Source organism: Macaca fascicularis, chromosome 1 (assembly GCF_037993035.2).
Source record: "Macaca fascicularis isolate 582-1 chromosome 1, T2T-MFA8v1.1".
Lineage (NCBI taxonomy): Eukaryota > Metazoa > Chordata > Mammalia > Primates > Cercopithecidae > Macaca > Macaca fascicularis.
In genome coordinates this window covers 64,502,913-64,574,267 of record NC_088375.1, presented here as the reverse complement: position 1 = coordinate 64,574,267, position 71,355 = coordinate 64,502,913, and the positions used below count along the sequence as shown (strand labels likewise).

Here is a 71,355-nt window from a genome sequence, read left to right as displayed (position 1 = left end):
TCCTCCTTCTGAGCAGCTAAGTCATCTCCGACTCACCCAGTGAACCCCGAATATTTGAAGGAGTTCAGGATAGACAAGGAGTTCATTCCCTTTCACCACAGGACATGACTCCTGCATTTTAGCAAATTCTCAGGCCAGCCCCATCCCATCTTCCTCATTGGTTTCAGCTAAGGAAATCAGCAATGCAAAGCCCACTGCAGACTCCAAGGCTGTAAATGAAAGGTATGAGGCGCGCCGGCTGTGTACTGGCCACGTCTGCTTCTCTCTCAGGTTCCACCATCAGCTCCTTCCTCCTAAAGTGGACCCTCCCTCCACCTCTTCCCCATCCACTGTGACCGTTTTCAAGCCTCTCCCCTTCTGTGATGCCTTCCAGCATAACGCCAGCCCACACTCTGTATTGAACATTTAGACACTCGGTGATACTCTGCAAGGTTCTGCCTTCAGAGTGTGAACTTGACACTGTCCCTCCAACCTGGCTGTGCATCTTTGAGCGCAGGGATGAGTGCAGATCTCTGCATGTTTCCAGTGGTCCCCAGCACACATAAATGCTTGAGTTCAAGTAAAAAGTAAACTTTCCCCACAGCCATACAATCACAGATAAAATTTTGAGTTAGGGCCTCAAAAGTTCTCTTGTCCAGCTGCTGCCTTCAATGATCCTACAGATGGAGTTCGATCCTACAGACTTCAATCTTTGCAGTGGAGCAGAACTCATTACTTTGGGTGCCATCTGTTCCATTTCTGGACAACTCTCAGGATTGGAAGTTTATTTCAATTTTATTATCAGGCCTCAATTTGCTTCCCTATAACCTGTCTTCAGCTCTTTTATTTATGTTTCTGGGATAAAAAAAAATGTATTCTATTTTCACATACTAGCCCTACAAATATTGAAAGCAGCTATTATATCTGTTCTAAATCTTCATTTGTCCAAACTAAATATCTTCAATTACTTAAATTATTCTGTAAGAGGGGAGGGTTCCAGAAATTTGATTCATATTTCTTGTACACATTCCCATTAGCCATTTCTCTGTTAAGATCTCATTTATTAATTCAACAAATATTGATTGAGTTCTTACTTTATATAAAACTTACATCAGAGAATCTGACTTGGAGCTTGCAGTCCAGGAGGGAAGACAATTAAACAGTGACAGTGAGGAACAAAGTGTGCTGGCTCATGCATTGCCCCATTTCAGGGGCACCATTCACACATAATACAATGCAAATTTCACCCTTGGAGTTGTGCAACTTGGTGACAGGCACTGATGGGAGCAAGCAAATTGTGGGTCAGGAAAGGCCTCCCTAGAAGAAAGGACATTTAAGCTGAGACCTGAACTATGAGTGTCAGTTAATTATGTAAAGCAAGGGAGGAACAGTGTGCTGGGCTAAAAGAACAGCATGTGAAAAATGTGGGGGAGAAAGCAGGAGGCAGAGGAAGTGACAGAAAGAAGAGGGAATAAAGAGAAATGAGGCTCGAGAAGTAGGGGTCAGAGCTTGCAGTGTCTAGCAGGCCATGTTAGGGAGGTTGACTCATATCCTAAAGAGGGTGGGATTCCACTGGAGAGATTTAAGCAGGAAAATAATATGATCATATTTGCATTCAGCTTGCTGTATGGAAAGTGGATTTGAAGAGAATAAAACCAGAAGCTGGGAGACCGTTTCAAAACCTGTTACAGTAATCCAAGCCAAAAAAAAAAAAATTAGAGGGTGGCCAGAAACCAAGGTAGTGGTAGTTAAAATAACTAGGACATTATGTAGACACATTTGTGAGCTAGTTCAAATGTAAAGTCAATTAGACTTGGTGACTGACTGGATGTGAGGAGTGAAGGAAAGGAAGAAATCAAGGACTTCACAGGCAAATGGACAGATGGTGGTGCCACCTACTGAGGCTGGAAATCTTGAAGGAAGCCTAGGTTTAAAAAAATTAAAAAGTGTCGGGGCAGAGGGGGTGGGAATTGGCTGTCCCAAAGGTAGCGCCTTATCTCAATTGATTGTTCACAGTCAGGTACAGATCAAATTCCTTGTTATCCTCTCTCCCTGCTTCCCAGTACTGCATTTCACTAGTCTTTTAAAAACTTAAATTAAATTTAATTTAATTTAAAAGGACTACAATAAAGAGCCCAATTTAGGCCAGGCACAGTGGCTCACGCCTATAATCCCAGCACTTTGGGAGGCTGAGGCAGGTGAATCGCTTGAGGTCAGGAATTTGAGACCAGCCTGGCCAACATGATGAAACCCTGTCTCTACTAAAAATACAAAAATTAGCCAGGCATGATAGTGTGCGCCTGCAATCCCAGCTACTGAGAAGAGAAAGTTTAAGCCACTGAGGAACACGGTCATTTACTGGTTGAGTTGAGGAAGAGGTCTCAGCAATGGAGACCAAGGGGGAACAGCCAAAAAGATGAAAGGGAAGATGGGAGTGTGAGGTCATGGAGCCAAGGGAAGCCAGAGGAGCCAAGTCCTGCTGACAGCCCTGGAGCTGGCCTGGTCCAGGCAGCTTAGGAGGATCCTCCTCCTCCTCCAGGATCGTCTGTTGTGATGCAGCCTCACCACTATTGCTGATCCTTCAGTGGCAGCTGCACCATGTTGTTGACCACACTGGGTGTTGTGGGTCGAACTGTATCTCCCAAAATTATGTTCAGGTCCTAATCCCCGAGTACCTGTGAATGTGACCCTGTGAATGTGACTGTGTTTGTAAATAGGGTCTTTGCAGTTGTGATCAAGTTAAAATGAGGTCACACTAGATTAGAGTAAGCCCTAATCCGATGACCAGGCCTGATAAGACTAAAATTTGGACACAGAGACATACACACACAGAAAGACAACCACATGAAGACAGAGACAGAGATTGGAATTAAACTGCCATGAACAAAGGATTGCGAGCAACCACCAAAAACTAAAAGAGGTAAGGAGAATTTTCTCCAGAGCCTTCAGAAGAAACGTGCCTGCAGGTACCTTGATGTTGGACCACTAGCATCCAGAATTATGACAGAGCACACTTGTTTTTGTTTTTGTTTTTGCTTTTTTGGAGACAGAGTCTGACTCTGTTGCCCAGGCTGGAGTGCAGTGGCACAATCTTGGCTCACTGCAAACCTCTGTCTCCCAGGTTCAAGCCATTCTCCTGCCTCAGCCTCCCAAGTAGCTGGGATTACAGGCATGCACCACCACACCTGGCTAATTTTGGTATTTTCAGTAGAGACGGGTTTCACCATGTTGGCCAGGCTGGTCTCGAACTCCTGACCTCGGGTAATCAGCCCACCTCGGCCTCCCAAAGTATAGGGATTACAGGCATGAGTTACCATGCCTGGTCATTTCTATTGTTTTAAACCACCCAATTTGTGGTAGTTTATTACAGAAGCTCTAGGAAACTAATACCCTGGGGTCAGCTAAAATCTCAAGCCTTTTTTATCTCAACTATTTATTTGCCTCATTTTCATTCTGTGTTGCACACTGAAGCTTTTTAAATTAATGACACGCTCATCCATGTTTGCTTTGCTCTTAGGTATTTTGGGCAATTGATCTACCTTTTAAACTTGTTTTCTACACCTTTGCCCAAGTTGACAAAACGTTAAACATGGAAGGTCAAGGCCATAGTATATCAGATACCAAGGTCCTTCTCCTAGTTAGATGGCCAAGTGTGGTGGCTCACACCTGTAAGCCTAGCACTTTGGGAGGACGAGGTGGGTGGATAACTTGAGCTCAGGAGTTCCAGACCAGCCTAGCCAACATAGCGAAACCTGGTCTCTACTAAAAATACAAAAATTAGTTGGGTGTGGTGGCAGGCACCTGTAATCCCAGCTACTCAGGAGGCTGAGGCAGGAGAATCACTTGAACCAGGGAGGCAGAGGTTGCAGTGAGACAAGATCATGCCACTGCACTCCAGCCTGGGCAACAGAGTGAAATTCCATCTCAAAAAAAAGAAAAAAAAAAAAAAAAAAAAAAAAAAGGCCGCCTCCTAACTAGAAGTAATAGAAGACAGCTATATCTTGATGACTTCTTATGTGATCAAAAGTCTGCTGGAAATCCATATCTACCAGTCCAGTGACCATATGAAATGAGCCACTTGTCTGGACCAGAATGACCTCAAGTCTGCTGTCTCCACACAAGTCAGGTATCAGGCAAAAGTATCTGTTCATTTGGAGTGAACCTCAATTTCTCTACCCTCCATAATCTGACCCCCAACTATGTCACTTGTTCTGGTCTTGCCTCAGCCTTCACATTTGAGGTACTTTGTCTCACCAGGCATGACTTTGCAGCTCCTCTGAAATCTGACTCTGTGTCCACATCTACAGGCTCCTCCTGACACAGTAGCTCCTAAGCACAGTCCCAACAGGTACCATTCACAGCCTTAAGGTGGGACCTGAACAGTGAATGCTTACTGGATCCTAACAACTGTTGCCTTCTCTTCTGCTTGCCCACAGCCATTGGTTTAACAGTCTGCCAATCCACTCTACTCCATTCCTATGACAGAAAGAAGCAGGAGGGAGCCTTCCACAAAGAAAGTGGGAGTGAGTGGGAGACTGAGAAAGGAGAGGAGCATGCGCATTGGAACTATTCTGTTGATGTGAGAAACGTGTCACAGAAGCTGAGGCTTGTTAAGCCAAAGATGGTACAAATGTATCTCCATGTGTATTGCCAGGAACCAAAGCTTTGTGTAAATGTTGCATATAGAAGGAAGGAGGGTGGGAAAATGTGCACCTGTCTGGATTCATCCCTTCCCTTCATCCCTGACTTGCAGCTCCCTTGGGCCTGGGTGACTCCCTCACTGGGGTACATTTATCTGATGGTTGATTCTGCTGTAATGGGTTCTTCCTTTCCTTCCCCTATTGTTTCATGACATATGCTAACCCTCTCCTCCATCCCCTCTTTTTTCCATGGGAAAATACTATAAATGAATAAAGACATATTACTACTGTAAACCAAAGAAACGATCCATCATTCCAGAACTATGACACCTTTCTTCCTGTATCCTGAATCACAAGTCTTCACTATCCACAATCTTTTCGCAAGACAGAGTCAGCACCTTCTCTGTAGCCAGAAAGAAAAATACCCAGTGATTTCTTTTTTTCTGATTTCCCAAAAGCTACTGGGGATATTGGCATTAATTAGACAGAAAATGATTAGAACTAGAGACAGCTTTGTCATCAGGTATGCTAGTTAAGGTAACACTAGATGCTATAACATAAAAGCCCTGAAATCTCAGCAGTGTAAACACACAGGAGTTTATTTCTCATTCCCAGAAAGAATATATGTGGAGGGGGCAGCAGTGAGGGGAGGTGGGGAGAGGTACAAGCAAGAGCTCTGCTCCACACAGTCACTCATGCTGATGGAGGCTCTGGGTTACTCTTCAGAAACAGGATGGACCCACACACCCCAAATGTGTTTCAAACATCAAGACAGATGATGCCATGCATGCACCAAGAAGTTATAAAAGGGTTTTTTGCTCACATAATAGGGCTTTCTAGGGAGAGCTGGGCAGGTTCCCAGGTAGGTCCAAAAATGCCTTGAGAGAGAGATAAGACAGGCAACTGGCTTGGGTTTTATGATGGTTAGGGGAAGGGATAGGGTTAAGGATCTCTGGGTTCAGGCTTGGATTTGCACGGTTTGAACATCCTGCCAGTGCCAAAGAAGGAAGTGCTCAGACTTATTTTCAGCTTATGGGGCAGATGGGGTTAGAGGAGTGGTGGGCTTGAAAGCTGTCAACAAATACCAAAAATAGAGTCAGATTCCACTACACTTTGCTGCTGTCAATGCATGGCTTCCAAGGTTGCCCTAGATGTCAGCATGCATCCAGACAATAAGAAAAGAGGGATAATGGAGGATTGCACAGAAGGTCTCCGTAAGTCAGGCCTGGGGATGGTGGTCATGTCCCTTCTGCCCACATTCCACTGGCTAGAACCAAGTCCCCTAGATGCAAGAGGGGCTGGGAAATGTAACTGGCTGGGCAGTCACTTCCCAGCAACAACTACCAAAGGGGGAAGGAGTTGAGTGTATAGTCAGCCTCTTATTCCACAATGGAATACAAGCAGCAGTTCATCCAGGTTTCGTGGGGCCCAAAGCTTGAATAATTTGGAAGCTGTCTTCAAGAAGAAAATAAAAATTACAGATACCAAATAAGCAAAGGGTCCTTGCAAGTCAAGGCTCTGTTTTGTTGTTGTTGTTGTTGTTTTGGTTTGATTTTTGTTTTTTGTTTTTTGTTTTTTGACAGCATCTCACTCCATTGTCCAGGCTGGAATGCGGCAGCACGAGCTCAGCTCACTGCAACCTCCACTTCCCAGGTTCAAGCAATTCTCCTGCCTCAGCCACCCGAGTAGCTGGGATTACAGGCACATGCCAGTATGCCCAGCTACTTTTTGTATTTTTAGTAGAGACAGTGTTTCATCGTGTGAGCCAGGTCAGTCTCAAACTCCTGACTTCAAGTGATCCACCCGCCTTGTCCTCCCAAACTGCTGGGATTACAGGTGTGAGCCACTGCATCCGGCCACAAGTCAAGGCTCTGAAGTTCAGCATTCATTGGCTTCCCCATGAAAGCCTCGGGTTATAAGTTATCACAGAATGAAGCTAAAGAGGATCACCAACCACTCTTCATGTCCTATGAGGACAAATCAAGAAGAAAGGGGTGTGGTTTCCAATGTGGCTACAGAACTCCTTCTTGGGAGTAAGTACATTCTGGGATTGGTGACTTCAATTATAGAGTTCATGGAACTCTAGTCTAGATCCTATGAAAACAATTGCAGGTGTGCTATGAGAATTGGGAAAAATAATAGAGTTCTCTACGCTCTGTTAGTGAAGATTGATGAAATGTTCTCTCTTTGCAATCACAATACCTAAAACAATTCCATCCCCTCAGTTTGTGCTCTATATATGGCTATTCAGAGGTTTGGAGTCAGTACATCTTTTAAGTAAAAAGTTTGCAGGGGTGGAGCATGGCAAATATTATGATTTGGTGATCTATGATTTCAGAATGTTTGAGAAATAAACAAAAGTATCCTTTCGTGGGCCTCTAGCCCTGAGATTCTATGACTCAGAAATACCCTAGAATGCCCATGTCTCAACCTACTCCTCAATATGCCTGTTTAGGGACATGTGATATTAATATAAACACAGAGAGCAATTGGGACCCCATAAGAATTGTGACACTCCACTTCTCCTATAAGCATGAGGACCAAGTGACATAGTCCTACACCCACAATAGGGTTGTGGCCCAGGGTTGCCCTCAGAACGGCTCATTGGAGGAGCAGGGGGTCTAAACATCTAGACAACAGCAGGCTTTACTATCTGGGTTTCAGCTCCACCTGTTTCCAGTGAGTGAGAGCTTTTGGTATGTATCCTCCTCTCCCTACATTCTCGTTATTATTTTCCTATTTCCTTGATTTTGTGCCACACAGAATACGATCATGCAAGCTTCCATTTGGGAAAAGTGGCATAAGATAAAATGCTAAATACAAACACATAGTTAAGTAAAAAAAAAAACAAAAAAACAAAAAAAAAACACAGAAATTTGTTTAAATGATGCCACTGTTGTGTCTAGACAGAGGCTGAATCATTTAAATGCCTTCTCAGAGCATCTTTTTTTATTCTTTTCTTCTTTTTTTTAGGGCACTGCCACCCTGGCTGGAGTGCAGTGGTGCTATCATAGCTTACTTCAGCCTTGAACTCCTGGTCTCAAGCAATCCTCCTGCCTCAGCTTCCTAAAGCACTGGGATTACAGAAATGAGCCACTGCACCTGGCCTCCAGGCGTCTTTTAACTCTCAGCTTTGTCCATCCACTCATCCTATATTTACTGAGCATCATCTATGTGTTGGGCTTCATGACAAATGCCAGGATGTGCATCCATGGGTTCAACCCTACTCCGAGAGCAAGCTGTCTGCTGCTTGCCCCTTCCAGGCTGTACAAGCCTGTGGGCAATTTGTCTGCAGCAGCCCATACTTAGCCTGCTGGGACGGTGGGGTGAGGAATGAGATGGGCTGGAATGGTTAGTGTGGTTACCGCCACAGGACCCACTGAGGGTAGAACAAGAGGAAATGGGCAGAAAGAGCAGGAGCGATCTGGGTTTGAAAGAGTGAAGCTTTCCTTCTATCAGGGCAAGGGGAGCTGTCTCAGCTGCTGGGGGAGCTAAAGAAATGAGAGTGCCAACTAACCTCCTCCAGGAGAGCTTCCCTGGATCTCACAGACTTCTGGGGACCTGCTCCTTGCCCCAGCACGTGCTGCTGTCTCTACCACAGCCCTTGGCACTGACTCATACAGCGCCTTGTGTTTTCCTCCACGAAACTGTTAAGTCAGGGAGGTTCATCTTCTTTCTCTGCAAAGAGTACTGGATGCCAGCAGTTTCCCACCAACTTTCAACAAGTAGCTGAAAGCTGCTATGTGCCAGGCACTGGGATGTGTCCATGGATAAAAGAGACACAAATCCCTGCCCTTGTAGAGGTTACACGTCCGCCATTATAAACAAGTTATACAGATTTTTAGAAAGTGATCAGATCTATGGGAGAAAATTAAGTAGGATAACTATGTGTATGTACAGAGTAATTCAATAAAAATGATTTTTAAAAATAGAGCCATGAAGGGTTATAGAGAGTGCCCAGAGTGAGGAGTCAAAGGTGGGAGGGAAAATTGCAGTTCTAAATCAGACAATAAGGGTAGATGTCATTGAAAAAGTGACATGTGGCCGGGGGGCAGTGGCTCACGTCTGTAATTCCAGCACTTTGGGAGGCTGAGGCAGGTGGGTAACTTGAGGTCAGGAGTTCGAGACCAGCCTGGCCAACATGGTGAAACTCCGTCTCAACTAAAAAATACAAAAAGTAGCCGGGCGTGGTGGCGGGTGCCTGTAATCCCAGCTACATGGGAGGCTGAGGCACAAGTCACTTGAACCCAGGAGACGGAGGCTGCAGTGAGCCAAGGTCGTGCCACTGTACTCCAGCCTGGGAGACAGAGTGGGACTCCCTCGAAAGAAAGAAAGAAAGAAAGAGAGAAAAAGAAAGAGAGAGAGAGAGAGAAAGAAAGGAAGGAGGGAGGGAAGGAGGGAGGGAGGGAGGGAGGGAGGGAAGGAAGGAAGGAAGGAAGGAAGGAAGGAAGGAAGGAAGGAAGGAAGGAAGGAAGGAAGGAAGGAAGGAAGAAAAGAAAGAAAGAAGGAAGGAAAGAAGGAAAGAAAGAAAGAAAAGAGAGAGAAAGAAAGAAAGAAGGAGAAAGAAAGGAAGAAAGAAAAAGAAGAAGGAAAGAGAGAGAGAGAAAGAAAGAGAAAAGAAAAAGTCACATGTGAACAACACTCAAAATGAGTTTTGCTGATAACTGAGAAATGTTCCACTGCGAGGACCTGGAGGATGGAAAGTGGCTTCTACCGCACCTGTCCAGCTCTGCAGCTCCGTGAACTTTGCAGGTCCCTAAGCTGTGGCTTGGCCTTGAGCCTCTCTGAGCTTCAAATGCCTTCACTGCCTCCCGTTTGCCTTTGGGAGGTGTCCCAAGGAGGCGATAAACCTCCGTTGAACCCCAGGGTCCTGTACTACAAAGGATTGTTTCCTAGGTACTTAATCAAGCTGAGCCTCAGTTTACAAATCTATAAAATGGGGATAATTATTTCACTTCCTATGGAGTCACTGGAGATCAAAAATTCAAAAGAAAAGAAAGAGTCACAAGGCGGAACTGGCGGTCTGTGAACTGAAGCTGAGAGGCTCTTCCTAGGGCTTTAATTTAGGAACTGGGCTAAAGGTTAACACTGATTCGCTATCTCATTCTCACAACAGCACTATGACAAAGATGCTCTTAAATCACTGTTTTTACTAATGGGGGAATTGAGGCATAAAAACACTGAGGGCTCTGAGCTGCCTAGTGCTAGAGCAAGACCATGAATCCAGAACTGTAGGAGTCTGGGGTTCCAGCCTACACACCACACAACCTCTCTTGATTCTCTCAAGCCAAATTTTCTTTGGTGGTGTGAGCAGGAAGAGCCAGGTTCTAAAACCTAAACTAGACACCGCTGTTCTCACATTTCCTCCCAATCAGCCCTAATCTCTGTGGCCTCCTTTGCTGGGATACAACCCAGCGGTTTTCTCTGCCGCATTCTTATAAGAGCACGATTCCCCCCAAAGCTGAGGGCCTGATTAATCTGGGCGACTGTGGGAGGGAGAGAAGGGGAGGCATTCTTAGAACTGGGGCCTAGGCTGGGGCTGGCGGGCTCCACTTTCAGCACATTTTAGAGACCATGGGTATGGGGGTTTTAAGAGAAACCTGTGACTCACCTCGCCTCTCATGGTCTGTTTCACTCGGAGGCTCACTGTCTTCCCATCATCCTCCCTCAGCCCCCACCGCCAACTCTGCCCGGCTGCCAGCACCCCTCAGTGACCCACCCACCTACTCCTGCTACCTCCCAGCAAGCCTACAGCTCAGCAGGGCAGGGGTTCCTCTCTGCGGGGCTAGAGAGCCACAAATCCACTGGGTCTGAACGTCCCTGCAGCAGACCCTCGTAGCAGCCTCCCTTCTCAACGAAAGCCACACAGCGTTAATCACCTTTATCCCAAAAAGAGGAGTCCAGGGCCAGCCTAGGGAATTAACAGTAACAACTGCCACTCTTATAAAAAGGGCACGTGTGAGGGGATAGAGAACTCAGGAGATGATGGAGCAGGGAAGGGGCAGGAAAACAGGCTTCTTGACTCCTAAATGCAGTCTCCTAAGTTAAATCAACCTGCTCACACCAGTACGATGATGGCTACAGTACGCACTACATAATACTGATAATAATGAGTGCTAACTATGTGCCACACTAAGACTTTTCCATAATTGTTTAAATGATTTAACTATGCTAAGTCTTTCATATGATTTTTTTTACCTGATTTGTCATTTAGTCCTCACCACCTTCTAAGGTTGGTGATAATACCATAGTCTAGATTTTCCAAGCAGATGCCAAAACAGGGTTACACATACAAGGGTTCAGTTAGGGGAAATTTCTTTATGAGAGAAAATAGGGAGTGTGAAGCGAGGCTGGGGAACCACCAGACAGTATGTGACCCCACTAAGGAAAGAGAGAAAGGAGGATGCACACAAGGGCCCCAGGCACAAGTGTCTATGAAGTTGCCAGGGGCGAAGCTGACCATCCTTCGAGTCCTGGTTCTCCCAGGAATGGTTGTGCCTTTGCATCCCTGTTGTGCTGTCACTGGGAGCAGGAAGAAGGAAGTGTGGCCTCCACACAAATGAGACAATGAATTTCAGAGCGCAGTAGCTGGGGTCCTTGGACAATTAAGCTCCCCATAATAGGAGGCCTGTGGGGCATATGTTCATGGGTGCCTCAATAATAATTCTCATTTTACTGGGTTGACAAGCTGAGGCTCAGAGAGGACTAGTCGTCTGCTCATAGTTGGGACCCAGCTTAGAGTAACTCCAAAGATTTATCTTGTGCCATATGCAAATGAGCTACTGACCACCGTATCCCAAGCCATCCCCAAGACTGATGCCTCAGATTCGGTACCCAGCAGAGGGCTGGGCACACAATCAGTGTCACATTGGGAGGCAATGTGGCTGAGCTCCTGTCTAGTGAGCTCCTATATAGTGGGACCTGCATGTGTCCTGTGTGCTCCATAACACCTATGACCCCGAGTCGAAGCCGCCTCCTCCTCCCTGCTATTCCTAACCAGAGGAATGTGCTCTGTAACTTCCCACAGCACTCTGGGCCTGTCTTACAGTACCCACCAGAGTCAGCCTTATGTCACTTACGTTATGTGCACACCTGTCATCCCCCACAGGCATTTGCATGCCAGAGAAGTAGGTAGCCTGGTCAAGATCAAACACCAGGAGGCCGAACAAGGCTGAACCTCAGATTTTTGTCTTTGAGCCATTCTGCCTACACGCCCAAAATGTATGCAAATAATCATAATTGAGTGAGCAGTGCCACTGATGTGGGGAGATGTTGAAGGAATCCCCTAAACCCCTCTACATCTGACTTTTCCACTCACCCACAATGTGACCAAAGGTCTACATCTATCAGTTTTGGGAAGTGCTACAAATGCCCTTTTACTCTCGGCTGACTGACTCTACCCCCAGATTTGCTGCTGACAGCAAACCCTTTCATAAAGCTCTCACTTGGAAAGCAATATGCAAAGTGCATTCATTCATAAATCAATACTGTCTTTTTGACAGTCCCTATCAAAAACTAAAATGTGTATACCCTTAGATCTCGCCATTCCACTACTAGGGATCTCTACTACAGAAATCCTTACGCATGTGCTCAAAGATACTGTACAAGGTATTTGTGAGATCTATGTAAACAGTAGAAAAAGGGGGGCAGGTAGTCCTTCAGTGCAAATGAGGTTAAAAGACAAAGAAAAGAGGCGGGGAAATATCCATTCATAGCAGATAAATTGTGGCACATCATATTATAAAATACTCTGCAACTATTTAAAAAAAGAATGATAGTTCTATGAGTTTGGTCATGGAAATTCACAAGATATGCTAAGTGAAGAAAGCAAGTTGCATGTTGTTTAATGGGTATGAAAAAGTTCTGTCAGTTGCACAACAATGTGAACATACTAGTGAAGTGTACAGTTAAAATGTTTAAGATGGTAAATTTTCAGTTAAGTGTATTTTATCACACTTTTTTAAAAGCAGCTTGCAGAACAATATGCCTAATGATTCCATTTATACTTGTTATAACTGTCAAAGAAATTTCTCAGTTGTGCTTATAAGTATATTTATATCTAGATAAATTAACAAATTTTTGGATAAAAATTTCAAAAAAAATAAAGCCATTCAATGAAGTTATTTCTGGAGAGGGAATTGGCATCACAGAGGTGGAGATTATAAAGAGAAAGGTTCACACCTCACTCTGTATGTCTGTATATGTATATATAATGTCTTGTTTGAGTTACTAAAATTACCTGTGTTAATTTTCCTTTAGATGCATTCATCCATCCAACAGATACTAAGCACCTACCCTGAGTAAGCTGAAATAAGCCTGAAATAAGCCAATCAGACTGAATTTCTCATCTACCCTTTCTCTTCCTTGCACACGGCTCAAAGAATGCCTGGCTGTCATCCTTTCCCTCCTGCCCTCAACCCTCCTGTGGGTGGGTAGGGCTAGAGTCTCATTATGAGGACCATTTCCTTAGAATAGGTTTGTGACCAGAAAAGGAGACAGCTGAGTGCCAGAAAACCAAAGGCCCCTCTAGGTCTTACTACAAATACCAGGTCTCTCTGCACCACAGACTCCATCTAACCAAGGTCTCGGTCTTAAGACTTAGATGAGATCGTGGTTTCTTTAAAAAGTAAACCTTTGACTGGTGAATTCAGAACCACATGTCTCCAAATCAGAGGGTAAGGGCTGAGAGAACTCAGCTCATTCTGAAACTTGAGGCCTTATTACCCCAAGAGGCGGTAGCTGTTTGAGGAACAAGAGACCCACAGCTGCCTGGACAGAGGAAGGAGCAAGATCACGTTTCACACACTCAGACAGCAGTAGTCAGAGCTAGTAACTGCCCTGGGCTAGGACCAGAGCCACCCAGACAGGATGCTCATTTGCATAAACTTGTACAGATATCCGGGTCCTGGGAACACTACTATCCTAGGATCAGAGAGGTTGAGACTAGTATTTGGTCACACAGGACCTCAGAGACAACACCAAAACCAAGGGGTGGGGGAGGACTTAGGAAGGAAGGAGGACTCGTGAGCAGGGAAAGGGGAAAATCAGTCCTGGTATTTCACTTGCAAATCCTGGCAGGGGTGTGGGATGGTGGTAGGAAACTTTACTGTCCCTGAGAGCAAGAAAGTTATGCAAACAAATGTATTTGCATGGCAGCCGTGGTCCCTAAAAATGACTTATCATACACAGGTTCCACCACCTCGGCAGCCCCACCTGAAATCCTGCAGGCTTGACAGCCAAAAGACTTCCTGGCCAGAGGCTCTGGGCAGCAACTTACCTTCCAGGCAACTATGACTCCCTCTAGAGGAGACAAGTAAATTCCTAGGTAATCCTGGGTTCCAGATGGTGGTGTGTTAAAAATGGAAAGGGTGGATGCCAAGTATATTGACATTTTTGTGTGAAGTGCCAGGGAGGCTCCCAAGGGCTCCACTTTCAAAGTGAGTGGAGTCAGAACCATGAAGACAAACAGATGAGAAAGGCTTTTTAGAGGCAGAGGGAAGAGGGACAAGGAAGCCCCTAACAATCCTGCTCTTCCAGGAGGGCTCCCAATTTCATGTAATGTCATCATTTTCCATGATGATTCATAAAGTGCCCGACTACAAAAGATCTAAGTTTAAGGTGTACCACTGTAACACTTTTTAAAAAATTAATGAATTGGGTGAAATGTGGCAAAATCCCCATCAGACCACATCCCCAAATTTTGGTTTTCAGGGAGCAAACATCACTTATGAAGGGAATCCAAGTTGGAGGGGCTGGAAAGGGAAAATGGACAGAAAACACCCCAAGGGCACCCCACAGAGGGACATAAATCAGATTTCTGTGAGCAGAACCCATGAGGGGTCAAAGGTCAAGCTAACAAGATGAGCAGACAGCAGTTCAGACCAAAAGACAGGAGGGGCGAACCTGTTGGAGAAGGAAGGATCTAGCTCTTGCAGAGAGAAGCAAGAGTAGAAATGCAATGGGGAAATCTCCATCATGCTGTTCCATTTTCTACCATCAAAACTGTCAGTCAGGTGCCAGCTCCAAGGGCTGCTAGGAAGCTCTCCTGGGTCTCTAACAGAACAGCTCCATCTTATGCACCCCAACCACCTCTGCTCTTGTTTCGGAGAGCATCAGTTCTCCTTCTGTTACAACAACGCCCGCCACTCCTCTACACTGAGCTCCACAAAGGCTAGCCCCACTTCTGGAGTCATCTGTGTGTCTGCAAAGTCCTGAGCACTGGGCGTGACACAGAGGAGGTGCTCAACATGAGGTGAATGTTGAAAATGGCATTTTTACTCTTGGATAGTGGCTGAAGGTCTTCTTTTTAAAGAGCAGCCTAGGCTGAAAAGGCCAAGGCACTGACCTGTCTGAATGGTGGCCTGGAGCTCGGGGGCAGTCCTATCTTTCCACATATGAGTTGCGCTTCCCCCACCTTTCAAAGTCTTGGCAAAGCCTCATTTAATCCTCATGAAATCCTCCCCAACAAGGCATGGATGTGAGGTCTTCGTCCAGAGGACGAGGATCCAGGGTGTGGTTTGCTTTTTTGTTTTGGTTTTTTCACCTCACTCATGGTCATCTCAAAACCTCTGGGCAGCTGCCCTATGCCACCGGGGCTTGGATGACACATTGTTCACAGTCTGGAACAGCCCCTAATGTGTCCAGGCCTGTGGGTACAGGGAAAGGAAAGACAAAGTCACTTGCTTCTGCACACAGGCATTTTGTATCTCCCCAACTAGGTTCTCAAGGGCAGGGACTGGGCCCTACACTTCATTTGTTTCTCCCAAAGCACAGGGCATACACCAAGTGCCTGGATTATCTAGCGGTCGAGTATGCTGGGGAGCCACACTGTTCCGACTGCGTGCAGGGAGGCGACAGGGAGATGAAGTCAGCAAAAGGACCCAGGGGTGGCTGGAGCCCCTAAATGTAGGGATCCGGAGACAGAGGCCGAAAGGAGCTGCATTCTCAGGGCTGAGGATGCAGTGGCTGCCCCTCAAAGCCTCCCCTGTCCCCACTCTGCCCCACCTGGGCAGTGCCCAGAGGGTTTGTTTATATTCACCAGTAAGTGGGCCAGCCACTTTCCCCAGCCTCACCACCCTCACCCTCCTCCCTTGAATAACTGAATTTCCTTCACACCCTGAGCAGGCCCGACCTACCCGACCTACCTGCTACCCACTGTACCCACTCGTCACTCACAGCCTCCTGCATTTCCTGTCTCCAACCCAGTCAAAGGAAACTCCCAAATTTACTGTTACTGTTTACCAACCCAACTACCTGCTCACCCCAAGGCACAGAGACCCTCCCTGAAGCTCAGGGCAGGAACATGGACAAGGCCTAGGCCACTGACTTGACTCCAAGCCTGGGGCTCCCTGTGCCCCCACTGCTGAGCAGCTCACTGAGGGGTGGGACCCTCCTGGTGATAAATGCCACCTGGCAGCTGGCATTTTAGGAGGCATTTAAATCCACCATCTAGGCTGGGCACAGTGGCTCATGCCTGTAAGCCCAGCACTTTGGGAGGCCGAGGCAGGTAGATCAGCTGAGGTCAGGAGTTCGAGACCAGCCTGGCCAACATGGTGAAACCCCATCTCTACTAAAAATACAAAAATTAGCTGGGCATGGTGGCACGCACCTGTAATCCCAGCTACTCAGGAGGCTGAGGCAGGGGAATTGCTTGAACCTGGGAGGCGGAGGTTGCAGTGAGCCAAGATCACACAACTGCACTCCAGCATGGGTGATAGAGTAAGACTCTATCTCAAATAAATCAATCAGTCCACCATCTCACTGAATTCCTTAAAACAGCCATGGGCCTAGGACTATCACCCTCCTTCCATAGCAAAGAAAACTAGACCTTCCTCAGTGGAGCGGAATCCAGCCTCATATCTCCTCTCCTCCCGGCCCCCCCTGCACTTGCTTACCAAGACGACGTCCACGTGCTTTGTTAAAGAAGCTCTCAACTTGGAAACAGGAGATCCAGGTCAGAATCCCTGACTAGCTGTGTGATGCTGAGCGAGTCCCTTTACTCCTCTGAGCTAGAGTTTCTTATAGGTAAGCTGGAGACGAGACTGACTACCTCAGAGGGTTCTGATGATGAAGAGATGGAGGCGAAGAGCCCAGTATAGGTGCTTGGCAGGGGCCCAGGAGTGTCTGTAGGCTCCTCTTTACATCTCACACCACTTAAGGGTGTTCAAGAAGCACACCTGCTCCTGAACTCATGCAAGTCAGCATCTGCCCTTAGGGACAAAAGTTTCCATTGCCATCCCACCCAGGCATTTAGCAGAGGTGTTAAGTTCTCCCTAGAAACAGGGACTCGCAGGGCCACGCCAGCATGGAAGGTCAAGGGCATGGGCATGGGGGGTGGAAAGGTGTGGCAAGACCCCACTAACCACGCCAGACCCCTCCTGGCCCTTCGCCCCAGCCATTTTCCCTGAACGCCAACCCCAGGCTGAATCCTTGCTGACCACAGAAGCATCCTCCTGAACTGGGCTGAGTCAGGGAAGGAAGCAAAACACAAGGGCCAACATTGGGCACAAGCACAAGGCGGCTGTGAGATGGGCCTCTGTGGCAGAATCCTGGCCCCCAGTGATGCCCACGTCTTGGTCCCAGACTGTGACTATGTTCCCTTACATGGCAAAGGGGACTCTGCAAGTGGGATTACAGTTAAGAGCCCTGCAATGGGGAGATCATCCTGGATTATCTGGCTGGGCTCAATCTTATCACACCAGCTGGGTCAGAGATGTGACCAGAGAAGGATCAGAAAAACGCAAGGTTGTAGTTGAAGATTGAGAAAGGGGTCCATGACCCAAGGAATGCAGGAAGCCTCCAGAATTGGAAAAGGCAAGGAAACAGCCTCCAAAGAGGAATGCAGCCCTGCTGAGACCCGGACTCCAGCCAGCCTAGGAAGACCCTATCACACTCCTGACCTACAGATCAGGAACACCATACATTTGTGTTGTTCTAAGCCATAAAATTAATATGGTAGAAGTTTTGTTAACAGGAAACTAATACAACTTCTAAAGATAGCAGAACTCTGACAACTTCCTCTCCTTCTCTCCCTCACTCCCTCCTACCACCCCTCATTCCTCCTTCTCGGGTTATTGCTTCTAACACCTTCATATTTGCACACAAAATAAATGGATTTCTCTGAAAGCAAACCCCCATGCTGCTTTGTTTTGAGCTGTGATTTTAGAGTGATGAGTAGTGTCTCAAGGCAAGAACCAAGCTCAGCAACCATTGTCATGAAGGGGAGGTCCAGGGCCTGATGTTCCCGTGAGCTGACGGTGGAGACATGGTCCCTCTGGCAGCAGAGGGGACAAGCAGGTCTCTCCTCCAGCGGGAAGCGGGATCTGATTGCCAATCCCACCACGCAGCTGCAGCACATTATCCCGCCTTCTCAGTCACTTTCCTCACACTAAAACAGCCATCAGCAGCCACCCTATACTGTCTCTCGCTGGCAGCTCCGAGGGCCACATAAGAAAATGCGGGTGACACAGTGAAGGATATGCCGTTTTCCCGTCTGACCCGGAGGGACTGCAATGGGGCAGGTAGCCCAGTTTCCACTTTAGGCTCTGCTGCAGGTCAAGTCATCACGTGGCCCCAGCTCTGGGCTTCAGTCTTCTCATCTGTGCACTGAGAATGGGCCACAGGAATCCTGAGCTCTCTTCTAGCTCCCAGGTAGAGCATTTGGTTTCTGCCTGACCCCTATCACCGCCTCCTGGAGAGTGCCGGTACTACACTAACCTGCTCCCCTGGTATCTTTTCCAGGATTTCAACAAAATTCACCAGCACCCCGTCTTCCCTGGAGCCTATACCAGTCGGCTTTCACAGGCTAAAGGTGCCAGCACCTGGTGGTGGTTATGTAGGTCAAAGAATCATATGCCAAAAAGAGCTTGGCTCCTGATTCTGCATTTGGCAAAAGAACATGGGCTTGAGCCTTGCAGCCTCCCTGTCCTGCTTTGAGGATGCCCTACACACATCCTGCCCAGGTCCTCGCCAATGAGGTGCTGGCTCCTGCTCGCCCAGGAGGCCCTCTGCTCCTCTCCCAGGACCCCCAACCCACACCCCCACCACCCAACAAAACCCCTCTGCACACAGAGGCATTGGGGGCTAGCGCCTGAGCCCCAGGAAGAAAGAGAAAGAAAAACTCTCAACTATTAAATCTGTTTAGTAAAGACAATTTCGCTCATACAAAACAACAGTTTACAACAATCGAGTGCTGGACACACCGTCTGAGACAAGGGAGGCGCTGCAGGCACCCAGCACCTTCCCCGGTGCACAAAGACAACCCTGGGTGCCCCTCCACCACCTGCCCCTGAGGGAGAGGAAAGGTGAAGTATTCCTGCCACCTCTCCCTCCAAGGGAAGGGGGAGTGGGGGGCCATGGCACAGAGAGCCTACCCCAGCTGCTCCTCAACTGTGCTGGGGGAGGCCCCTCCCTTCACCGGCCCCGAAGCTGAGTTGTTTGGGGTGATGGCAAATGGCTGATGGGCAAGGGGGCAAAGTCGGGACATCTTTGGTGCAAAGACTCCCCCTGACCCACCAGGCCACACAATGGAAATCTGAGGGAAGACCTCAAAAATGGCCCTGCCTTTGCCCACAAGGGGTAGCTGGCTGACGCCCCAGAACCCAGGAGAAACACAGGAAATGCAAAAGCTTTGTCAACAGAAGCTGCCCAGGCTCACCCACATGAGCTGGGCGGCAGCCCATGGAGAAATGGCTAAAAATTTAAGGAAAATAAACAAAAATGGGTTAATAAATGGCAAGAAGGGGAAGTAGAGAGGTCATTCAGTAGATGAGTGCCTCAGAGGACCTAGGACCAGCACTAAGTGGGGGGAAGGGGGCCCTGGGGCTGGGGGTCCAGTCTTCCTGATCGCTGTGCCAGTGCCCGGTCACTCCTCTCTGCCTCCCGGAACCCAGCGAACAGAGACAGGCCACAGAGGGCCTGGTTCAGAATTTGGATGGGCTTCCCAGGCACTTTGGCAGGCTCAGTATGGGCAGGGCAGACCCAAGAAGGGAGAAGGTTCCTAAGCCCCAGCAGGGCCGTCTCCCTCTGCAGCCCTGCCTGCCCCTGGCCCCTCAAATGCACGATCCCAGGCACAGATCTGCGCACTCGTACACACGTGTGCACACACACACACACTCACTCCTTTTTGTCTGGCACACTGGAGATGTCTGAGGGCTCCGAGAGAGGAGGTGCATGGCATCCTCCTCCAAGGTGGCCTTGAGCTCCCAGAACGCCTGAGCCAGCGGGGACGACCCCAGGCTGTTGTGGAGAAAACAGGGAGGGCAGATGGGACAACACAGGGACAATCCCTATGACAGTTTCCACAAATACCCTCTAACAAACCACAAGCCTTTGCAGTATCCAGAGAGGAAGGCGTCTGGTGGAGAGGAGGAGTGGGGCAAGGACAACAAAAGAGGTTTCATAAAAACTCTAAGTCAAATTACTGATAAAATTGCAAAATGAGCACAGGTTCAAGAGCACCTTGCTCACTTCTCTCCATAGCCTCCCAACCTCCCAACCTCTCCCACTCTGGGGTGGCCAGAGCCAAGGCAGAATTCAGCCACTGACACAGTTCCAGGCTCCATGCAGCTGAGGAGAGGCGGCGGATGTGGACAGTTCCGTGTCTCTTCGTTTAAAAAATATATTCCTGTAGAGAGTTATTGCTTGTCCTCCCGCGGGCAGGAGGGCGCGGTGGCTCAGTGGGCCAGGGCCGCAGCCTCCAGGGCCCGAGCTTTCTTCCGCCTCTTCAGCAGCAGAGGGTTGGACGCATCCTCAATCTTTTTTATCTTGATCTGCTCGTAGTCGACGCGCATTGTGGCCAAGGCACTGGTCATCTCCTCCTGGGGGCACAGCAGCACCAGGAAAGGTACAGAGAGAGCCAGAAGACAGGAAGGAGAGACAGCAGAAGAGAGATGTAAGAGCAGAAGAGAGACGTGAGAGACAGAGACAAGAGCAGGGTGAGGGCGGCAGGGGTAGGAGCACAGAGAGAAGACGGGCTGCTTAGTGGTCCACGCTGACAACGGCAGCCTCACCCCAGCACTGAGCAGCAGAGAGCTTGGCTACAGCACTGCTGCTGTTCCCTGAGAGCCCCCCAGTGACCCCGCAGGAAAGGAGGAAGAGCCCCGGGCCAGGAGTCAGGAAACCTGGGTCCGGTCTGCCCCAACCAGTCACCAGCTGCGTGACCTTGAGCAGACTGCCTGTCCCCCTGCTCTGGGGCCTCAGTTTCTCTTCTGCAAAATGAGAACATTATACCAGATGGTCTTTAAGGTCCCGTTAGAGACCCAGGGAGTAAAGGGATTCTAAGAAACAGTCCTGAGTTTGGACAGGAACACAGAATTCTCTGTTCACAACCTAGTCAGCCAAGTGGCCTGGTTGCTGTTCTTGTAATGAAGACACCCCTGGGATGAAAGAGGCAGAATCAAGCTCTCCCCTACCAGCACCATGCCTCACACCTGGGCAATCCCTGCAAGCCGCCCACCCCACCCGGAGCCCCTCTCGCCCAGTGGTGCCCCTCACCTTGACATCCTCCCACCGCTCCTTGTCCTCCTTCAGGACCCGGCTGGTGTGCAGTGGGGTTTGAGGGACCTTCGTCGATTGCTGAGAAGACAGAAAAGGGGTCCGAGTGAAAGCCTGGGGTGGGCAGGGTCCTAAGACTCTGTCCCGTGGAATAGTCCCGTGGGACCCAAGGTTCCCCAGTCTGCCGAGCTTACCATGATCCAGGGGTGGTTCATAAACTCGGTGATGGTCATTCTCTGGGTGGGCTCTGTTTTCAGCAGGTTCCGAATGAGCATCTTCACTGTGGGATGGGGCAGGGGGCAGCGACAGCTCAGGGGCCACTCTCGCTGGCCTGCTCCTTTCCCCAGTTTTCATGGGGAAACCAGATTCAAAGAGGGGTTGCATGGAGGCAGGCTGCCTGAACAACTAGCCCCAAGGACCACGACGGCTCTACCACTTGATAGGCCCTGCCCAGCCCCACAGCCTCGGCCCTGCCACTGGCCCTCCACACAGGCAAAATGAGGCAGGACGCACCCCGCAGGCATGGGCACAGGTGTTAACCCACAGTTACAACAGGCACATGAGATGGAGGCCCATACGTGTGTCTGTGTGTACACACACACACACACACACACACACACACACACACACACACACACACAGAGGCTCTTCCCCTTGTCCTGAAAGCCTGGGTTCTTACCTTCCTCTGATACTTCTGACCATTCTGGGTTGGGAAATTCATACTGGCCCATTCGGATGCGAGTCTTCATGCCCGGAGAGATGGCAAGGCCGTGGTTGGAGTAGAAGGGGGGATACCCACACAGCCTGCATCAACAGAAGGAAGGAAGTGGGAGACACAACAGCTGTCACTTAGGGGCCCTGCACCAGGAACAGGATGAGAAACAGGCTCTTCTCCTTGTAAAGGTCACAGAGAAATCAGGGCTCATTGACACAGGCACAACATACAAAGCCAAGGACGGGGCCCGGGAATCCAGCATAGCAAGTATCTAAGGCGCACACTTTCCAGTCCATGAGCTGGTTTACACCCGCCACTTAGCTATCGGAACTGAGAGAAGGGGCACGCAGGGGACCTCCCCTGTAGAAAGAGGAATCTAACATCTGCCTCTTCCTCTTGTCCTGGAGAAGTACTGGCCGCCCTGACTCCCTGCCCCACCCAGCGCCCTCCCCAGCACACTCACAGGATGTACATGATGACACCCAGGGACCACATGTCACAGGACTTGTCATACTTCTCTGGACCCAGCACTTCTGGAGCTGCAAACCAAAGGTCAACATGGGTGGGCCAGCCCTCAGAATCCTGTGATCCACTCAGTTTCTCTGTGAAAGATGCTCCCCATCCCAACTTTCAGCCTATCATGAGGTGGCAGCAGCTGGGGTGCAGAAGGAAGAGCTGAAGCCCAGCCCAGGGACTGGAACAGAATACCCTCCTCCACGAGAAACCCTGGAACTAGGATCTTAAGATTTTAAAGATCCTGAACTGCATGAGACTTTCAGACCTATGCCATCCATTTAATTTCACAGATGCTCTGAACATGCTTTGAAAGCTTTTTCCATGCCAATCAGCTGAGGCTCCAGAACAAGACCTGGGTCCAGATTCCACTGAGAATCTGATGGAAACCATGGCTCTTCTCAGAAAGATCCCAGCAGATCCTTTCTTACAATTCCTCCACTGTAGCTTCGCTCTGACAAGCCCAACTTCTCAGCAGGTCCCAGCAGAACCAGCACCAGAAGGGGCCATAGACACAACTCTCCTAGGATTTGCGGCACCCCCCGACAGTCAAGAGGAGGGGCTGAGAAAAGTTCTGGGAAAAGACTAGGTCCCTGGGCCCCCTGGGGACTTACCCACATAGTATGGCGTATAACAAGGAGTGGTCAAAGAGTTGTGGCTGGTGGTTTCCTTGGCAAAGCCAAAGTCAGTGAGTTTCAGGATGGCGTTGGGCCTTTTGGAGGTGTATAAGAGATTCTCAGGCTACAGAAAGAGAGACAGAAAAATAGCAACCCTGCTGGACCTGGGAGGGGCTATCAGAAACAAAAGGGTGCTGGTTCCTTCCTTCCTCTGCTCATCCAGCAACCATCTGCCTATCCCGGGCACTGCCCACCACAAGAAGTGGCAGCTCTCTGCGGGTGTCTGCCCAGCCCATGCACTGCCCACTACAAGGAGTGGCAGCTCTCTATGGGCAAGTGCCTGCCTCTGCAGGGTTTCCAGAGTGCCTGGAGATAAGAGAGTGACACACAGAACCCACAGTAAACACCACAGGGACAGAGAAACCAACAGTGTGACTGGGGGGTTCTGCCTGAGGAGAACCACAGGGCTGAGTGGGGTCAGAGAATGCTTCACTACTGGGTTTATGAGTTTGCCCATGGGCAGAGAGGGCAAGGCCCTACAGGGCAGAGAATGGCATGCTCAGGAACCAGGCAGCAAGGACGTCGGGTGGCCTGGCAACCATCCCTGGGGTGGCCAGGCCCCCCTGTTGCCCCCACAGCACTCGGGCTTAGGGCTGTGAACAGTTGGCACCTTGACATCCCGATGGGCAATGTTGATTGAGTGCAGATACTGGATGGCCTCACCGATGCTCTTCATGATTTCGGATGCCTCTGTAGAAGGGAGGGAAGAGAGAGTGGGAAAGAAAGTCACAAGGACATATCATTAGGCTTGAAAACCCAGTGCACCAGTCCCACCTCTGTGTAGCCTGAGGCTCCCCACAGCCACCACCCACCCCAGAAACAAAGCCACCAGGAGCTGCGCTGGTCAGCTGAGGCAGCCCTTGCAGTGTGCTAGAGGGGACAGCAGCCTCAACACCCTTCCCCAAGAGCAGGCACTGCAGAGGCCCCCTTCACACCCCCACTGCCCTGCCTGCCTGCACCTGTTCCCACAACAGACCCTTTCTACCTCTTTCTGTGAACGCCTGGTCTCCTCGGTCCTGGATTCGGCTAAAGAGTTCTCCACCGTCCAAACTGAAATGAAGCCACAGTGAGATCCAGAGAACACAACAGCCCACCGCCACTCTCTACTGACCCCCAAAAAATCAAGTGTTTACATTTCAGGCTTCAGGCCCATCCCTGGGCTGTTCTCAGAGGGCAACGTGCCTGAGTGAGGAGAGGGGACAGGCTGGGCCGGGACCCGAACAGTGGCTGCTTACCATTCCATGACAATCAGCAGGCACTTCCTCCCTGCGTACAGATTCTCGTACACATCCACGATCCGTACGATGTGCGGGCACTGGGAGGCCCGCCAGTGCAGCTCCACCTCCCTGCGGGCCTTGGGGCAGTCCTGAAGCATCTGCAGGCCAAACAGCTTCCTGAGTGACTGCGCTATCACATGGCCCTGCTCTAAGCCCCCGGCCCGCATGCCCTGACATTGCCACCGACACACCACAAACCCCCCACTCCTGCTGGCCCTTCCTACCAGCCCCCCTGGCACATTTCCTGAGGCCTCTGCATTTCCTTATCTGCTCTATATGAAATCTCACGATGACTCTTTTGGGGCCTTGACAGCTACACTGAGATCAGCCCTCGGGCCATTCAGTCCAGCTTAGGCCTGTCTCCAGCTTAGGCCATGAAGTCTACTCTAGAAGGCAAACAGCACTCAGGTACTGGGAAGCAGGGGGTGAAGGGGCTTCAGGAAGAAAGGCCGACTGAGAAAAACCAATACAGTATGGGAAAGGGGGCTAGAGAGAACAGAGACTCCAGAGTCCAGAGGAAAAGGCACCTCCTCAATTACTCAGACCCAGCACAACAAATCCAGAGTAATGTTCTCTCTACCTCTGTGGCTGACTTCAACCAGGCAACAGATGGCCTTGGCAGTCAGCTAGATGCCGATTTGAATCCAGTTATTACTAGATTTCCAAGCCTGAGCAAGTTACTTAACTCACTGAACCTCATTGATACCCCTTCTCCCTGGACAAGTTGGCTGGGGGTATTAAAGAAGGCTGGCTTCTCACCAGCCTCAGGGGTTCAATCTTGACTCGTCTAAGCCAGTCTCATTAATTCCAGTCCCTTTGCTAGTGACTGGCTTGGGAACGAGCCTACAACCCAACTGGCCAAGAACCTTGTAAGAAATCTGCTAAGAGGCTTCTTAAAGGGAGCACAAGAAACCTACATCTCTCTCCTGTATATGGCACCTGGGACCATGACAGTCACATCATTACCAGTAAGGGGGGCCTAAGAGGATAAACCAATGCACCAAGGAAGGCAACCAGGAGAGATGGCAACTACCTGGATCCTTGCTGACATCACCAGGGATCCCTCAGGACTTATTTTTGACAAGATAATAAACTCTTCTTACTGTTTAAGCTGCTTTTTGTGAAATTTTTTATTGCCTGGAGCCAAAATCATCCTGATCTACCCTTCCTTTGTAAAGTGGGGATGGATAATGGCTTCTGTTTCACATATTTGTTGTGAGGATTAAGTGAAATATTTCCACAAAGCACCTCACAGAGTGTCTGACATATATGCTCACTAATAGCTGTCATTTTTATCACCAATTGTCTGCTAAGTGCAAGCACAGGTGCCAAAATAATTAAGACAACGACACTCATAGATTTAGCATCTTCATGGGAAGTCAAGAAGAGCCCTATATGGTCTACACTCCAACTGCTTTGGACATTCAGAGGCCTGGGGTGTCCAAGAGACAGGCTGGGAAGGAAATGGACAGGCAGAGGGAAGGCATGCAGGCAGAGGGGAATGTGGCAAGCAGGTGCTGACTGACTGAGATGGAGTGGAGCTGGGGTGATACAGCAGGGAGGCCTAAGAACCTGCTAGAAAGTGTCTGAAGCTTGCAAATAAGATCAGATGGCCACGATGGAGCCAGCTTGCAGGGGGCAGGGAAGGGCAAATGAGCATTTCCAACAAGAAAGCTGGCATACATTCATGCTATGGCCCATGGTATGTTGGGTTTTTCCTAACTGTACATTTGCCATTTTACAGGATGAGGAAGCTGAGGCTCAGGCAAGTAGCATGGCCAAGGCTAAGTTTCTGAGAAAAGGCAGAGCCAAGGTTGGAATCCAGGCCTGGTAGATTCCAAAGACCAAGGCTTTCCACCACACCACCCAGTTTTTAGAGGAGGCTGGAAGCCAAGATTTCTCTGACTGACTTTGCAGAGGCAATTCCCCAAACAGGTGTCTAGAAGGAATCAATGGCTAGATACCATGGAGTAACAGGTGGCTGGAGCCAATAGGTGCAGGAGGCAAGGTTCCCATGAGGTCACACTGCCACCTTGTGGCCATATGGGGACACGGCATGGGTCTTGAGTTCTGCCACCTTTAACTTCCTTCGAGATTTTTTGTTGTTGTTTTGGGGACCGGGTCTTGCTCTGTTGCCCAGACTGGAGTGCAATGACACAATCTTGGCTCACTGCAACCTCCACCTCCCAGGTTCAAATGATACTCCCACCTCAGGCTCCTGAGTAGCTGGGATTACAGGTGTGAGCCACCAGGTCTGGCTAATTTTTTGATGTTTTTAGTAGAGATGGGGTTTCGCCATGTTGGCCAGGCTGATCTCGAACTCCTGGTCTCAAGTGATAACCTACCTTGGCCTCCCAAAGTGCTGGGATTACAGGTGTGAGCCACCACGCCCAGCCTTCGACTTCATTCATTTGGATGTACCAGGAAAAAAGTTTATTTTCCCATGCTCTAAGGGGAGCAAGAGAAGGCAATGGCCAGTTTCCTTTGTATATAATTCAATCCAACAAGCATTTACTGAGCTCCTACTATGGGCCATGCATTGCACTGAATGTCAAAACCAAATAGAACAGTCCTGATCTGGAAAAGCCTAGGCTAGTGGAGGCAGAAGAAGATATGAGGGGAGACACAGAAAATCCTTAAAATCCAATGAGATTATATGCTGTAACAGTGCTAAATTCAAAGGGTTCAGGAGGAACAAGGTTTCCAGGGCAGCCACGCAGAAAGAACCTCGATCGCCCCCTACAGGCACATAAGAACTGGAGCCCAGAGGAGAATTAAAGTTGTCAGATTTACTCAGAAGCAATGCATGGTTGTAGAGCTACAATCAGGGAAGACTTGGCCCAGTCTGAAAATTGTCAGTTTCTTCTTGCACAGCTTCACAGAGAGGTCTGCCTTTCAGAGCCTGTGCCACATGCATTTAGGAGCGATGATACCTGCCTAGCCTCCCCTTCACAGAAACATTATGAGCATCTAATGAAATAATACCTCTAAAAGTGCTTTATTGTCAGAAAGGCATTCATCACTGTTAACCAGTACCATTAATGCCACAGAACGGGGGGTCCCTCCGTCACCAGTGAGTAGAGCCTGGAGCATGTAGATGTAACCAGTACAAGTTACTAGCAAGACTGTAGGCTGGGTTTCTGTCTTCAGTGCAGTGACCACCACCAGGACATCCGCCAACCAGAGCTGTGCTAAGTGAGGATGCACCAAGGTCCAAATCCAAATGCATGCTCCTTGGCACCCCCTGAATTGCAAGCGCCCACTGCAACCTCCACACTTTCTGCCCTAGACACGTTAAGAGTGCATGGTACAAGGCAAAGGAGAGTTTGCGCAAGAAGGGCTGGGTTCACATCGCACTTCCAGACTTGCACAAACTCTCTACCCATTAGAGGAGGCGGGTGTAGCACAGTGAACCTGGGTTTTGCAATTACGGGCATTTTGAATCCCAGTTCTGCACTTCCTAGCTTGTGTCAGGCAAGCCCACCTATCTTTCTGAAAAGGGTTTCCTCATCGGTAAAATTAGATTCAACTTCGTGAAATAATATCCTTGAAGGTGCTTCAGAAACTCTATACAGGGTAGTTTTTACTTTTAAAAAATTTACCCTTTTGCATATTTATGCCTTATCTGCCCAACCTAACTGAGTTTCTAATGGGCAAGATCTAATCTGATTTCTGTTTACTCCCTCCCCTCTTCCTTCCCTCACCTAGTGGTTAGGAATTTCTGAGCCAATACCGCCTCATTCTGTTGCTTCTTCTCCCTACTAAACTCTCCCCCAGTGACTGAGTGAGGGTGAGCTGTCCTTTCTGTCCTGAATTGGAAAAGGTAGTATTTTTAATTTCTTAGAGAAACACAGCAAGAATTTCCCATGAAGACTGGTCATTGCACATCCTGCATTTGTATTCCAGAACTTACATTAAATTAAAAAAAAAAAAAAAAAAAAAAAAAAAAGGACTGGTCATTGACATTCATCCAGGCACGTGTTTATCAGAAATCCCTGACTGGATAGGAAAATCAGCCCAAGCAATGAAAGACCTTCAAATGGGTGAGGCAGGCTGGCTGACGTCATGGGCGCACAGCCCTGAAGTGCCAAAGTGGCTTTGTGGACAAGTGTGGAGCGCAGAAAGCCTGGAGAGAGGAAACCAAGAATGTGCTAATCTGGAGTACAGGGCTAAGTAAAGAACAGCAGGGAAGGTGGCCTGCGCTCCAAGCCAGAGAAGAGACAGGGAAGGAAAGCAGGACTCCTAGGGCACTGCCAGAGGCCATCAGCAGAGTGAGGCTGAGGGCCCACCCAGAAGCCAAGGCCCCCGCTCCTTGGGCATGGGCATGGCCATGGGCAGTGGAGGCCAACAGGCCCTGGACCACAGCTCTGAGGACTGGAGACTAGAAGAAGGAAGGGTCTTCCCACTGAAAGACCACAGACCATTAGTCAAGGAATGCCTGGAGGAATTGTGAAATATTTTAAGCCCAAACTAAGTCCCGGTCCAACATTGTGACTCACCTCAGCCCCACACAGTTTGTGCCTGAAATGCTCTTACACGTAGAAAAGGTTAATGATTGCGTGTGCTCAGCTGCAATGCAACAGGCAAGGCCCCCTGCCAACTGTGGCAGGGGCAGGGGGTCAAGCCACAGAGCCCATTGCCTGGGGAGGAAGCTCTAGGACAGTGGCAGTGAGGGAGCTGCGGGAGCTGCCTAAATACAGTCCTATGCCTCTCTGTCTCTGCCAGAACCTGAGGGGAAGAAGGACAGGACCCCTCCCCCTATTCAGGGTGTGCATGGTTCCCCTCATCTCCTCCTGCAAGTCTGCCATTGTGGAGCCACGTGGAAAGACTCAGGAGTGGTCGGCATTAGAAGCCTGGCTGAGCCAGAGGACAGGAAAGCAGCCGGCACCCAGGGCCTGACGTGCCACTTGCCAGCAAGGTGGATATGAGGACAAGACTGGGAAGGAGGAGGCCCCAGGCCCTCAGTAGGACCCCCTTCACAAGCACCACTGCTCACTAGCTATGTGAACTTGGGAAAGTTTCCAACCCCTTTGTGCCTTAATAGGACAGTAACAGCCCCTACTTCATGGGGTTGCTATATGAGATGAGTTAATAGATGTGCATGATGTAAATAACTAAGAATAATGACTGGCATAATAAGTACTGCATCCGTGTTTGCTATTATTATTCTGCTCCCCACTCCCCATGTGTTGGAGTTCCACTGGGGTGGGCAACTGGGATTCCATTACACCCATTTCAATGAAAGTGTTATTAATAGCTCTGGGCACTGGACAGAGAGGGGACCCCGGGATACAGGGAGGAAAGCAGGCTGTGGTATCCCAGCCCTAGGCGCTCCCTCACTACACCACCAAAGCTGGGCAGCTGGGGGCGGGGATGCACATGTAATGAGAGAAGGAAGACATCCCTCCCGAAGACAGACTGATTCAGCACCAAGAGCGATGCAAAAGGCTCATTCTAGCACCAAGTGTGTTGTGGGTGTGTGGTGCGGTATGTGGTGCGTGTTGTCAAACAAGACCTCCTCTTCACTCCCAGGAGGCAGCTGGGGGTCGGGGGAAAGCCACGTGTGTCACACACTAACCCACCGTGCCTCCAGGCCAGGGCCACCCTCTCCGCCTCCTGGACCACCGGTGCCTCTGCTGCACCACATGGAGGATGGCTGGCCCGGGTGCTCTGCAGGGTGTAAAGGAAAGAGGACTCGGGAGGGCAGCTGCTGCAGCAACCTCTTAGCAAGGTGCTGGAGCAGGCTGCAGGCCGAGGGGCGCTGGCAGTGCTCTGTGCTAAGTGGCTACTAAGTACTGTCGGCCCTTGAACAACCTGGGTTTGAACTGTGTGGATCCATTTATACAGGGATTTTCTTCTGCCAGCCCTGCAACAGCAAGGCCAACCCTTCTGCTTCCTCCTTCTCTTCCTCAGCCTACTCAATGTGATTTTCTTAATGATGTGTATTTTCTTTAGCTTATTTTATTCTAAGAATAAAGATAAAATACCCATAACAGACAAAATATGTGTTAATCAACTATGTAATCAGCAAGGCTTCGGGTCAACAGTAGGCTACTTTTTAATAGTAGTTCTGGGGGAATCAAAAGTTTTCTTTGTTTGTTTTGTTTTGATTTTTTGAGACGGAGTCTTGCTCTGTCACCCAGGCTGGAGGGCAGTGGTGCAATCTCAGCTCACTGCAAGCTCCGCCTCCCGGGTTCATGCCATTCTCCTGCCTCAGCCTCCCAAGTAGCTGAGACCACAGGTGCCTGCCACCAAGCCCGGTTAATTTTTTGTATTTTTAGTAGAGACGGGGTTTCACCGTGTTAGCCAGGATGATCTCGATCTCCTGACCTCATGATCCACCCGCCTCGGCTTCCCAAAGTGCTGGGATTACAGGCATGAGCCACTGCGCCCAGCCTTTTCTTTTTTTCTTTTTTTCTTTTTTTTTTTTTTTTTTTTTTTGAGACGGAGTTTCACTCTCGTTACCCAGGCTAGAGTGCAATGGTGCGCAACTTCCGCCTCCCGGGTTCAAGTGATTCTCCTGCCTCAGCCTCCCGAGTAGCTGGGATTACAGGCATGTGCCACCATGCTCGGCTAATTTTGCATTTTTAGTAGAGATGGGGTTTCTCCATGTTGGTCAGGCTGGTCTCGAACTTCAGTCTCAGGTGATCCACCCACCTCGGCCTCCCAAAGTAGGAATCAAAAGTTTTCTGTGAATTGTTGACTGCTGAGGGGTCAGTGGCCCTAACCCTTGCATTGCTCACGGGTCAACTGTCCTTCTGACACACGTGGTGCCAGAACCAGCCTTTTGTATGCTGAAGTACACTGAACTGCACTTCAAATGGGCCATCTCTCCCACTTCACCCCTCCCTGGGAGGAAACATCCTATTTTATAAATGAGAAAACTCACTGAGTCATTAATTCATGACCTTTTGGACAGTTGTCCCTGGCAGGGTTGGAATCTGAATCCTGCTCTAGCTGCTCCTACAGCCTCCTTTCCACCACCCCACAGTAAGGCAAAGAGTTCAAAATCTGCCCAAGACTGCCTGCAACAGCAACAGCCAGAAATGGAAGTTGAAAATGCCTTAAAGTACAAACACTTTGATGTTAAAATTCTACTTTTAGAATTTCATCCTCAGGTATTAATCATAGATGTATCTTTAAGAAAATATACATCTCAAGAGTTATTTACCTTTACCAGAAATAGCTAACAAACTTATTAGTCTACTTTGTATTGCTATTAAGAAATACCTGAGACTGGGTAATTTATAAAGAAAAGATGTAACTGGCTTATAGTTCTGCAGCTGGTACAAGCGTGGCACTAGCATCTGCTTTTGGTGAGGCCTCAGGAAGCTTACAATCATGGTGGAAGATGAAGGGGGAGCAGGGGTGTCACATGGCAAGAGCAGGAGCAACAGGGGCGGGGTGCCACATACTTTTAAACAACCAGATCTCCTAAGAACTCACTATCTTGAGAATAGCACCAAGCCATTCATGCGGGATCTACCCACTGGGCCCAAACACCTCCCACCAGGCCCCACCTCCCACACTGGGGATTACACTTCAACATGAGATTTGGAAGAAACAAACATCCCAACTAGATCACAAACTTAAGGCCCAGAGATAAGTAATAGAGGTTGTTTTATTTAAAAGTGAGTTTAGCTACACAATCTACAGTCACTAAAATGGTGTTTCAGATGAATATTAAATGGGGAAATGTGGATTCCTGAGTGTCTACTAGATTCTCAGGTATCATCACTGTCATTGTCTAGAATACTATCCTATTTTTTCTTTTGCAACCCAAATCCCAATGTGTACTTTCTTTAAATTTCGTTATCAGAACATGTCTGATGGTAAATGAAAATTACGAACCCTTATGTACAGCATAAACTCGGTGCTATATGGATATTTATTTGGATCTGTATATAAAAACAATAAAAGCATAGGTGCCAGGCACGGTGGCTCACGTCTATAATCCCAGCACTTTGGAAGGCCAAGGCAGGCAGATTACTTGAAGTCAAAAGTTCATGTCCAGCCTGGCCAACACGCTGAAACCCTGTCTATCAACAAATACAAAAAAGTTACCCAGGCATGGTGGCACGCACCTGTATGTAATCCCAGCTACTTGGGAGGCTGAGGTGGGAAAATCACTTGAACCCAGGAAGTGGAGGTTGTAGTGAGCCTGCACTCCATCCTGGGCAACAGAGTGAGACTCTGTCTCAAAACAACAACAACAACAACAACAACAAAAACAAAAACACTAAAGGCATTAAGACTCAATGACTTGTTAAAAGTAATGATCTCTGAAAGAATCACAGATTTAATTTCCTTTATCATATCTTTATTTTCTAGGTTATTTACAATTAGTATATGTTACTTTTTAAAGAGACGAAGCTTAGCTCTCCAAATTTTAGTCAGAGGGCAGCCATCCACGCCTCAGGCCCTATGGCCATGGAGCATATCTCTGGGGCTTCCAGAAACCCTGCCAGGTAGAAGATCTGGAGTCAGAGAGGGACACAGGAGGAGACACACGAGCACTTGATCCCATCCTCACAGAACGGATCACTCAGTGAAATCCCAGAGTGCCCAGCATGCGCCACACACTGGTTTAGAGGATGCCAAGGGTATAATAGAGAATATGACAAATAAGGCCCGTGACCACCATGGAACTTAACATTTTAGTGCAGGAGGTACACAAAAAACAAGCTCAAAGAAAACAGTTTTAATTATACACTGTGATTTGTGCTACAAAGGAAAGAAATAAGATGCAGCCACAAAAGTGGCAATGGTTTTAAGGGAGAATCCCTCTCCTCTCTCAAAATTACAGACAGCTGCTTATAGGCTGGAGCGAGACGTCACACTTCTCAATTAGCCCAGCTTGGAAGCATAAGAGGTGGCAGACAGAGCAATCTTGGCTGAACTACTGACTTTCCTCTACATTGATGGGGGAAGAGACTATATCCTCCTTTCAGAGCCTCTGCAAAGCTCAATGAGGAGTGACAATGGTTCTCCCCTAGAACCATGGTCTAAACATAAATCTAACAACAGATTTTAAAAGGCTTAGAAGGTTGATGAGATAAAGATACCACACAGAACCTTCACATGGATGCACACATTCCCAAACATTTGGTTGGGAGGCAAAAGCAAGTCTCTATTTGTTATTAATGTTCATTAATATGATGGGGAAAAGTCCCTAACCAAAACAAAGCTAAAACTTACAACGGGGAATCCCAGTACCAAAAGCCTTAAAACAACCACGCGGCACTGCCCAGAAGATGGGGCCTGGCTCGACTGCGGGCCACCGTCCCTGTCGGCCCCCTCTCCAGAGCTGTCACAAAAGCCTAGGGCTCAACCAAAAAGTCAAGAGGCCTAAAAATCGCACTGTAGATGACAAATATTTAAAATATTTACATCACATGATGGATAAAAGGCTAACTTAACTCAGACAAATCAATTGTTGAAGATCGCCAACCCAGTATAAAAATGGACAAAGGATAAGAACAGGCAGTTCAAAGCAAAAGAAACACAGACGGTGAATGGAAGATGCTCAGTGTAGCTCGAAGAGAAATGTTTATAAAAACAATGATAATCTCACCAGACTGGCAAAAAAAAAAAAAAAAAAATGTAACGTTTGACCAAAACAAAACCCCCGGGTTTATGCAAAGATCTAGGGAGAAAAGGCACTCTCTTACACATTCAGTTGGTAGAGAAATAAACTAGTATTTTTGGGGAGGTATTTAGCCATGTCTATCAAAATTGTAAACATTCAAACCTTGGACCCAGTAATTACCCAGCAAGAAACCATCCTACAAATTATATTCATAAAGCATTTTAATGGCAAAAAAACTGGTAACAACCTAAATGCCTACCAATAAGAGGCTGGTCAGATAAACGACAGCAAATCCATACAACGGAATAACGTGCAGCGTCGCACAAGAAAGAGGCAGCTCCCCATCCGCAGCGACGGGGACAGCAGGATGATATTAAGTGGGAAAGCAGATAAGGACCAAGACGATATAATACTTTGGCTTTATCTTTAACATCCTAATTTTTTAAATGGAACTGCTTCCACCTTACTTAAGTAGCTTTTAAAGTATATTCAGAAAGACAAGCAGCAAACACACCAAAAAGTTAATTAGTGGTTAATTCAAGTGGTAGTAATAGGGATGACATTTTCTTCTTTTGCATATTTTTTAAATTTTCAGAAACAAGTACTGAACAGAATACATAGCATAATCCCATTTGCGTAGTTTTGTTGTTATTGTTTTGTTTTTTATGGGAGAGGGGAGAGGATATATGAAATTGTAGATGTTTAAATTTTTTTCTGGAGGAATTTACTTCCCCTGCAAAAAAAAAAAAAAAAGGTAGCAGTGTTGACTACTGGGGAATAGGTACTAGAGAAAGGTGTGTATTTTTTTTTCTGTTTTATATCTCTCTGTATTGTTTGAACCTTTACCATCTGAATGAAATTTTTTTTAAAAAATTAAGTGAAAGGGTTTGGATTCTGAGGTGCAGTATGATTCAGGTCTTATATTTGAACCCCTAGTTTGAGACAGTGACACGAATATGCCCCAAATGTAGGCCAACCTTCCTGCTGGAGGCAGGAGAGCAAAGATGAGAAATTTCTGCACTGGCCACAGGAGGAAGAGAGGCCTTGCATAACTCTAGGTCAGAGGCCACACTTGACCAGGCCTGGCATCTTCCCAGAGGATGTAACCTAAGAATTGATAAGGAGCGAGCAGAGGCCCCAAAGCCCCAAACCACTGCTGCAAACCACTTCTGACTTATATGGACATGAACACTGCACACAGCAGTGATGTCAACCACACAGGAGTCTTGGGTAGGAAACTGAAAGATGGGGACAGAGATATTTCTGTTTCTTCCAGCAAATGACTTTGAAAGAGAAAGAGGAATTTTCATATAAACCGCATCAATCGTGTACCAGGTGCACTTTATATATAGAAAATATTGCTATATTTAAGCTTCCTAGCAGCCCTACAAAACAGGATCCATCGCTGACTCCATCGTACAGGTGTGGCAACCAAGGCCCAAGGAAGTATTAATAATTTGCCCAAGGCCAGATGGCTAGTAGGTGATAAAGCCAGGACTCAGATCCAATTCAGATCTAACCTTTTATTCACAACGAAGGAGGCTTTGACAAATAAACCCTGAGTTGGTAATATTAGTTTACCATTGGCCTCTCTCGTCCCCTCCTAAGTGACTCGTCTTTGCTCTGTTCACAGGCCTGCCCTATTCGCATCAGGCCTGGGGCCAGAGCCCAGTAGAGAAGAGCTACAATAAACACTTACTGATTAAATGGGCAGACTGTACACCAGAACAACAAGATACAAGGCATCTTTCCCTAGGAGACCAGGCAGACAGTGGTAGGAAGGAAAAACCCTAAATGCTCCAAGTTGGCTTTAAGCTAAAATCCAAGTGGCAAGAAGAAAAAGATCATGATCTTAGTAGTATCGAGGTATCTAGTATCTACTTAAAAAAAATCCACAGAGATGGGCAAACTAGCAAGAGAAAGTAAGATGGAAGGAGGTCAGCAACACGGTGCCTCTGGCCTAAACAGCCCCCATGCATATGACCCTGCGTGGCTGCCAAAGCAAATCTAAAATTTCACTTTGAAGTGACAAAAGCAATCTCACCTTCATCACCCCAGCTGAGCAGAATGAGACTCACGGCAATATATACCTGAGTCAACAGATCTCATAGCGGGCAGAGGGGAGTTGAGACAGAATGTGGAGGAAGAGAAGAATCCTACAAATCAAGAGGACAGCTCACACACACATCCTCCACCCGGTACACAATTCCATACGCCTAAGACTGGAGACTACTGGGTGAGAAGAGAAGGAAAAAGAACCAGAAGATAGATCATTGTTGTGGTGACACACAGCAGACTACATGGCCAGGGAGAAGACAGGAACCATTCTTTCCTACACAGTGAGAGAAACGGCCCAGACACAAGCGTGAGTTCAAGCCACCAACACAAACACAAGGTCACCTGTGAGAGAGAAGTCGCGTCTTCTGCTACGAGCAGGGCACCTGATAAATTCTCATTCTACATCACCTTTCACACAGCTGAAGACACAAGGAAGGGAACTATTACCCTGTACTTACTTCTGACCAGGAAGAAAAATCTAGTAAATTATGTTAAAAAAAAAAAAAAAAAAAAAACTTCAGCTAGCAAAAACAATAATAAGAACACCACATTGGGAGGAAGTAACCTTGTCAATTCCGAGTTCAAAGGAGGGAAATTAAAAAAAAAAAAAAAAAAAAAAAAAAAAACTGAGACAAAAACAGTTGTTTTGCCTAGACTTCAAAAAAACCAATATTTAGGTCAGGTGCAGTGGGTCACACTGAAATCCCAGCACTTTGGAAGGCTGAGGCAGGAGGATGGCTTGATGACTAAGAGAATATAAAAAGGAGAAGGAGGAATTCAAGACCAGCCTGAGCAACACAGGGAGATCCTGTCTTTACGAATAATTTAAAAAGTTAGCGGGGCATGGTGGTACTAGACTGTGGCCCTATCTACTCAGGAGGCTGAGGGAGGATCACTGAGCCCAGGAGGTCAAGGCTGCAGTGAGCCAATGATTGTACCACTGCATTTCAGCCTGGGCAACAGAGTGAGACCCTGTCTCAAGGAAAAAAAAAAAGAAGAAGAAGAAGAAGAAAGAAAAAGAAAAAAAAACAATATTTAGATATTGAAACCAAGGAGTATGATGGGCAGAGATCCCAAAAGGGAATGCATTTTGAAAGACATGGTCCAAGTCTCTAAAATGTGAATTCTGATCATCTAAAATACAATAATCCCCTAAAGAAGAAACCAGGAGAAGGCAGCCACAAATGTCAACGAGGAGTGAGGAGCTGAGATAGTAAAGGATGTGTGCAAAGACACGAGCAACTGCCCCTGAGACAGGACAGACCCAAAGGGAGTAGTCTGGGCTCACTAAACAGAATGAGCAGAGCTTGTGAAAATGCAAGAGCTGCTAGGAGCACGTCTTCAAGCTATATCCAAAGCCACAAGAAGAACCAGGGAGGAAGTGGCCCCGGGATGGGGACAGAGACTCTAATACACAAAATGACACAGAATGGGGGAATGTTCATCTCCAGCATTTCCCATCTTTTCTATGAAGGAGAATGCTCCAGACTAGAACAAGCTAAACAGTTACACACATTCTCTCTCTCTCAAGAGAGGCCTCAAATCTAAGCTAGACCATAAACCAACTTACAATCACCCAGAATTACACCCCAGGATGCAGAAGGAAAGTGCAGGTTGATTCCGGAACTACTGCTGGCAGTGGTTCAGGAGCTGAGGGGAGAGGAGGTGGCGGCGTTCTGCTTTCTGGCAGCACACATTCTCTCGGTACCCAGTACCCACAATGCTCCAGGCACTAGACCAAGCTCACAGGGCTTCAAGGTTCTCAGTCTAGCCAAGAGGGAAAAAGAAGCAATATGTAAACAAAACTGTTAATAAACTATGATGACTAAGAGGATATAAAGAACTGGGGTGTTGGCACTTCTTTTTTTTTTTTTTTTTCTTTTGAGACGGAGTTTCACTCTGTCACCCAGGCTGGAGTGCAACTGTGCGATCTCGGCTCACTGTAACCTCCACCTCCCAGATTCAAGCGATTCTCCCACCTCAGCCTCCTGAGTGGCTGGGATTACAGGCGCCTACCACCACGCCCGACTAATTTTTGTTTTGTTTTGTTTTGTTTTAAGTAGAGACGGGGTTTTACCATGTTGGCCAGGCTAGTTTCAAACTCCTGACCTCAGGTGATCTGCCTGCCTCAGCCTCTCAAAGTGCTGGGATTACCGGCGTGAGCCACTGCACCCAGCCAGCACTTTTGTTTGTTTAAAGGCAAGGGGATAAATAGGATAAACTCCTTAACATCTGTCTCTGGAAAAGCTCTAGAAAAAAACATAATCTGAACCATCACAAGCTAGCCTGGGTCGCTTAAGAGGCCACAGCAAGCTAGTCTCGTTTCCTTTTTAGCAGAGTTTACTGAATTATAGACCAAAGGAATGCCAGACGCAAGAGGTCTGGACCTCTATAATGTGTATGAACACGGTCTCCTGCCAGACCTTAGGGATGACAAAGAAGGAGGCAGTGCGATGACAAAGCATTTAGATAATATTTGCAGTTGTTACAGATGACCACTAATAAAGTGCTGTTTGGTGGATCTAGGACAGGCTGCTGAACACGCACCCAACTCAACTCACCGCCCCCTTGAATTCGCTCCAGGATCTCAGTAAATTCAATATAATAAATCTTGAATACTCATCCTCAGCCTCTCTCCCTCCCTCACCCACAGAACCAATCCAATTTTGTCTCTGGGAAGATCTCCCAAATCCATCTTTCCTTTTCCAGTCCTGCTGTTGCTTACTGGGTTGCAGCCCCCTTTTCTCTTGTGTGCTTTCTCTTTTTGAGACAGGGTCTCATTCTGTCCCCCAGGTTGGAGTGCAGTGGCATGACTTCAGCTCACTGCAAACTCCGCCTCCTGGGTTCAAGCCATTCTCCTGCCTCAAGCTCCTGAGTAGCTGGGACTACAGACATGCAACCACCACGCCTGGCTAACTTTTTATTTTTTGGTAGACACGGGGTTTCATCATGTTGGCCAGGCTGGTCTCAATCTCCTGACCTCAAGTGATCCCTCCACCTCGGCCTCCCAAAGTACAAGGATTACAGGCGTGAGCCACCATGCATGGCCTACTCCTGTGTGTTTTCTAACTGGTTTCTAGAAGGGAGACTTACTTCATCCCAGTATATCCTGGGTCACATGCTGAAAAGCAAAGCTGAGCAGGACATTTTCTTCCTTAAACATCTCCACTGGCTGACATGATAAAATCCAAATTCCCTAACTTACTCTTCCGTAGCTCCTACCCACATTGTTGCTACCCTCACCTCCCGATACATCCCCTATATTGAAGCTACAATGTACTTCCTGACCTCAGGCAAGCCAGGCCTTGTCATGACATCACATCTGTAAGAACCGTGGCAATGTCACCTCCTCTGTGAAGCCTCTCTGACCACTTCCAGGCAGAGTCAGCCCCTCTGCCTCTCTGTGCCCACAGAGTCTTGCTAAACTCCTACTTCAGCACTCACCAGTGGGATTTATAAAATGGTTTCTCTTCTCACTGTAGACCATGTACCTCTTGGAGGCTGGGACAATGTCTTGTTCATCTTTTTATTGCAAATTCTAGACCCAGTATATGGCATTTAGGAGGTGTTCAATGAGTATTTGTTGACTAAACCCAAAGAACAACCTCAGTGGCAAACCTATTTGTGTGTGTGTGTGTGTGTGCGCGCGCGCGCGCGCGCACGCGTGTGTGCGTGTGTTTGTGTGACGGAGTCTCACTCTGTCGTCCAGGCTAGAGTGCAGTGGCGCGATCTTGGCTCACTGTAACCTCCACCTCCCGGGTCCAAAAGATTCTTGTGCCTCAGCCTCCTGAGTAGCTGGGACTACAGGTTCTCACCACCACAGTCAGCTAATTTTTATATTTTAAGTACAGATGGGGTTTTGCCACGTTGGCCAGGCTGGTCTCAAATTCCTGATCCCAAGTCATTCACCCACCTCAGCCTCCCAAAGTGTTGGGATTACAGCAGGCGTAAGCCACCGACAAGCTGACTAAAGACATTGTAGGCAATAAGCTTATCATACTTCCAAGTGACACCCCCTAAGAAAACAATGGGAGAGGCAGGCTGTGCTAGGTAGTAGAATTTTTTTTTTTTTTTTTTTTTTTTTTTTTTTTTTTTGAGACGGAGTCTCACTCTATCACCCAGGCTGGAGTGCAGTGGCACAATCTCAGCCCACTGCAAGCTGCGCCTCCCGGGTTCACGCCATTCTCCTGCCTCAGCCTCCCGAGTAGCTGGGACTACAGGCGCCCGCCACCAGGCCTGGCTGATTTTTTTGTATTTTTAGTAGAGATGGGTTTTCACCGTGTTAGCCAGGATGGTCTCGATCTCCTGACTTCGTGATCCGCCCGCCTCAGCCTCCCAAAGTGCTGGGATTACAGGCATAAGCCACCACGCCCGGCCGCTGGGTAGTAGATTTTTAAAAGATTACAGTAGGAGAAAATATATGCCAAAACTAACCCCCAAAATAAAAATCTATAACAGCACAGGATGAAAGAGACTTTTCTCAAGTCGTATCTTTATAACATGAATGAGAGCCAAGGTTCTAAGCCAGGCTGCATGGGGGCAGTCCCAGCTCCTCCATTAAACAGCTGTGGACCCTGAGCACCTTTCCTAACCTTCTTATACCTCAGTTTTCCTTCACTGCAATTCAGGGATAACAACAGTATCTAACTGGCAGGTTGTTATTTAGTGAATAATAACAATGTAATTGCACTTAGAATTGTGCCTGACTCAGTAAGATCTTTTGTTATTATTTGTTGTCATTGTTAAAAGCTGCTTCTAAGAACAGGGAAGAGAAGGTGTAAAGCATTGTGATTAAAAGTAAGGGCTCCGAAATTATGCTACCCCAAGTTCAAACACCAGCAGCGCTAAAGCTTAGTAGCTGCCTGACCTTAGCCAGTTACTTCACATTCTAAATCCCCACTGAACTCATCGATTAAATGGAGTTTATGATAGTATCAGTCAAAAATACTCACTTTAGCATTATTTCAAATTGGGGGACAGAAGGAAATAAACTAAACACCTGTTCATAGAAAACTGGGCCAGGCACAGTGACTCACACCTGTAATCCCAGCACTTTGAGAGGCCGAGGTAGGTGGATCACTTGAGCCCAGGAGTTTGAGACCAACCTAGGCAACATGTCGAAACCCTGTCTCTACAAATAAAATACAGAAAAAACTAGCTGGCTGTGGTGACAGAGGCCAGTAGTCCAAGCTACTTGGGACGCTGAGACATGAGGATCACTTGAGCCTAGGAGGCAGGGGTTGCAGTGAGCAGAGATCATACCACTGCACACCAGCATGGGGGACAGAGTGAGACCTGTCTCAAAAAAAAAAAAAAAAAAAAAAAAAAAAGAATGAGGTAGATTAAGACATACTGAAATCAAAAGTTCTTCAAAAATACATTCTTCTGGCTGGGCGCAGTGGCTCTCACCTGTAATCCCAGCACTCTGGGAGGCCGAGGTGGGTGGGTCACTTGAGGTCAGGAGTTCAAGACCAGCCTGGCCAACATGATGAAACCCCATCTCTATTAAAAACACAAAAATTAGCTGGGTGTGGTGGTATGCACCTGTTGTACCAGCAGCTACTTGGGAGGCTGAGGCATGAGAATCACTTGAACTCCGAGAGATGGAGGTTGCAGTGGACTGAGATAGCGCCATTGCACTCTAGCCTGAGCAACAAGAGAGAGATGGTGTCTCAAAAAACAAACAAACAAAAAAACTTCCATGAAAAAGCAAGTTGTAATTTGATACATATAGGCTGATCCCATTTTGTAAAATGTTTTAAAAAGAGAAAAAGCACGTGTGTGTGCATGCGTGTGTATTCACCCACACTTCTTGTAAATACAGGCAGCTCTTGCTTTGCACAGTGATGGGAACTATAAAAATGACAATGCAAACCAACCTTAATCATCAATGAGGAAAATTATGATTTTTCCATGACATTTAAAAATTTCTGTCAAAACATTAAAAATTCTCTTGCTATCAAATTATAAATAAGGAAATGAGAAAACAGTAAAAACTATTTATTTTGTATCCTCTAATTTAAAACATTAGATTCACTGAGAATGAGTGTTTTATTGCTTTGTAAAAACCTTATCCAGGGTAATCTGAACAGCACTTGCCTTCTTGTTGTTTAACATCCAATATGAAATGAGTATCTTACGTATGCCTTTGCAAACTGTCATACTCCTTTCTAAGTTTGGATCTGTTTCTAACATTTTATCCTTTGCACTTTCAATGTTGTGAAATATGTTCAAGGATGCCTTTAATATGAAGTTTCCTTCTGCAGTGTCACCTCCTCTGGGACCTCTTCGTCCTTTTCATCAAACCACTTTCCCCATTTATGCTGACATGCCGCCTTCACTGAGTTTCCCAGGCTGTACATGTAGTCTTGAACAGTGGCAGTGTTGACAGTCCCACAGTCAGCTATTTAGTCTATAATTCCATTACGTTTGGCTTGAATTTCACTACCAGCATTACCACATTTCATTTGAAATTTCATCATTCCTGGCCAATTCCCTCATCAATTGTCCATTTTTGTAAAATGCCACATGAGTTTCTCACTAGGAGACAGGGAGGCAACACAACTACACACTTTCCTGTCTGCGTGTGAAGTGAACAGACAGGCAGTGACCAATCACCAAAAGACTCTTCAAGAAGAAACATGATTGGTCAGTGACCATGAAGAGCATCTGTTACGTACATAGTGATCTGTGGACTGCAGAGCTAACAGCAAAGTTTGTACTCCATGGACCTACTTATAATACAGATATCTTGGCAACTCAAATTTGAGTCAAATTCTTGGAGGACTGATGTTATTTAACCAAACCATAGTAACTGCAATTCATGCAGATTAGAACCATGGAAACTGAGGACTGCCCGTAGAAAGAGCATAATCTGTAGGTATATATGCTAAAGAGCTGACAGGGATTACCTTTCAGGAAGAGCTATATTGTTTAAATTTTTTATCAGTGACTAAGCTCTATACCTTGGGAACAGTTCTCAAGCTCGTGTTAATTTGCCCCCCAGGGGACATTTGGCAATGTCTGAAGGCATCTTCTATTGTCATAACTTGGGGGGATGGGTAGATAGTTGCAACTGGCATTGAGTGGGTAGAGGCCAGGGTTGCTGCTAACTCCTACAAAGCGCAGGACAATCCCCCACAACAAAGGCTTATCTGGTCCAAAAGGTCAACAGTGCCAAAGCTAAGTACTCTTGTTTTAAATCAAAGAGTTTTTATTAAGCTATTTTGAACAGTACCTTTCTCACCAAGTGGTAGGCAAACACTAAATGACACAATGGCAAGTAGAAAGTTCACAATAAATGCCGTTAGTATCAGAGGTTCGGACTGACTTCAAGCTGAATGGATATCTTAATATGAGATTTGTGGTATTTTTACAAACATTAACTCATCTGATCTGATGCCATGACGTGGCTGCCAAAAAGTTAATCTTTCCTTCAGCTCATAGACAGATCAAGTACCTAGCTCAAGACAGGGATCCAAATGCACCCACACTCTGTATTTCTCCCATACCTAGAATCCACATGTAGATCACATCGAGCAGCGAGCACTCAGTTCTGGGCAACACATCTGCAAAACAGTATTATATTTCCAGAGGAGGACAACCAGGATATAAAAGATCTAAGGAGCATAACATATGAGCAACAGTTCAATAAACTGGGGTGATATGCCGGAAGAAGAGAAACCCTGAAGGAGCAACTGAGGGACTGGATGTGATAACAGTCGTAAAACACTTGGGTGCACAGTACGATGAGAGGGCAGGGCAGAGAGTCAGACAGGAACAATAAGTAACAGCCTCCTGTAACCCGGCAATCACACTCCTCGTTGTTTACCCAGGAGAAATGAAAACATTACGTCCACAACAAGACTTGTGCAAGAATGCTAACAGGAGCTTTATTCATCATAGCCCAAAACTGGACACAGCCCAAATGTCCATCAACAGGGGAATAAAGAAGCAAATTTTATATCTATACAATGGAATACTACTCAGCATAACAAACTACTGATACATGTCACCATGCAGATGAAATTCACACAAAAGGGAGAGTTCACACTGATTATCCCATTTATACGAGGTTCCAGAGCAGGCAAAACTAATCTACAGTGAGAAAACATCAGAACTGTGATTACCTGCGAAGGGGTATGTGTTGGGATGACTGGGAAACAACACGAGAGAACTAACTAGGTAGTAAAACTTTTTGTTCTGTAGTTGACAGAGGTTTGGGTTGCACAGATAGAGGGATTTATCAAAGCTTATCAGGTGATACCTTAAAAGTTGTGCATTTTTCACTGTTATATAAATATTATCATCAAAAAAATGCATGAACAAATATTGAACTCAAATTAATGCCTGTGTATGCTGAGATATTTAGGGGTAAAGTACATTGATGTCTGCAATTTACTACGAAATGCATCCCCAAAATAAGATGGACTGGTCAATGGATAGAGAGATTCAAACATGCAGAGACGTGATAAAGTAAACACAGTAAGAGGCTAATGGTAGAATCTACGTGGTTTGGTGTAATCCTGTTCACTGTACAATTCTTTCGAGTTTGCTGCACATCTGAAATGTTTCATAATAAAAAGTTGTGAGGAGGAGTAGGAAGTAACAACAGGTGGGAAGCACCACAAGGGAAACAAGAGGTGGCTGGGAGGTCACAGGAGGAAAGCGCAAGGGGAGGAAGAGGGCTAGTTTCAGCCAACACAGGGGCCTGCAAAGGGCAGAATTGCAAAAGGCCAGGGTGACCTGGGCACAGATAATCTTAGCCAACAGGGAATCTTAGCACATGTTAGGCTGCTACCCAGAGCTTTACTGTTGTAAGTTCTTGTTCTGACTGTGTGGTCAGAGCAAGTAAGTCCCTGCCCCTCTCTGGCTTTGGTTGAAGGGATCAATGTACAATGTAGAGATAGGTTTAAAGGATCCCTACTAAACGCTTTCCAGCTCTGACAGTCTATTCCTCACAACATTTGTGGAAACCATTTTTTTTAGACAGGAATAAAAGAATGCAGAGACACAATTACAGCTTCAGCAAAATCCAGGTGGTTTCACACAAGCAAAATGCAAGGAGCCTCCTGCTACATCACTGTATTCTCAAAGAAAGGACCTGGGTGCAAGTAGCTCTTAAGTGTCTCCATGTGGACTGTCCACTTTGTAGTTTAGCCACAGCAAACACTAAATCAGTGAGCAGGAGTCCCCTGCCCTACCCCCAAGCCCCCACACACACAACCCAGCAGGTCTCTGGGGCACAGAATCTGAGTGAAGCCAACATGTTCCCCACCTTAGGCATCTTGGTGGAAACTAAGGTGCAGAGAGTTGCAGGTGTTTACCAAGGTTACACAGCCCGTTAACACAGTGAGGGCTACAACCCCGGGCCCTGGGAAGACCATGTGGATTCCCCAGAAAAGCGCTGGGACCCAGAGAACTCTCCTCAATTTCAATGCCTACAACCAGCCCCTTTTTTCTCTGCCTTTGCCACTCTGGTTTCCAAGGAAACTAGAGTCTAGTGCTTCTGGCTTCACATCTTAAAGAAGAGGGAGAGATGTATGTTTCTCAAAGCAAAGTCTATTGCCTCACAAACCAAAAACAACTTCTGGCAGAACTTCCTTCCCACCATTCTCCATGGGGGGAGGTGGAGTTGGGGACAGACTACTTAGAGGTCACCACTGGAAAGTGGGGGTCTAGAGGAAGTCTCTGGAGTGCCTGGGGGTGGGAGAAGTCCTGCTCCCACCCTGGAATGACTATGGTCATCACCTAGGGGAAATCTGGGATCCTCATCATGCAGGATAACAGGACACTCCGTCTAGGTCCAGATGTGCCACAGCTGCAAGCAGGGCCCTGACAGGAAGTGGAGGCCCAACAAGAATAAGACCTGTGGGAGAGAGAAGGGTGCGGCTGCAATGCCATCCCTTCCTCCAACTACATGCCTACTAAGCTCCAGCTGGAGCCACAAGGCTGCCAAGCTGATCAGGGCTGATTGGTGGAATGACAGGTGAGGGGAGAGAATGAACGAGGGGTAGGAAAGGGGCTCAGACACTGCCCTGCCTTCTAGCCCCGAAGGGCTGCAGGTAAATGCTCAGCACTCAAGCCAGGACCTAGAAAGAGCACATCTGAAGCCTCTTCTGAACAAGTAAAGCCCCACCCAGGGGCAAGAAAAAATTTCCATCATGACCGATTTGTCTAGAAGTGGCCTGAACGTCTTCCCAGCAGCGGTGATGCATCCCCAGCTGAGAGGAAGGAGGGAGTCATCTGCACACTTCTCCTGCTCCCGAGGCCTTCTCCATCCTTACCCCACACCCGCCTCGGTGAGCTCAGAGGTTCTTGGCAAGGGCTTGCTCCCTGGGGACCACAGCAAGCCCACGGGGGTCAGAGCTGCTGGTCCCTTCAGAGAGCCTGGAGCCTGCGAGTCTGCAAGTACAAGCCCAGTTGGCAGCTGCAGCTAATACTCCCGATTCCCAAACCAAACCCCAGCCCACCCAGACGTCCTGCAGGGTGGTGGGGGTAACTGTGGAGCAGCATCTACCCTTTCTCCACTAACAAAGGGGCAATGATGAGAGGGACTGGCTTTGCTCTGAGTGACTCTGGGTCTCCGTGGCTGTGGCCAGGGAAAGGCAGGGAGAGGGCCAGAAGGACTGGGAGACGAAGGACACCTCTCCTAGCTCCTTCTGGGAACAGACTAACTCCCATCCCTGTGGAAAGACCCGGAGGGGAAAGCAGCCTTTTAAGATTAAGCAAATAAATAAATAAATAAATAAAACAGAGATAGGAAATCCTGACCCCGCCTTAATTACACTGGAAGCATATAATCTTCAGGAAGAGTAGCTGATTCCCACCCCACACTCCCATTTACTCCCAGTTGCCCATTTCCTGAGAAATAACCACTGCCTCACAGCGAAGCTGCGCCAGAAGGGTGCTGAGGCCTGCAAAAGGCTCCGGGAATTCCCTAGGCCTGGGTTTGTTCCAAGCGAAAAATCCAGTAAGGCCCCGGGCATGTCTCGGGGAGCCGGCCATCTGCAGGACCCATCATTCATATCCACCTCCGACCAACGTTCCAAGCACAAGGCCAGCCAGGGCTCTCGAATTTTCAAACTCCACAAACCTCCATAAATCCAGTTCACAATTCTGAATTCCTCCTTGAATTTAACCCAAAATGCCTTCATCTCAGCTCCCCTGGGTAACAGAGAGCTAATCGCCTTTCCACCCTGGTCCACCCTCCAGATGCCCTTGGGTTGGTGGACAGAGGAGAAAGCATCCAGCCCACCTGCTTCTTCCTGGCTGTCCCTCAAGGGTCAACACAACTGCCCCCATCGGAAAGGAGAAGGCAGAGAGATAAGGGAGCTAAATCTTGTTCCCCTCCGCTTCCAGGATTAGCAAGCAGCTGCCTCAGAATCACCAGGCTCTCCCTTGTCCAATACCCAGGCACTCTCGGCAGCCTGGCCCTCCAGCAGGAGTGTCTGCTCAGGCACCCCCATGCTGCACACTGCTGCTTCCCAGGCATGACAGATGCAGCTGCTATTCAGTATTTTCATGCCAGGACAAAAGCTTCTCCAGAAGCACAAAGCCAACAGGGAGGCAGACAGGGCTGACTTCAATAGAAGCCACCTGCCGGGGCCCCTCCTCTGCCACACCCCTCCCCCCAACCCACTGCACATACACATGCAAACATACATACACCTTTTTCAAATCTCTCCAACTTGTGTTGACCCAGAGTCAGGTGACTTTTGCTCTGAATCACTGAACAGTTCTCCCAGAGGACAGGGGACTGTTGCCATTTCTCAAATAGTATTCCGTAGGATGTTAATAACTGCTAAGTAAAAAGGGGTCGTATAGATGGCAGAAGCACTAGGTTAAACAAAGTTAAACAGATTCTTTCACTGTAGAACTTCTCAGAGCCTTTAATTCAGTAATGTGCATTGCAGACCGTTCCCCAATTTAGGATCACAGAGTGTCTCGGGACTGGCGCAGCACTTGCAGAAAAGGGCGGCTCCTTCTTCCAAGTTCACCCAGTTCCCTGAACACAGCTCTTCTACCACTTGGAGTACATAAGAAATACCTTGCTTACATGTTTCTCCTTCAATAAGCCTGCAGTGAACAGATGAATGGACAGATTAATAAGTGCACACACACACTTGTGGTGCACTCATCTTCACTTACTCAGTTCAAATGATGATGAAGCTTCCGGAAGGACCATTAGACTTCACAAATGGGACTGAACCCATGCACACCCTCAAGTCAATCTTGACTGCAGATCATCTGTGCCTATGTCACCACAGACAGATATCAGCCCCCAGATGAGCCAGCTGGTTTTATTCCCTTATCAAATCCTCCCCCACCCTGGACCTCAGGCACTGTTTTGCATCTGGCTATAAAGGAAGTTGGGTGACTGCTTTCAACGTACTATACACATCAGCAGTCAGTGAGAAGTCACCACCTTAACCATCACACACAGTCTGGGTGAGCTGAGCCACCACCACCACGAATTCCACAACCTGAAAGGAAAAGCAGGAAGGCCCACCAAGCTTGCCCAGGAAGGGGACCCTGGGAGACTCCATCCAACCTCCTCCATCCGTGGGCCAGGTAACGAATGGACAGGTAACAATGAGTGAGAGACACTCAGACAGGAGTAAATCTTCAACATTTCCCAGAAAGTCGAGTGCGTTCACATTCGAATGACATATCTCAGATTTTCTTTTGGATCTGAAAGTAGGACCCCTCCCCAACCCCAAGAAAAACTATCAGACAGACTCTAACTTTGGGTTGAAAAAATACAGCCTGTGTACCCTGGGATATACCCAGCAGCCTCTGTGATTTCCTGGGATAGGTTTTTTGCTTCATTCATAATGAAGCAGACCCTGAAAGGGTGTCTCCCACCGACTTCCGCAGGCAGCTGAACCCCGAAGCAGATGCTCACCTCCCCCAGGATGGGGTGCAGAGCACTCTCAAGCTCCCCGCCCTCACAAGAAGCCTCTGCCTCTTTAGCAGGCTGCCCCTGCTCTGAAGCCACTGACTGTTCCTGGCCTGCATGTTTCTTACAACGCCTTCAGCAGAGATGCAGACTGTGGTTAGTGTCTGGGTACCTCAAGGGGCTGGGGAATTCCTCATGCTCTGGTTGTGATCTAGAAGGGAGGAGGCTCTGATGTCAGCTCTCCCCTCCTGCCCCCAGGAGCATCAAAAGAAAATACAATGAGATATTACCAGGCACTACGGAAAAGTCTCTACCGCTGAATACAAGTGTGTGCTGCATCACCTTAGGATAAATGTCAGGGTTGATGCCTACCCTCTGTTTCCCAATTTTTCTCCTTGGTCACTTGGCAAAATTAGTCCAATCTATAGAAACTGGGAATGGAAGAGAACACAGACAGCCCTTTCTAGGGAAGTACCTCCCACCTGCTCTCCAAGCAGCTCCAGCCCCACCCCAGAGAACAGAAACATGAAGGCCCCTTTTCCAAGCTCCTGCCAATATGCCACCCAGGCCTCTTTCCCCTGGACTCTTCTCAAGGCTAGAGAGAAATCTTTGGTTCCACTCATTATTCCATTTATCTTCTCTAACTGGGCAGGATTATGTTTGGAAGTAGCTGCTTCTGAAGCTGACACTTTAATGCTTGATTTTTAAAAACCTTACTGTTTAAATACCAGTTTTGCCTCTGAGGCAGCCAAACCTCACGTCCTGTCTGTTAATTATCAGCTGCTAAGTAGCACTTTTCTCATTGGAGCTGATGAGCTCTGGGCCACTGAGGGTAAGAATACCAGTGCTGGAAAGAGGGGCTCCGGCACCGGTGCTTGCTTGCACTTGGGGATATCAAGCAAGACATAGTTCTTATCCTCAAGGAGCTCGGTCTAGCAGAGAAGGCCTGGCAGGGGGCTGTAATTCGAGTGCATAGCAGTCATGCAGGCAGAATGAACCATCACTAGGGCAGAGGAGGGAGGCAGTTCTGCCTGGAATTGGGCAGGGGAGTAAGGGGGTAAAATCTATTATGAGCCTTGAAAGATAAATACAGTTTACAGAAAAAACTTAAGAGGAGCAAATGTAAGATCCAAGAGAAGATGCAAATGTAAGTTCCAAGCAAACGAATGCATGGCAGAGCAGGAAGGAGTGCTCTCCTGGAAGGGAGAGGGTGGAAGGCAGGACAAACCAGCTTGCTTGAATGCCATGTTTAGAGGTTTGAATTTTACACTGGAGATGAAGGGAGGCTACTGAAGATCTCGAAACAGAAATGACATCTGTCATCACCGGGAATGGATGGCTGAATCTCTCAATGCCTCTGAAGAAAACCAGGTCGGTGTTAACAAGTGCTAACGTGCAAAGAAACAGGGACTCTTCCCTACAGAGCAGGATGCAGAGAGGCAGAGGTACACATGGCCCTCACCAGCTGGATGGCCCTTGGGCTGTCCCTGTAGGGCTCCACTGAGATTCAGACCTTTCCTCTGGGTCTCAGCAAGGCCTGACAATTGGAAGGATCCTGGAGTGATGTTGCATCTCTGCATTTCCCTAGAGCCCTTGGCAGATCAGGCATTCTGATGCGTGCCATGACTTGGAGTGGCAGGGACCACACCACAGCTGACCTCAAATACCTGCTGAAGACTGAGTGCGGAGATGAAGATGATGCGTTCTGCAAGGCTCTGAAGACGCAATGAGTACCAAAGGATTTCACGACCTCAAAGAACCAAATCTCAAGATTTGAAAAACATAGAACTTTAACAACAGCAAATTTTTCTTTAATGGTAAGGTTTTCTCAAAAAGGGATAAGCTCCTCACCATTGGAAGAATTTAAGCATAGGTATGATAGGTTGGTGGTTGCCAAACCCAGATAATTATCACTTGGGGAGCACATTAAAAATGCACATTCCAGGTTACCTTGTCTGAAGAGTCTTGGACTCAATTAGACACAAAGAGTGGTGCCCAGGAATCTGAATCTTGAAATGCTACCCACAAGTGAGTCTAACAATCACCCTGCTTTGGGAGCCACTGGGCCAGGTGACCATCTGTTAGGATGTAGTCCTCAACAAGGTGAACTCCTTTTTTTTTTTTTTTTTTTTTGAGACAGGGTCTCATTCTGTCACCCAGGCTAGAGTACAGTGGTGCAATAATGGCTCTCTGCAGACTTGACCTCCCAGGCTCAAGTGATCCTCCCACCTCAGCCTCCTGAGTAGATCAAACTATATGTGCATGCCACCACGCCCGGCTAACTTTTGTATTTTTTGTAGAGTCAGAGTTTCGCCATGTTACCTAGGCCGGTCTCGAACTCCTGGGCTCAAGCAATTTGCCTGCCTCAGCCTCACAAAGTGCTGGGATTATTGGCATGAGCCACTGCGCCTGGCCCTACAAACTAAAAACTTTTTAAGATCCTTTTCTAAAGGAATACCTTCTACTTGACCTCTCACCTGGGCTTCAAAACCTCTCCCTGCACCCTTCCTCAAATCCCTTTCCAGCTCAGATAAGTGTTTACCAGGATTAGAAAAATTATCTCAGAATCTCGCATTGTCTAAGAGAATATTCTGTGATGATAAAATGTTCTCTATCTGTGCTGCATAAAACCATGGCCACCAGCTAACTACTGAGCACTTGAAATGTGGCTGGCACTACTGAGGAACTGAATTTTAAATTTTATTAATACTTAATTTTAATAGCCACTTATGGCCAGTGGCTACCACAGAAGCCAGCATAGCTTCTCGTGAAAGAGAGATTCTGTATTCTCAGTGGGATCCAGTAAACAAGTAAATTCTGGCCCCACTTCCTCCACCACTCCTCTAAGCTTGTCTCCAGTCTGAAGAGATGCACCTGATCACAGGGAGATTAAATTCAAAGAAGACAGCAGGAAAGGAGGGGCTCTGCAGCAGCTGTACCAGAGGCAACAGGTACAGGGAACACAGTGCCTGAACAAAAACTCTCGCCCCCAAGGACTTTACCCTGTTCTGCCCAGAAACATAATTAACACCAGCAGCTGTCACCCCATCCTGGGCAGCAGGGCCTGACACCTGGTGCCATTTCCTAGCTTCCCTGGAGCAAGCAGACCTCATTCTCAGGGATGACCTAGAACATCCCTTAGTTGACTAATGCTGGAGTCTCAAAACTGGTTTGTACTGGAACTTTTGGCTCTACTGGGGTATAGAAGTCCAAGGGAGAGAAACTGAATCTCAAAAGAGGGAAAGAGAGAAAGCGAGCTAAGTTTATTCCAGATATCAAAAGGTTTCATCAGGAGAATACATCATCTGTACATTTCCAAACACAACTGGCTTCCTGCCCAGCTATAGCACACAGGCCAAAATCAAATCTGACCAAGTACTCCAGATTAACATGTGTGGTCTTCTAGCCTTGATTTCTACCTCACACACACATTCTGGGCCCTTTTTCCCAGCATCTGCCTTGACACAGACACACACTGAATCTACCAACAAGGTGGTTATCTGAGTTGAGAAGTAAGTATTCCCTCGGCCTTCTGAGACACAACACAGACCTGTGCAGCAGCCAAAAAAAAAAAAAAAAAAAAGCCAGGTGGGAATCAGGAACCACCTGTCACATTTAAACAGTTCTCTGTCTAGGGAGAGACCACCAGCAACCTTCCAGGTGTGAGTTGGTGCAACAGCTCTCTCACCTGGAGGACAATGGAGAGGATTCTTTCTCAAGGTTGCCTCAGTCCAAGCACTGACTACTTCCCTTTGGAGACATAGCTGGCCTGCTGCAGAGACACAATCTCTCAGAGGAAAGGAGAGTGGAAGGTGTAGATGGGAAAGGAAAAAAGAAAAACTACACAGGAAAAGCACTGCAAGGGGAGGGGCAAGAACCACCCATCACAGACCAGATACTTTTTCTGACGTTTCCTAGAAGATGGTTTTACCTGCTTCTTTATTTAAAAAAAAATAAGGAAGAAGAAAGAAAGAGAAGAAAAGAGACAGAGAAAAGAAAGAAAGGAAGGAAGGAGAAAGGGAAGGAAGGGAGGGAGGGAGGGAAATGGAAAAAAGAAAGAAGAAAAGAAAGAAAGAGAGAGAGAGAGAAAGACAGACATGTTGCAACTTCCTTTGTCACAGGACATGCTCAGGAACGAACAGACCCAACCCATTGCTTCACTTTCCCATCTGCACTAACCGAAGCCCTGACCTCTGTTCTCTCAGCTCCTGAGCTGCAGGGCACAAACACAGCCTCCCCATCTCCCTGCATACAGTCTGCCCACTCCTTCACCTAGAAGGCTAAACTCAAGAAGGATGAGATTCTTCAGAGCAGAAGAGAAGCCATATGAGGGCCCAAAGGAGGATAAAAAAGGCTGTGCCACAGCTTCAGCCCAGCCATTTCTTTTTCATGCCTCCTTCGTGACTTCTCCCGGCTCTATGTGACGGTTCGGTTCACACCAATCTCAAGCATTGCCTATTACCAGATTCCTGGAGAGGCAGCATCTCTCCCTCCTTAGCCAAAATATGGGAGCCCCAGTGCAGTTCCTCACACTTCTCCTTAGAAACCATCCCACTGGACGTATTTTCATCTGCACCCTCCCCTGGGTGTGTCACAGGTATGTGTCCATGAAGTATCCTCTGCCCATGCCAGGCAGTGATCCCACCCTCTACTCCCTCCCACCTTGAAGAGCCCATTGTGTGTCTCTGCATCCTTCATTGGCCACCCTGGTGCCCAGACACTTAACCCCCACCCACTCCCTGAACCTCTTCCTTCAGATACAAAATGAGGAACCACACCACCTGGCGCCTACAAGAGTCAAATGACAACATGCAAGAAATGGTACAACCTGGATTTTGAGAGGAAGTCTTCTTTCATTCATTTTATACACACGGGTGTTCATTCCTCTAAACTGTATGTTTCCCAAGGCAGGGCCTACAACTTATTCATATCATTGTAGCAATGTGCACAAAGTAAGTATCCCATAAATATTGGATGATAAACTTAAATTGCTAGGTCATCTAAGTACCCAGTTATAATGGAGTCACAAAGGATCATTAGAGAGGCAATACTGTCAGCTGGAGGGAGCCTAGGTTTTAGAGCTAGACACACTCATTAATAAGCCTCAGGCTTTTGCCTTTGCATTTGCTATTCCTCTACCTGGTCCCCCTTCACACCCCCCAGATAGCTTTTTTGTCTGTTTTACATACTGATGTATATCCAGAGCCCAAGATAATGCTTAGCACTTAGTAGGTGCTCAATAAATAACTGCTAATGAATTATTCTGTATATGTTTGAACATGTTTCTTCTGTAAAACAGGGACTTTCACTTTGCACTAAAAGGATTATTTTAAGGATTAACAAGAATGTAAGTAAAACACCTAACACAATGCCTGATATACAGTATCTGCTCAATAAAGACTTGTTATTAATCTAGGAAACCTTCACAGAGTTGCTAAGTTTCCTACAGTGATCTGAATAATAGAAAATTGTTATATTGTATCAAAGTCTATCTGCTGTTTTGAGCTATCCTTAGGGAAGCTGTACAAGTCACTCTTGGCATTGCCAATTAATTTTCTTGAGTAGTAAGTTGCTTTGGATCTCAAGGGTATAGAAGGCACCCACAGGCAAATCCTGCTTAGAAAGGCAGGGGTCCTAGTCTAAGCTGCTAGAAGGAATCAATGTTCTAAATTCTTCTCATCTCATATAGCAGAGGTATTAAAGGGGTCTAAACCCAAGAGGATGACCCTTGATTGTTCTGCCATTCCAAGCTAATCCTGCCATCTGGGCCTCCTGATGGCCAGTCAGCAGGAAAGACAGGAGGCAGGCATGGAGAAGAATAAACATTTATAAACATTGTCTGAATGAATAAAAACACTGTAGCCAGGAGAAAGGTGAAGTAACACTGTCCTGCAGAAACTGAGGACAGACATGATGGCTCTTAGTCCTGAAGGCTCCCTGGGACCCAGGCTGACCACTTGTTTCCCAGCATTAGGTTATTTTCCCAGCAGTGCAGATGCAACAACAGTGATGAAAGGCCTTCGGTGCAAGAGTCCTTCAAGGTCAAGTCTGGTCCTGTTCATTTACAATGAGGAGACTGAGTGAGGCCCAGACAGGTCCTAGGACTTGCTTGGGGCCACATAGGTAGAGTTAGTAGCCAGGTCTCTCAGATTCCAGTCTAGTGTCAGGTTCTCTTTCCTGTGCAAATCTGTTGTGGCATGGAGTTAAGAAGCCCCCTGAGATTCAAACCTCTGACCTCAGTCCCGGCAACTGGGTACTTGATATAGTTTGGATATTTGGCCCCTCCAAATCTCATGTTGAAGTATGATCCCCAGTGTTGGAGGTGGGGCCTGGTGGGAGATGTTTGGGTCTTGGGGGCAGATCCCTCATGAATGGCTTGGTGTCCTCCCTTGTAGCAATGAGTTCTCACTCTGAGTTCATACAAGATCTGGTTGTTAAAAAGAGTCGAGGGCCGCCCCCACCCCCATGCTCCCTCTTCTCAACATGTGACATGCCTGCTCCCCCTTAAACTTCCCCCATGAGCAAAAGCTTCATGAGGTCCTGACCAGAAGCAGATGTTGGTGCCATGATTCTTGTACAGCCTGCAGAACTGTGAGAAATAAACCTCTTTTCTCTATAAATTGCCCAGTCTCAGATACTCCTTTAGTGCAACACAAAATGGACTAATACAGTGTTTAACACTGGTCCGTCTTGCAACACACAGGAGCAGGACCAGCAGATAGAACACCATGGACTGCATCTGTGTGTCTATGCCATGTCTGTAGCTAACTAGAAAATGCCAGGAGCTGTAGGAAAGTTGGCAAGCTCCACATCTGTCCCTCCCTCAGTTCAAGTTCTCCAAAGGGCAAAAAGGTCATCTCCATGACTGAACAGGAATAGGAGGGGCCCTGGAACAGGGAGAAGAAGGAGAGGTATCAATGAGAAATTGTGGTCAGGGTCCTTGTAAGAATGAGAACTCTGTAAGCAGAAATAGAAGGTGCCTGCTTGAGTCAGAAGATCCAAGTGGGTAGAGGGAAGAAATGCTCAGAAGACTGTCTAAGAGCAGCTTTTCAGCAGCAGGAAAAATAAAAACAGACACTGTCAGAGATCATCACTCTACCCCAGCTCAGTCCCACAGAGCACAGCCCAGTACTATCCCACTTCTGGGGCTGCCACCGCCCCTGACTCTGAGGATTACCTCTAGTACATTACATTTAATATCTGTGGCATCCACTATTACTCAGTTATCACACCTTTATTCAGCAGCTAAGTATAATGTGTATAATGCACAGTGCCAAAATACTCTAGGATTCTTTTTTCAGAGACAGGGTCTCGCTCTGTCACCCAGGCTACAGTGCACTGACATGATCATAGCTCACTGTAACCATGACTTCCTGGGCTCAAGTGATCCTCCCACCTCAGCCTCCTAAGTAGCTGAGACTATGGGTATGTGCCACCACCGCTGGCTAATTTTTTTAATTTTTTGTAGAGATGGGGTCTTGCTATGTTGCCCAGGCTGATATCGAACTCCTGAGTTCAAAAGATCCTCCCACTTGTCCTCCCAAAGCACTGAGATTACAGGTGTGAGCCACCATGCCTGGCCTGTTTTTCAATGAGGACAGTCACTACATGAAAATAAGAGCATACAAAAATAATGAAGATGTGGGTTTTCAAGGAATTTACAATCCAATCCGATATCTAAAGAGGTGCCTTGAGTTCCTGTGCGGAATCTGGAAACAACATGCAGAAATGGCACCTTGAAAGGGGAAGGAAAAGAAGAAAGGTCATCAGCCTCAGAGCTCAGGTAGCTGAAGGAGAGAATGTATTTGGTGTCTGCCATATCTTTGCATCCTTCAATGACACTTTTGTCCATGTCACTGATCTTTCTGGCAAAGAAATCATCTGCCGTGCGACTGGTGGGATGAAGGTGAAGACAGGCTGAGATGAATCCTCACCACATGCTGCTCTGTTGGCTGCCCGGGATGTGGCCCAGAGCTGGGTATCACTGCCCTACACATCAAACTCCGAGCCATAGGAGGAAGTAGAACCAAGACCCCTGGACCTGGGGCGCAGGTGGCCCTCAGGGCTCTTGCCCGCCCGGTTATCAAGATCGGACAGATTGAGGACGTCACCCCCAACCCCTCTGACAACACCCACAGGAAAGGGGGTTGCCGTGGTCACTGCCTGTGCACAGGACTCCTCAAATACTTTCCATTAACAAACTGCCTTCCTGTTAAAGAGAGAGAGAGAGAGATGCCTTGCACATGGAGAAATGCACTTAAACAGAGAAATAAAAGGTAAGAGTGTATCACCAAGTTTGATGGAGAAGAATGGGAAGACCCGCTTGTGGTGTGAAAGGTTCTGGAAAAGCAGCATCTGTGCAGGGTGGAATAGGTAGATATAGACAGGACGGGGGACGGGCATGGTACAGAGAAGACACAGATGGATAGATGCTAAGGTGTGGGGGTGGAAAGCACAGTTCTGTTAAAGAAACAACATATATAAGCCACTTAAGCCGGGGAGAAAAAAAAAGCACGTGTTCCAAAAAAAAAAAAAACAGATTGGGGCCAGATCTGGGAAGGATTTGGATATCTCATGTATTCTGCAGGCAAAGAGACCCACTGAAGGGCTTAAGCTAGGAAGCTACATGATCAGGGCTGGCCTCCAGGCAAACTAATCCCCCACTGCACACCAAAGAATCATGGGGGCAAGACCTTCCTTCCATAGCTGAGGGTTCTCAGAGTTAGCCACATGTTTCAACCACCCATCCCACCCCCTACTACTCTCTATTCCTTCCCTCTCTGGTTACATCTCAAACCTAATTTCCTTTTAAAGCATCCAAGCCCAGGTAGCCAAATCAAATGCATAAAGTTAGCCGAGTTTGAGACCCAGGAGAGGGGGCACTGCCACCCTTCCTCCTCCTCTCTGTGAGCACAGGTCCCTAGAGCACATCAGGGGAAGAGAACACAAAGGGTATGAAGTCACTAAGAGTCCCAGGTGGGCTCTGCTAGAAAGGACATGAGGACATGATGCTCGTGAGCCTGGCAGTCAGAGGGAATGACAGCACTTGGCATGTCTGCAAGCGCAAGCATTTCCAAGGCAGGTTACTACGTATGCTCATTTTCTCCCTGTGGCCTCCCCATCTGCCAGAGATCTGGGTGCCTGTAAGGATGGAGAAGGCATGGGATGACCCCTCGCTGGGCTGTCCAGCTCAGCTGTGCAGCCAGGCTGCTCTGAGCTGCAGGGCACATGCAGCCTCCTCATCAAGCCACTTGCATTCCTAGGATGCTCCAAGTTCCAGACATATGGCCTTTAGTGTCCAGGACTCTCCCCGCAGGACCCTTTGAGCTCTGCAGAAGCCAAGCATGATGAGCAACCTGCAGATTCCTCACTCAGAGAGGCTGCCCTTCTCCAGCTCCTGTGTAAGCCTGGCCTTTAGAATCCTACTAACCTTCTTCTAGGAATCACAGAAGCCAAGGAAGGCAGTTGGGATAGGGAAAGACAGAGGATATGGCTATTCTGAGGACAGGGGCTCCTTCTGTCAGAGTTAAAAATAAACACTTAGCAACTATAACCAACTCTTCCCCGGCACAGGCCAATGGGCCCTGGCAGATTAATCTTCCCTTGCAGAGGAAATGAGGCCCCGGGGAGAGTGGGAGAAGGAGGCCATGGACACATGGTCAGAGGATGTAACTCTAGCTGAAGGCAGAGGGTTCCTCAAGTCCTATGTCTTGGTTGCCATTACCATCACTCTCCACCATACACCCCTTCCCCCAAATAAACCGTAATTCCCGAAAGCAGACATAGAGCCCTCCTAGGTCACGATTAGTATCAACACCTGTCTAGGGATTAGAAAAAAAACATAAAGAATAGTAACGCCATGCTGAAGAACAGAATGCCAATGTCACACTCTGCCCAGTATCTCTCAGCTAAGCAGATATTCTAGCTACCTGAGCTCCTTTCCTCATCTTGCTCCACAAGTCTCCAGGATCTCTGGGGAGCAGAGGAAGAGGCCACACCTCCATGGACACACATCAATACTGCAGTCAAGAGGTAGAAGAAACCCATGCACTTGGTGATATTCTGCACGTGGCTGAGCTGGGAGGGCCAGAGGTGCCATGGCCTGACTCAGGAAGGAGGTACTGAGAGCCAGGGCCCAGTTATTCTTGGAAGCTGACAAGATGACGTCACACTTTTGAACGTGGTAGCCCCAAGCCTCACAATGCGGGTGGAGAATATAACGTAGCAACAGGGCAGGAGTACATGGTAGGTAGCATGCTCAGTGACAGGGCAGTCAGGGTGAAGGCCTGGGGCAGACTATGCCCACATGGGGCTGTCCTAGCATCCCTAGGTAACTCTGGCAGAGAAGCCTGCTTGGAGGTAAAACTGGAGGAAGCCAGGTCTGGAGGTGAGCACAGTAGAAGGTCTGATCCACTCTGATGAGCTTGGTCACTCTCCTTTTTGTCTAACCCTTTCCCTACTGGGAAATAAGCAGGACAGCTTCACAGAGCTTTCATACACACAAATTCTAGGCACCTGGAGACATAAAAACCATAGTGCATCTCCCAGCACTCAGAAGAGTTAGCCCCAAATCACCTACCAAGCTCAGGCTAGAAGAGAAAGGGGTAAGCAGGGAGAACATCAGCAACAAGTGAGAGAAACAGGTCAGCAGTGTGGCAGGAAGCACTGGGACAGCTAACAGGGCCTGGCTGTGAGGGGAGACTGCAGCAGTGGCAGGTTTATTTTTAGCTGTTGGGCAGAGGGGCTGAGTAACAGTTCTGGGCCCTGGGCAGGAGGCCAGGCTACTAAGGTCTGGTGTGTGCTGAGAGCCCCCTAACAATATGGATCATTAAAATGGCAGCAAACGATCAACTCAATCATCTCCCTGTAGACAAGCAAGAGGATAAGGAGCCCCGCAGGAGGACGAAGGGGGAGGAGTCGGCAAGGGGACAGTCAGTAGATCTCCTATTCAGCCCCTTCCCTTGGAGAGATTTCACGTTTGCTTCTGGTTCAAAAGAATCTTCATGGAGATGAGCCAGAGAGAAGGCATCAACTGTACAGCTCCCTCAGCTCCCTCATATGCTCTGAAACAGAAAAGGCTTCCATCGGGCGGCCACTGGCTTCCGCCTCTGGCCACCACTCTTCACCTCTCAGATGAGTCCAGGATGGACAGTGGCCACAGAGAAGCTTGGAAATGTCCCTCAAGAATAAGATGCCCTTTCATATGACCCTTTTGGAGAGCTCAGGTTCCCAGCAGAATGAGCACACAGCTTGGCTAGTCTTGGAGGAGAACACCAGATACAAATATGGGCTGACCTTGGCACCCTGTCCCAGCTCATTCTGGCACACAGAGGTGTTTACTGATCAGAGAATAAAGACCCCAAGAACCTTTCACTGCCAGAGGCCCAGCCCAACTTTATATCTCCTTCTACTGTGGTTTTCTTCCTCCTCCCACCAAACCTGATGACCCAGCACAGAGGACCCCACAGTCCAAACCTCCAGGGCTGAAACAGCTGCTCTAGCCTTGCATGGGCAGGAAGAGGAGGAAGAACAGACATCACCAGGCAACCCCTTTTCTTCCTGCTTCCTTGGATTCCTGATATCTCTTCTTACTCAGGCCTGTCTCAGGGGCTGAGGGTCACCTGAATATAAATCCTAATTTCCTCATCAGCTCTGGGAATCAGTCCCCAACTCTAAACTCAGAACCACCCCTAATCCATAACTATACCTTTGGTGAATTAGAAAAAGGCACTCCTTTGAAAGAACCCAGCCACACACAAAGACAAAGTCGAGAAAGGGGACAGTGGCTAGACTTCAGCCCTCCCTTAGTTCCTCAACCAGATCCCTGTGCACAGGGCACAGGCTGCACCAGCAATCACAGTGGCCTTCGAATGCCCCATGACTTGAAATGAGAAAGGAATCTCAAGTAGGGAATACAGTTCCTCATCTCTACTTTGCACCACCACTACACCATGATTCTTCTGATTTTAAGGAAAGAGAAGATGCACACCCTGCTAAATTATGTAGTCTATCCTCTCTGCCGAGTCACCAGTTAGAACACTTTCTAAGTCTTCATACAAGAGAAGGAGCAGCTGGTCAGTGACGATTACTCATTAACTGAACACAGGCTGCCCTGGAGCCCGGCATTAAGCCTACGAAAGGGCATCTATGCTGACCCAAATACTGCTGATGGTCAGACCCGGAGCAAGTCAGCAAGCTATCCTGCCTGCCCTCCGCCTCTGGCCTGCAGCACCACCTTCTACTGCCTCACCCTGCCAGTGTTCAAGAAGCTGCTCGAGCCGACCCTCTATGCAATGAGCCCTGGCAAGTTTAGCCGACCTGTTCAAGGTCATGTAACTTGTTAGCAGCATACAAACACTAGAACCTTTCTATTTATGTATGTACTTATTTTTGCTTTCTTATCTAGCACATACCCCATGGTAACAAGCTCATCTCTACATATCTGTATCTATATATATCTTAAAATACAAAATATCAGTATTTTCCTAAAAACTAGAAAAGGTACACAGCAATCTGATTTGGGTTCTATAACTGCCACACATGATCACACTGTCCAGTAGCACGGCCCTTTCTCTTCACCAGTGCCCCCTTTTACAAGGTGACCTATGTGGAAAGATCCTAGCTGATGCGTTAGTGGAGCTCAGTTTTGCTCCACCAGGTCTGCAGTCTTCTAGCAACCAAAAACCAAAGGAGCCCAGACCAAGAGCAGGTCCCAAGGAACCAGGTCTCAAGATGTGGCTTGGATGCCAACACCATGTAAGACCTTGGACATGCCACTGAACCTTTCTGCACTGGCCCAGCTTCTTCCTCAGTGATGTGCAAGGAATCAAGAAAGATGGCGAGGGAGTGTGGGTTCTAAGTTACTATGAAGTGTGGGTCGCTTTGCCACTGGGCCTCAAACCATTACCAAGAAAAGCTGCAGTCCCTGCAAAGAACAACTCTTCTCTGCCCATCCACCTCCCTCCAGGACGCAGAACCATCTGGAAAGATACAGTGCAGGGGAAAGAGGGGGAAAAGAGACCTCACATGACCTTCGGCAGGGCCTGAAGTAGAGGAAAGGTAGGAGAATAGAGTGAATCCTGCACCACAGACATCACGCCACCAGGAAGAACCCCAGCTTAAAGCATGGCAAGGCTGCTTGGGAACTGGGCAATGGCTCAGATGCAGACGACTATGCCCTGCTCTTCCCCATCTTGGCTGACATTCCTCTTGGCACCCACTCAGCACACCCCTGGGCTCTGGGTAATGGGAGCTTTGGCCCCTCCCCTAGCCCAAGGATTAAGTTTGCCTCCAGCAATTCTGAGGCTGGACTCTTCCAGGCCCTCCTCCCAATCCCTTGTACCTGCTTCATAAGAAAAATCATCAACTGTGGATGGCCCAATCCCTCAGGTCCTAAGTAGTAGAAACGTCACAGGTCCCAACACCTTCCTCCTCCCACAAAGGGGTTCTTTTGTTTCCTAGACACCCACCAATATTTGGCCCTAAGGCCCAGGGACTGCTTTTCTCTCCCTTCCTCTCAGCCACTGATCCCATATCTTAGCTGGAGATGGTCTCCAAGCTCAGTCAAAGCCCAGAACTCACAAGTGAAAAAGGACAATGAGCCAACCCGGCTTCGAACCTGCCTCAGCGGATACCAAGAGCCCTGCTGCAGGAGCCAGGGTCCAGGGCTAGGGCCAGGAAGGACAGGATCTCTGAAACCAGAAACCTGACCCTTCCCTCACAATTCTGCAAGCCCAACCTCAATGATCCCTAACCTTTTTGACACCTTCATGCCCCTCAAAAACTTTAAAGCCTGCTTTGACACAAGATGAGTTAGCTTCAATTTCGAGCCACCAACCCCTGACCGCTCTGACCTCCTGTTCCTCTCCTCAGTTCTAGCCAGGCCAACATCACCACACCTCTCACAGACTTGCTTACTCCTCAGAGGCACAGCCGTGTCCCACTGACGCCAGCTGGAGCCTCCCTTAGCTCCCAGAGTCACCACAGATTCCCCTCTTTCAAAGTTCCTCTATCCCAGCCACATGATTTAGCTCCCAGACCAGCAAAGTCTAGGAGAACTTTCTGCAAGTATGAAAATGTTCTTCTGCACTGTTCAATTCAATAGCCATTAGCTACATGTTTACTGAACACTTGAAGTGTGGCTAGCAACTGATTTTTCAAATTTAATTTAGTTTAATCCATTCATGTTAATTAATTTTAATTTAATTAGTCATGTGAGGGTAGTGGCTACCAAATTGGACAGTGCAGCCCTAGCCTACATGTGTTAATTTCACCTTCTCTAAATAGGTTTCTTGACTCAAAATTTTACAGGCCAGTTTTTACATGTGTGTCCTCCATGCAACTAAGCTTATGACAGATACGCAGCAAACTGTTACCTATCTGTAACCATATTGCATATAAAAGAAGCAGCTTGGTCAATGAAATTTTCCTAACCTTGTGACTCCTCCAGCAAACTCCAGTTTGGGACACTGCCTCTCACCTAGCCACACTACCTGTCTTGCCCTCCACAGGTACACAGTATGAGGTGTGCTGGAAAGGAGATGGTGCCTGTACTGTGAGGATGTGGGAGCTCTGGCATTTCCCTCCAACAGCATCCAGAACAATCATGAGAGGCTCTAATCATCTCCCCTTCACCAGAACAAAGGAAGTCACATCGCAGTGGCACTTCCACGACGACGTAGGGAGAGAGGACTGCTGGAGAAAGGAAAGAAAAAGAAACTACAGGACCTTGTTTTCTCTAATCCACGCAATGGAAAGATACACAGAGATAAGTTACGACAACATTCTATAAAGCAGCAACATACCTCACCTAATCAGAGTTGCACAGCAAAGAAGAACAACGATACGGTCTTTAATTAAATTTGTTGAGCTAACACCTAAGGGTCACCATGACACAGTGAAGTAGCAAGCAGCTGAGGAACCCTCCCGGGGAATACAACTAATTAATACACAAGTGGGTTGAGACTAGGTGTCCTTATCAAAGAAATAATAGAATTCCCATGTTCTTGTACAAAAAACAATAAGTAAGGTGTCTATCAAATACTCTCTTAAAAAGGGGAGGGAGTGGTTAAAAAAATGCATAGAGCTACTGTTGAAGTTCCCCTCCAACTTTGGGGACTGTGCTCGAGGGCGGGGGGGCAGGGGGGCAAATACCCACCCATCCCCCTTCGCTGACCTCCTCTCCTGTCAGTCAGGGCCTGAGGTGACAGAACAGCTCCTCAGGCTGGAGGCACCCTGGAGCAGCAGCTGGCCATGTCCCTGAGCCTGTGGCTCAGTTAGGAAGTAAGTGGCAAGAAGCCTGAGATTGGGAGTCAGGCAACCTGGGTTCCAATCCTGCCTCTGCCAAGTGAATGGCTATGGTACGTTGAGCAAGTCACTCCCTCACTCTAGGCCTTGGTTTTCTCTTCTGCAAAAGGAGGGGGCTGGACAAAATGACCTCTCAAGTCCCTTGCAACTCTGACTGGAAGCATGACTCAGAACTTAGCAAAAGCAGCCAGGAGAGATGGTGAGGTAAGGTCAAAGCACCCACCAAAAGCATTTAAATGGGAGCTCTCTGAGGTGGAGGGAGAGAAGCAGCAGGGTGAGCTGGGACTGTTTTTCAAACGCTGATTTCACTTAACAGGGCTAAGAGGTCACCAGACTACAGGCAAGGAGAAGAGCATCTAAGCACCTGCCAGCTGCCATCAACTCTCAGAGCTGCAACATAGCAGACTTCTGAACCCCAGCAGAGGCTGGGCTGCTGCCCTCCAGCTCTGCCCTAGCCCCCAGCATTGGCCTCTGCACACTGCAGAATAGAGGTCTCCTCCCCTTTTCTCAGGCACCTTCCCAAGGGAGTAATCCCTCCTGACCCACTCCATCTTCCTCTCCTGCTTTATGATCATGAGACTTCTGGTTTTGAAAACCATTTCACTACTCAGCATCTGAGGTTAATCAAAATTCAAGATCTAGAAATCTCTTTGGTGTGTGTCTCTGGAACAGGGTTCTTTGAACCAGATTCCCCTCACAGCTGTAATTATGTCTCAGCCAATATTTGGATATGGAAGTGCTGTTAACACTGCTGTCAGACTCCAAATGCCTTGTCTCTCCTTTATTCCTCCATTATTACGTTTTAACACAAAGATGTGTGTGGGAAATCCACAATTTAACAGTTGAGTCAACTTAAAAGATCTGGGAGCAGGCTGCCTGTCAAAACAGACTGACTTCACTCTTCACCCACTTCTAACCTGAGAGGGATAAACTATAAGTGTTATCTAACACACTGCTGGATTTTTCCTTCCAAAACTATTCAAAGTAGAAAAATATCTAAACCTCTATCCCATTAGTTACAAGAGAAATCTGAATTGCCACTCAAAAGCATTTTACAGGATGATTTTGTGCATGTGTCTATTACACAGAATACAGAGCAGAAGCTGGGAGCTTTTGTTCTGAAGTCTTTACATAATCTTCCAAATATCCAAGAAAATGAACAGCCAGTGTTCCCAAACTACTAATGGGTGAAGGCAGATGGTGTCTCAGAGGGGACAGCAAACGCTCCTGTAAAGACCGTCTGTCACTTCCTCAATGATACAGGTTAACTGTGGTCAAACTGTATTCACCCAACTCCAGTCCCCAAGGTCATGGAGTTGGGTGAATGGTCAATCCAAACAATTTCTCCTCCTCCTTTCCCTTCAGTTATGAGTAGGGAAAGAGAAGTCTAAGGCACAAATATTGAAGTGTTGAAGATACTTATTCCCTCTCCAACAGCCAACATTAAACAACAACCGAGATCCCACAACAAGAACTTACAGCAGAAACCACAGAACTCTGACAGGGTTGGGTATGAGAGCAGCAGGAAAATAATTCTAGAGGCCTCAAAATCTAGAAATGGAACATGCTTGCTCTGTACAACTTCGAAGTACTGGTGTTTTTCAAAACATCTGATTGTATATTCCAATAGTTCCACCCATACCTCATTTCTGAGTTTTGTATTTGATAACTGAAATACAGCTCGCTATGGGGGCTGATGGGGAAGAGAAAAATACAACACAGGAAGTATTTTTCTCCTCCTCCAATCATTGAGACACCCCAGGGGAAACAAACCTGAAATGTCACCTTTAGAGATTGGTTTGACCTGAAACCCCTGTGAGAGGAAAACCTTGTTGGTGTCCCTGCAAGACCGGCTCACACTTCACTGGGGACCCACCCATCTCCTGAGACCTCCCACTCCATTCTGTTTAACTTCTGAAGTCGATTTTCTCACTTGAATCCTTATTCTCCCCACCACCACACCCCTTAAAGAAAGAAAAGGGATGGGCTTCCCCGGCTCAAGGATAATGTTTCCTCAGACTGCCCATCACCGCGCGAGTCCAGGACAGCAAGTGGCCCTCTCCGGGAGTCGGAATCAGCACGGGTCCGGCCGCGGGTTACAGACTCAGTTCACAATCATCAGCCGGGCCGCGGACACCGCCGGCCTCTCCCCGGAGCCGCCCCGCGCGGGGGTGGGACGGGGCCAGCTCCGGGATCCAAACAATCCCGCCCCCGCAGCCGGGGGACGCCCAGGACCCTGCCTCAGCACACCTCCTGGCTGGCGCGCCCCAAGGCGGCCCGGATGCCCTCCCGAGGCTCGGGGAAGTGAAATCACACATTCCGGCTCCCAAATAAGGAGCGAGGCTAAATAAACCTCTGCGATCCGACTTCTCCAAACCAACCGACCAACCGGCTCAATGAGTAATGGGCCTTTTGTGCCCGCAGAGAGAGAAAAAGGAGGGAGGAGAGGACGGGGAACCACCCCCCCCAAAATCACTTCCTTGAGATGGAGTGAAATTAGCAGAAGTCCCGAGGCCAACCGTTCCGACTCGGCTGGATTCCGCTCAAACCCCAAAATGGCAGGGTCCCCTGAGTCCCCGGAGCGGGTTCCAGGGCTCCCGCCCGGGAGCGGCCGGAAGCGGTCAGGGTGGCGAGGGCGCTGGGACCCGCCGCCCGCCCCGCACTCGGCACCCCCGGCCCGGCCGCCCCGCCCCGCCGCGGCCACCCCTCCGCCAGCGCCGCGACCCAGGCCGGGACGGGAACCCGACGCTGGGGAGCTCCAGGGCCGGGACCGGCCCCGCCTCCCCTCCCCGGGCCCCAGACCTACTTTGAGGGCGAATTTCTCCTGGGTCCTCTTGTTGAAGATCTGCAAAACTTTCCCGTTGATGCCCAGCCCCAGGACCTGGCTGGTGACCTTGTAGTCATCGATGATGGCGTTCTTCTTGATCTGCAGGCCGGACTTGACATGGAACTGCGGGAACTGCTGCGGGGGCGGCGGCGGCGGCTGCGCCGGGGGGTGCGGCGGGGCAGGGGCAGGGGCGGGGGGCTGCGGCGGCGGGGCCGGGGCGGGGAAGGGCACCGGCGGGCTCTGGCCCTGGGAGTTGGACAGCATGGTGCCCGGGGGCTCGGGGATACGGGCGAGGGTGCCCGCGGCCGCCCCCTCCTCCGGCTCCGGGCCCCCTCCCCGCCGCCCCCCGACCGGCTGCGAAGTTCGCTCCGAGCTGGAGCCGGCTTCCCCGACCCGGCCCGGCTCCAGGCTCGGCGGGTCGCGGGGCTCCGTGGGTCCCGCCGCTCGCCACTGGCGCCCACCGGCCGGGCGCCCTCCCTCCCTCCCTCCTTCCCCCCGGGGGCCTGGCGCTCTGGGGACCGCGGGGCGGCGGGGGCCCGGCCGGGGGGAAGCGGCCGCGCGACAAAGTACCCAGCCCCGGGCCGGCGGCCGCGTCACAGCCTCGTCTGCGTCCGGGGCCGGTCCTTAAAGGGGAGGGGCGGGGGGCGTGGCCTGGGGAGGCGTGGTGTGGGGGAAGGGCGGTCCTTAAAGGGGAGGACGCCCGGTGCCGGGAGCTGGGAGGATCGCGGAGTAGTCTGGGGGCTGCTGCCTGGGGGACAAGGAGCGAGGACGAGGAAATCCTAGTTCTTAACCAAGGCCATGCAAAGGGAGAGGGGAGGCGTGTCAAAGGAGCTGCTTAATTCAGATGGAAAATCCACTCCTCTCCAATTGTCTGGGCCTCTCAGCGTCAGCGAAATTGGGAGAAGGGTGTATTTCCAAGGAGAGGGATGGCTCGTAGGTGTCCAGCTAGATGAGACCTCGCGGGGGAGCTGGAATCGTCCCAGGAAAAGGTGTGAGCCAAAGGCGGGCGTATTAAATATTTCCCTAACTTCAACATTTTCCTCTGAGGTTTTTTGCATCTCTTTTCTCATTAATTTATTGTTTTTCAGTAAAGACGTATTATTGTGTCAGGAGCACTTTACTAATTATACCTTTGAACATGTTTTCATGTAAAAAAACTAAAAAGGATACAGGGTGGCAAGAGGATGGGTTGAGATTTGGGCCGCCATAATTCCCGCCATCCTTTGCCACGGATTGGCTGCGTGAGGCTGAGCAAGCCTTGCACCTCTCTCTCCGTGGGAAGAACAGTGAGAGTTTTTCAAAGGTTGTGGGCAGAGTCAGAGGAGATAATGAAACTGAAGGGGAGGCCCTGGGGAATGGCTTCTGATTTCCGATGTGGAAAAATTAATCCGTAAGAAGTGGGTTAGCCCCGTGTATCTCAGGAAAAGCCCAGGGATCTAGCTGGACCCTGCATAGAAGCTGCCAGGAGGCCTCCACACACATTCTAATGGGGTTCGAGATGACCAAGTGCATCCCTGCTGACCTCCTCCCACCTCTGACTGACAGAACAGTTGAGAAATGGCAGGCGACCCAGACAGGTGAACACAAAACCTCAGCTTAAGTCTTGGTGAGGCCAGTTAGAGAATGAGGCTTGACCTATGGCCACACATTCCCCCTGAGAGGTCCCCCAAAACTCCAGAAAGAAGACAGCACCTCCGGAAGGGGCCCTTGGGGATAGAACTTAGGTAGGTAAGGCACAAGTGCCAATGTCTCTTCCCTCATTCACCTTTCCCAGAAGATGCTTGTGGAGGCAGGAATGAGGGGGAGGAGTGAGGGGCGGGACTTACCCTCCCAACGCTGTCCTTTCCTGGGGCAGGCAGGGCTCTGTGGACCAAGGAGAGACATGGTTTCCCGGACACGAACATTTGCTCTTCTCAAGCAGCATCTGCTTAGCGCCATGTACAAGGTGCCATGCTGAGCCCTGCAGCGGTGGATGGTGTTAATCTGGTGGGGAAGAAGACAGATACCAGTGGCACAGAGAGGATGGCAGACACCTTCCTAGGAGCCCAAAGCACAGGGATTCTCTTCTGTCTGTAGCAGCTAGCAGCTTCCTCCCGAGTCTACAGGATAGATATGGTTAGACAGCTCCCCGGATTCCCTTGACTCTTCAAAGACAAAGACACTACCTAAGGCCAAGGGGATGGGAAAACATCTTCACTCCAACACTTCTATAGCACTGCTGTCATCTCCCGGAAGCACACACAGGAGATGCCCAAGGACAAGAGGAACACAGAGGTGGGAAGGTGGAAGGCTCCAACTGCTCAGGCTCTGGTCTGGGGCTGCTCTGGAATCTGAGTTGGTCTTTTTTCTATTTGCAGAGTCACTGGAGGCTCCCTATGGCTTGGTGTTGAGGTATCACCTGTTTTTCTCCACAAAGCTAGAGAGTAACTTCTTTCTGCCTTTTCAGAGGCAACAAGGCACAGCGGTAAGATGACAGGATCTAGAGACAAATGAGCTGAAGTCAAGGCTGTCCTCCAGCTGGGTTACCTTGAGCAAGACATGTAACATCTCTCAGTATCTGAAAAAGAATAGAGAAAAACAATAAAATCTACTTTCAGGGCTGAGAGAGAATAAAATGAAATAGTAATTATGAGAACACATCCTAAAGCATAAACTATAAATTATCATTAAATATTAAATATCACCATTATTTGGACATTGTTGGCTTGCTCCTCTGCTCTGTGCCCACGGCCTACAGATCTATTCCTGATATCAAAGCCGCTTTCCTACCAAGCTGGAGCTCTGGGGAGATAGTGAAGCCCTATGACCTAGGAATAACAGGACAACTGAATTCCCACCTGAGAGTCCTCCCAAAGTTGCAAGAGCCAAATAGGCCTAGGGGGCACACAGGGACTCTGAGGGTACATACATAGTGGATAGAGATTATATGAACTGTGCACACAGCACCAGAAAACACACACATATATGAACACAACACATAAGCACAGCATGCCATGTAATAGAATAAACGCCTAGTGGATGAATAATTGAGGAGTGAGATGTGCTAAATGCAGAAGCACTGGACAAGAGATCCTGAGTCTTAAGTTCCATTCTGATACTGTCTCACTATGTAACCTCATGAGAGCCCCTTGCTCCCTCAGTTCCTTCCTTCTCATCTATAAAATAGTGACAATAACATCTGCCTTGCCTACTTTGTAGGGCTTGTGCAAGGATAAAATAAAATACCCACAGGAAGCAGTCCAAAGTCCTATTTGTGTAACACCAGGCTCTCAGCTATCTGTAATGAACTACTTAATAAACAGTTTTTATGGATGTGTAAAAGCACTTCAAAACTTGAAAGTATATGCAAATAGAAAGTCCTATTTTTGTCTACTATTAATATGCAAACACATATGCCATACAATATAGCACACACAAAGACAATTTAAGGACCTCAGGTACATAGAAATGGATTAATTATAATCCTTGATTCATGACACACTCTCGTCATTGGATCATTGATCCATGCAGCTCCACTTTTATTGTTAGTTAATAATTATTTTTAATAATGCAGTAAGCACCTGTGAATCCACTACCCAAAATAAAAACTAGAACTTCAACAATTATGTACATCTAACTAGATGATTCCTCCACCCACACTCCCCCAACTCCTCCATTTCCCTGGCCCAAGACCCCATCATCCTGAGTCCTATATTCATCTTTCCCTTGCTTTCCTTTTTATATAGTTTTATTTCATGAAGGCATGTTCAAATGTATCATAAAAGATGAAACTCAAATCATCTTAAAAGGGAGGTGGCCAAGGGTGACTTTAGCAGCAAGACCAGGTTAAAATAAGAAAATGCCTTGTCATAGTTTCAAAGTATTCCTCACCTTCTTATGATGCTGCTGCTGCTGCTGCTGCTGATGATGATGATGATGATAATGTTTGTCGAGTGCTTCCTGAGTGCCCAACACTGTGCTCATCCCTCTACCTGCATTGTCTCATTTAAATCTCATGACAATCCGTGGCCGAGATTGCTAGCTGGGTGGGCTAATACCTTTTTTTCCTCTCTTTGACAGTAAAGAGCCCCCCATATTTAGCTAAGCACAAGACTGCCTGGAATAAAAATTACATTTCCCACTTGTCCAGCCTCCATTACAGCCAGTTACCTTCATAAGATTAAGTTATAACCAATGACTTGTAAATGGAAGTGGTTTATGGAAAGAGGTAGGTCCTTCTTCTCCTTCTCTTTTTTCTTTCCTACTGGCTGGAATAAAAATTTCACAGCTGGAGCCATCTTGGATTGTGAAGTGGAGGTTACAGGTTGAGGAAGACAGAACAAAAGGACAGAAGGAGTCTGTATCCTGGTGAGCCTAGATCCATCATATCAGCACTGAAC

At 48.1% G+C, this 71,355-nt stretch overlaps 1 protein-coding gene, 1 long non-coding RNA gene and 1 pseudogene across 3 annotated transcripts; 1 reads left to right on the top strand and 2 right to left on the bottom strand.

The window, feature by feature from the left end:
• Positions 1-18,743: 18,743 nt before the first annotated feature.
• MAPKAPK2 (MAPK activated protein kinase 2) lies at positions 18,744-67,573 on the bottom strand. 2 transcript variants are annotated; one of them, XM_045396092.2, is made up of 10 exons: positions 66,956-67,573; positions 24,254-24,393; positions 23,995-24,068; positions 23,629-23,708; positions 22,956-23,082; positions 22,292-22,367; positions 21,793-21,917; positions 21,308-21,393; positions 21,114-21,194; positions 18,744-20,437 (listed from the first exon to the last, which is right to left on the bottom strand). In XM_045396092.2, the coding sequence occupies exons 1-10, from the start codon at positions 67,238-67,240 to the stop codon at positions 20,294-20,296; spliced, it is 1,218 nt and encodes a 405-aa protein (XP_045252027.1). In that variant the 5' UTR covers positions 67,241-67,573; the 3' UTR covers positions 18,744-20,293. The 2 variants fall into 2 exon arrangements, with proteins under 2 accessions (XP_045252027.1, XP_015305709.2); XM_015450223.3 differs by having other exon boundaries at positions 24,004-24,068.
• Positions 56,560-66,633, top strand: LOC123574495 (uncharacterized; annotated as a pseudogene).
• A 151-nt stretch (positions 67,574-67,724) lies between the features above and the next one.
• LOC141409854 (uncharacterized) lies at positions 67,725-69,439 on the bottom strand. The gene is made up of 3 exons (XR_012432411.1): positions 69,142-69,439; positions 68,803-68,959; positions 67,725-67,944 (listed from the first exon to the last, which is right to left on the bottom strand). It is a non-coding gene; the product is annotated as an uncharacterized lncRNA (long non-coding RNA).
• Positions 69,440-71,355: the final 1,916 nt, after the last annotated feature.

Coding starts and splice junctions, on each gene's coding strand:
- MAPKAPK2 (XM_045396092.2), bottom strand. CDS start 67,240: ATGCTGTCCAACTCCCAGGGCCAGAGCCCGCCGGTGCCCTTCCCCGCC. Junction 23,083..23,628: donor TTGCCCATCGGGATGTCAAG/GTGCCAACTGTT, acceptor CTCTTTCTGTAG/CCTGAGAATCTCTTATACAC. Junction 20,438..21,113: donor AGCGGTGGGAGGATGTCAAG/GTGAGGGGCACC, acceptor CTGTGCCCCCAG/GAGGAGATGACCAGTGCCTT.